The sequence below is a fragment of the Cajanus cajan genome, chromosome 5, assembly GCF_000230855.2.
Source record: "Cajanus cajan strain Asha chromosome 5, NIPB_CcT2T_4, whole genome shotgun sequence".
Taxonomy (NCBI): domain Eukaryota; kingdom Viridiplantae; phylum Streptophyta; class Magnoliopsida; order Fabales; family Fabaceae; genus Cajanus; species Cajanus cajan.
Window position 1 is genome coordinate 22,893,123 of NC_138521.1, and position 72,089 is coordinate 22,965,211.

Sequence of the window (72,089 nt, forward strand, 5' to 3'; positions counted from 1 at the left end):
AAGGAGTCAAAGGTCTAAGGAGAAGCTTGAAGAGGAATCTACCACAATCTGATTTCTACTCAAGTTTCCATCATTGGACGTCCAAACCTCTTGCTTAGGCAAGTGGACGTCCAACCTTAATGGGCTAGGAAAATGTTTATGTCATCCAAGTCCAAATAAGTATATGACCTAGGCTTGTTACACCTCCCCTAAACTACTAATTACAACCTTAAAGAAAATTATAAAGACAAAAATTCCAATACTACTTGACCCAAAATACATGGTCAAAATATCATATACAATCACTACTAAGAAGAGAAAATAAATTTAAAACAATCAATAAGAGTCCTTAAGGTAAGATAGTCCTCCAGATGTAGGGTACCTTATAAAATAAGGGTAAATGCCCTACAATTCTTCAAACCATCTTTATCATCCTTCACCCTTCTTAGTTCTTTTTCTTCCAAAGGGATCTTTAGGAAGTAGGTTTCCATCATATTCTGATTAGGCCGGCTATATTTCTCTATTAATAAGTTTTATGAGACTTGTTATATACACTTTACACTCATTTTTCAGAGGTTCTTAGGCCTTTTAGTGCTATTCAGGTCCATTTAGGCGCTCTATTGGGCCCTCGAGAGCTACTTGTGTCATCCTAGTGATCTCCTAGCCTTGGTAAGGGTGACCCAAACAAAATATGGTGTCTACAAGCCTCATCACCACATCCTTAGCATCATGCTCCTTTAAAAACACAAGAAAACAACACAAAAGAAAAGGGAGTGAGAAACTTGTCACACTGCCTCATGGTTGATAGTCATATTTTAGTGCATTTTAGATTTGTGTTAGTGAGCCATTTAGGATTTAGTTGTAAATCTTACTAAATTCTTGTAATAATTTCCTATTTTGACATAGTTTCTTATGCAGGCCATATTTGGAGTCATACAATTCGGAATTGGCACTACAATAAAATAGTCTTTTAGTGACATTTAATATGACTTTTAGTGGCAATAAAAATTGCTACAAAATCTTTTACCTACATTTCACACATTAGCCATTGTATGTAGTGTCGCTAAAACATTTACTGACAATTATTCTATATGCTGGTAAAGACCCTCATAATGGTCGGGAAAAGTGTATAACTTTTTGTATCATTTTTTACTGACATTTAAAATTTCCGTTAAGAAAAGATTTATAATACTCTTTAATTATCTTATTTCTAGTCGATGTAGGACTTGTAAGATTAGTACAAATACTCTTTAGTTACCTTATTTCTAATTGATGTGGGACTTAGAAGATGAAGGTTATCTTCTAAGTATATATTCTTTAATTTTTTTTAATTATCTTCTCTCCTAAATATCAACTTAGAATAGTAAGTTATAGGTTTAACTCAACCTTATAAAACACACTTGTAAGATGAGAGTTATCATTCACTTATATACTCTTTAATTATTTTATTTCTAGTCAATGTGGGACTTAAGTTTTTTTTAACAAATAATTGTCGCTAATAGTAAATTTTGATGTGATGTAAATATATTTTTAGTGGCCATTATATAATAGTCATTAATATTTTTATTAAATAATAAAATAGAGGCAATTAATTTATTATCATTAAATAATTGTCGGTAATACTAAATTTTGTTGTAGTGTCGGCAAACTTAGTGTCCCTGGAAAGATAAGAGGGAGATCTACAACTTCTATATTGAGAGAAAAACCCACTTAGAACGATTTTAGGCCCAAAATCACGCCTCAAGCTCTCGGCCCTGCACTAAAATTTTCAGCTTGTCTTGAAATTATTTATTTGTAGTTAATTAGGCTTTAGGAGTGTAATTAGTGGTTTGGGCCCTTAGTTTAGGACCATTACTTTGTCTTTAAATTCATGTAATGACTCTTTGCACTGAATTTTTCCCACATTTTTTTAGATTTAAGATTTTTTTCTCAAGAAGTTTCTCTCATTTTCTCTTAATTCTCTTCTCTTCTCTCTCACGAATTGTTCTCTATTTTGGTTGAGACTCTTCATCTTCTCTCTGAACAAATTTGTGTGTTGATAATGATGGAGATGCACGGCTAAGTTCTCTTAATCGATTCAAGTTTTCGATTATGCGGTAAAATCCGAATTCTTTTCATCTTCTCTATTCTTCAATTAATTTCGAATTAAATTCATGATTATAGATTTCATTTTCAATTAATTGAAGAATAGAATTAATTCAAATTAATTTTATAACATTGAATTGGATTCAATCTGAATTGGAGCAATATGAAACAGATTTGTATTCGTAAGGTTTTCATAGAGCATGATTATGTTCTTTATTCTATAATTCAAATTAAATATTAAATGAGAATTTGGATTACATGTTTTTTTTATATACTACAATAATCAAAACTTGAATTGATGTTTTATCAAATTGGATTTTAAAATTCGTGATTCTTAAGTTTAATTTTCAATTTATAATTGTTGCATAGAAAGTGTTCAATAAAAATCCCCCTCTCTAATTCTTGATAAAATTTGTGTTCCTATGGTTTGTGATTCTAGATTTTGACCTAAGTTTCCTATATTACAATTTTTTTTAGGGGAAACTAGTTTATTGGGTAATGTTTGACATTGTTATCAATGGTGCAGGAATGCAAATCGGTTAGCCAAACATAAACAACACATACAACATGATATAAGATACATAGTTACACATAATCATATTTAACTCATTCATTACATAGTAAATAACAACAAATAAGATTATAATGCATATGCAATGAACATGGACTACATATTATCGTGCATGTCGTGGTAGAAAAAATATCACATATCACATTTGTGCAATGCCGCTAGCAACACACTAGAGTAGTCTAGGAGTACATATCGGGTCACACTCTCTGTGCACTCTTACTAAAAAGAAAAACTAACAGGGTCTGTTAATTTCATGCTCACGAGGGTAGGACATAGACTTCTAAATCAAGTTATCCCTAAGGTTGGTTCCCAAGATTTTACAAAAGAGACCTTCCTTGGCGATGTATTTCATATCGTACCCTTACAAAAACATTTTTATCCATATGATGAATATCAAATAGACTCTATGCATAACATTTCACATGATATCATTAATTCATTGTCAAATAATCCCATATCATAAAATCATCAACCATTTTTAATATAGTAATTAAAAATTCAACTATATCAATTAAATATTAGTAATCAATGGCATAAGGGATCACATCACTACAACTCATACATGTGACACCCTTACTACCCCAACACATATATAAATATAATCATATAAATAAACTAAAGAATAAAATTTTTAACGTTGGTAAAAGGGTTCACATAAACCTTCATATTCATTTATCAATAACCAACATAATAATTGAAAATAAAACTTGAAAGTTTACAAATTGTTTTCAAAATCATATTTACAATTCCAAATCCATATAAAATCTATGTCCTAAAAATCCTCTGCCCTGATGTCACAATATCAGAGCATACCCACAATTCAACTGTTGGCATTCTAGATGTCACTCGTAACCGAATCTTTCTCACCTAAAACATCTACAATTTATACGGTGAGAAAAGAAAATATCTACATGCAAAGTACATACAACCACATCATAATGAAATCATAATTCATATATATACAAGCATGTATCATAATTTATCAATCCATCACAATCCACACAATTTTACGATTAACAATATCATTTCCACATCCATAATTCAAGCCAATCTTACAATTAACACTATGCCAAGACCTCGCCACATCTGACACAAGTGATACGGGTTAATTGCCTCACTCAACCCACACCATACTAGGGTTCGTATCACCCCTGATCATCCAGGAGTACGCTCATCCCTGAAGCATCACCTACCCAGGGTTCGTATCATCCCTGATCATTCAGGAGTACGCTCGTCCCTGAAGCATGAGTGTGAGGAGCCACAATCACATTACCATCCATACAGTCTCTTGCAATTAACCCTATGCCAGGGCTGCCATAATCGACATAAGTGGTGTGGGTTAACTGTCTTACTCATCCCACACCATGCTAGGGTCACGCCCTCCCTGTAGCTCCACTTACCCAGGGGTCGTGCCATCCCTAGTCATTAGTGTGAGGAAACACATCGCAATCACATTCTTAATCATGTCCATACAACATCTCATCTCATATCACGATTTCATATCACATACACAATTCCATATCACATACTCAACAAAATAAGGGTTTACACATCCCTCCAGCAATTCACATCTAGATCATCAATTCTTATTAAATAATATAATAATAACATTTATAAATTAATATAATAAACAATAGAATTATCAATTTAATATAATTTTAACATAAATAGTAAAATCCCCAATTGTCCCAAAACCTAGCTCACAGGCACTTTTCTACAATTTCGTTCTCTTTTCCAGATCATCATTCTTACAAATTATTAGCATATTTATAATCCTCAACACATACAAAATCTAATGAGATCCTCAATTCCTCAAACAGAAATCATCCAATTTTCACAACCTAACTTACATGCACTTTTCTATAATTTCGTTCTCTCTCCCAGAGCATCATTTTTACAAATTAAACATATATTCGTAGTCCTAAATATATATAGAATCACATAAGACAATTAATTCTCCAAACAGAAATAATTATAAAATTATTCATAAACCTAAGGGCTCTTCCTCTACCCAATTCCCTCATGTAACCCTACATATAAATAATCCCCTTTTCTCCGTACCTGGATAAATAGGAACTAAGGCATAACCTCCTCCTTTCTTTCCTTAAACAAGGACCGGGACTAAAACTAGGGCAGAACCTCATCCTCTGAGTTCCTCTTGGTCTTCAGAGAGAAGAAGAGGAAAGAAGAGCATAAGAGAGAAGGAAGAGAAGGTGTGTGAAAATGAGAGAAATGAGGGTCTATTTATAGGAATTCTGGCTCACCTACCGGAACGGCCTGTACTGAAAGCGGAATGGCCCGTTCTGGAACCTTCAAGTATACACAAAATTTTTCACTGGAACGGCCCGTTCCAACTAAAATATTTTAAGCATTTTTCTTATTCCGGAATGGCCCGTTTCACTTTGGGAACGGCCCGTTCTAGAACAACCCAAATAGGCAAATTTTCTACTTTGGAACGGCCCGTTCTGCTACTTAAAAATGGGTTCATTTTCATCATTTGAAACGGCCCGTTCCACTTTTGGAACGGCCCGTTCTGGGCAATCAAACATAGGTATATTTAGTCATTTGGAACGGCCCGTTCCGGGCTACTGATCCACCCTAATTGGGCCCTTGGCCCAGTGAAAATTGGGCTGTTACAATACATAGCTCACAAGCATATCAATAGCACACTCACATACTACATTTTCATAACTTAATCTTCTACGACATCACGTGGTCAAAACACCTTAGCTAGAGTTACATATATTCTATTATGCTGATCTTAATTTTATCAGAAAGCTAAGACAATAATCTCTAACTTCTATGTTGACCTTAAGAGCTAAATAGGCCATCTACTATTTTAAATAAATACAAAACCACAATGTTTTAGCCTATATTTGACAATCAAACATTTGCTCACTAATTTAATCATAACCTGAGTTCTAGACCTTCTGTTTTAAGTGATCCCAACAGAATTTGAAAGCTAACATCCAAGGCTATAACTTTTATGATGATCACAAAACTTAATTATGCCATTTAAGTCTACTCGAGAAGCTTACAACATATACACATTATATTTCATGCACAGAAAAAGGTTTGTCTTTTAGCTCATATAACTCGGTCATTTCTTATTTCTTAACAATTTTATGTGATTCTTAACTCTAAATTGTAGCTCTAAATGTCTAATTTCTAACAAAAAAATCATAACTCAATTTCATTAATCACACCTAGAGAAATCAAATAAATATTAAGGTATATTCATACTGAAATTTTTAGAATCTGACACACCTCACACCCAAACTATTTTCTCTCAATCCAATTGATAAGAACTCTCTATAGGTTATGTTACACTTCTAAAAGACACAATTTACACATATAACTACATACCTAGTTAATCTCCTTGTACCATCATGACCAATGTTTTCCCTTAGGGTTTCCTTAGAAACCTATAAAAATCTCAAATCATATAATTACAATCTCAAAAAATGAAATCAATCATCCATTCAAGCAACTCATACAATTAAATACATACATGAAGAACAAAAAGTGAAACAGACACAATTGAAGAAAATCGCTTATACATGAGCATACAACAAACATAGGATTGGGGGCCAATCCCACTACCCGACGTACAAATCCACACCCAGAGCAAGGTTTCTCACTCCCCTTTACATGGATAAGCTCTAAATGATGGGTGCAGGGCCCCAAAGTAATTTCCTTTCTACTCTTGTTCTTTGAGCTCTAAAGCACATACATAAAATAGAGGTGTAAAAAGGGTTAGATTAAAAAGCTCCTATTTTTTTTTAAAAAAAATATTCTCCCTTAAATCATCTAGTTAAAACATACTAATCATAGTTAAAACATACTAATCACAGTTACCCCAAAGATCCCTTCCCTTTTTAATAAAATATTGTACTATTCTTTAATAAGATATCATATAATATATTATAAAATATATTACATAATTAAAACAAATATTTAATAGCCCCTATTAATAAAATAAAAATATCAAAATTTTTAATAAAATATTTAATTGTTTTTATGAAAAACGAGGTGTTACACACTCTTCTTTTTACACTCAGAGCTTGGAGATCAAGAGCATATGAAGAGAATCACCTTGGATTCGATCATCCAAACATTTCTACTCAACAAGGTAAAGGGAGTGAGAAACCTCGCTCTAAATGTGGATTTTATGTTGGATAATAGGATTAGTCCTTAAATCCTATCTATGTTGTATGCTTATGTATGAGAAAATTTTTCCAAATGTGTCTATTTTGTCTCTTATCTTTTTTACATGTTCCTATTTACATGAATTATTTGAATATATGAACAATTGTATGTTTTGGATTGTAATTGTATGATCTAAGGTTTGTGTGGGTTCCTATGAGAAACCCTAAGGGAACTTATTGTGATAGTTTGTGAAGATATTAATTGATATGTGTAAATTGAGTGATTTGGAATGTTAATTGCATGTTATAGAGCATTTTTAATGATTGTGTATGTATTTATGTGTGAAATTAGATGTGGATAACTTTTAGTCCCTTAGGAGATGTGATTTATAGGGATAGAGATCGCATTCTTGCTTAGCAAGACATGTTGGGTCATTCAACGAGAAGCCTTCGTGGGTTCAGCTTGCTCGGCTAGGTGTTGGTCACGCAGTGAGAGGGGACTCAACTTGCTCAGCTAGAGGATGGTCGCTTAGTTAGATGTTGGTCCCTCGACTAGATGTTAGTCACTAAGTGAGAAACTCTAGGGAGCTCAACTTGCTCAACGAGGTAACATTCCCTCAGTGACTATAGATAGTAGTTTTACCCTTGTGATCTTGATACTATCTTTTTAGTAATGACTAGCTAATGTATTTGAGAATGTACATGGGATATCTAAGGCGATATGAGGAATATGTAATATGTGAAGTGAGATCATGTGTATGTTATTGCATCGAGTCTATTTGACATTCATCATTCACATAAAATGTGTTTTGGGGGTATGATATAGAATATACCATTAGGGAAGGGCCCCTTGTGTAAAAGCTTGGGGATCAATCCTTAAAGATAGCTCGGTTTGGAAGTCTTAGTCCTATTCTCGTGAGCATGGGATGTATCTTGTAACAAGCCGAACACACAAGAATGAGAGGGATCTAGAGATTTGTACAAGTGTGAGATTGTATAGTTGAGATGGATTAAAGGAACTAATTTGTACTACATATACCAACAAGATACATCTATTTTTTGGTAGCTTATAACAAAAGAACTCCATAATTAAGCATGTTTCGCTTGGAGTAATTTAGGAATGAATGACCTTTTGAGAAGCTTCCTAGAAAGTGTGCGAGTAAGGATAAAGCACATTGAAAAGTCTTGTGTTGGTTATGAGATCAGTCGTTGATCCAAAAGGTAGACAAACATCTTAGAAATGGCTATGCATGGAGGGTTTTGATCAATGAGGAGTTGTGTGAAGCATTATCGTGTGAAGTATCGTAGAGTGGAACCACTAAAATGTCAAATCTAATGGGTGTTACATATCTTGTCGATTTAGTTATCCCAACCAGACCTAATAGTATGTCTTCCTAGTGAAAGTGTGTAAAGGGTGTATGCATAATAATATATAGTTCGTATCCATTACATGTGCATTATAATGAGCTTTTTGGCCATAATAAATAAAAATAAAAATAAAATTTACTGGGGTAGAGGAGGAGTGCACAGAAAACGCCATAACCATAACGTTTTCTTCATGGTGGATAAATAAGCAAAAACATCATAGGCCTTGACGTTTTGTACACACTACATTTCCCGTGACTTTGGCATGGCAATTAGGCAGAAAACGTCATACAACCATGACGTTTTTGGACACTCTTCTGTTTATATTTTGACTTATTATATTATATTTTTCCTGATAATACATTGGGACTTAAAGCCATCAAATATATCGGTAGGATTTTGGCCATCTTTCATTATATGATTAGTTATTAAACTGCTATAATTGGATTCAAATCTATTTGTCCACTTTTCATTAGTGCGCTTGTTTCTTTAACAAACTTTCTATAAACAGGTTATGGGTGAAGGGAGGAACATGGAGTTGTTAAAATTGCTGACTTTGGACTTGCAAGGATATATCAAGCACCTTTGGACTTAAAGCCATTAACATGTTTATACAAATATATGTAGGATAAACCTATTACCATTGTGTGTGAGTTCTTTGTTTTTTTTTCCTTTCCTTGCCTATTCTTCTTTGAAACTAATATTTTTCTTTTCATTATATTAATGGATCTGTTATGCTGCTATTTTCAAACAGTGACATCACTAACCTCTATAGTGTTGTACACCTATCTCCAAAAAGTCCAGCGTTTGACCTCCTATCAAAGAAGCTTGAGTAAGTTTTTCTTTCCAAACTTCTAAGAGACTTTGCCATGCCTATACAAATTGATACCATTTTTTTTCTTTTTAACATTTATATGATGCTAAGTTGAACATAGGGTAGAGTCTTACCCCCTTGTATACTTGTGATTTGTGGTGATATTTCCTCCCTAATATTGCTATGGGTGGTTGAATAAGTCACAATATTTTGTTTCCTAGTCCAGTGGTAATATGTGAAGGATGGGTTTGTGATTATTGTTACTTACTATTGCAAAATTCATCATCATTACCTATTGTCCCTGTTTAAAATGGTTTAAAACACGTCAACATGGATGGCGTTTTCAGATTGTTTGAGTGCCCTATGCAACTCATTAGCCAGGCCAACGTTTTGAGCTCCACGGCATTCACCTGCTCATCTAGAACATGCAGGGTCATGCATAACATGCAGACACGAATGTAGAACATGCAGGCTCACGCAGAACATGCAGCCACGATGGGACATTTGCAGCCAGAATGCATATAACATGCATCAAATGCAGAACATGCAGCCAAGAAGGGACATGTACACAAAACGTCTAAGCATTTGACGTTTTATGTTCAAAATCAATCTGTTTGACAACTTCAGTTGCAACTGGAGTTGCAAACTGATCACGTCACTATTGTTGACGTTTTGTTCTCATCTACTTACGTGTCCAAATATATTTATTTTAATAAATAGTTTTTTTAATTTATTTCAGTAATTTTTTTTATTTTTATCATGGTCAAAAAATCATTATAATGTTATTTTTTATTATTTATTATGTCATGAATGAATCAAGCATGATAATGATGTTACTTGTGTATGTAATGTATTGTTGTATGTTTGGTTTTTAATTGTCTATTTGATTTGCATTTTTGTATTATGAGTTACAGTGAAATGTTTCTCACTTTCTTTCTTTTACATTGTTTTCTTTTGATTGTTATGTAAATAATCATCAGCATAAAGTTGAAGATGTTGGTAATGAGACTTAAGTTTTAGTGAATTTTACTCTGATAAGACATATGATATCAGAATGTAGTTAAGACTATATTAAGATATTTATGTTGATTTATTTGGAAATACTAGTTTTATTTTTTTATAATTTGTTTAATTACGATAGTTTGTTTAAATCAACAATGTAATACTTTTTATCTATACATTTTGGTGTGATTATAAAGAGTATGTTATAAATTTCATATATATCTATACCTTATGATGTGGGGTACATGGTGTCATAGAGGAGACATGAAAAGAATAGGGAGTTGTTACGGTACCCTCAAAGATCAACTCATAAAAGATTTAAAAAAAATTAATTTAATTATAAAATGAATAATCCAAATTATACTTATAAAATAAAAAGTAAGATACATTTATAGAGATTAAAATTATAAGATTTCAATAATATTATAAAATATAAAAAAAAAGGAAAAATTAATAAATAATAAAAATAAAAAATAAAAAAACCCTTCAAAAAAAAATAAAAATAAAAAATTATTAAAATTACAATATAGAAATTCAATATTTTAAGATAAAAAGACAAAAAATATACTTAAAAAATTATTAAAATTAAAATATAGAAATTCAAAAATTTTAAGTAAAAAGATAAAAATATACTTAAAAAATTATTAAAATTAAACTATTTAAATATATAATAATATTATTACAAATAAATTAGAATATATAAAATAAAAATAAAATGACTAAATACTTTAAAAATTAAAAGAATAAAATATTATAAATATTATTTAAATAAATTATTAAAAATATAAAATATAAAAAACTGTACCTATACCACTCAAATAACATGAGTACTATAAAATTTCTCCAAAAACCCAAATATCCTCCACCTAGGAACACGTACAACAAAAAAGGTCAGGCGCATATCCGTCCACGAACATCACTATGAGAACACGGGACTGCATAACAATCTTCGAGAACACGAGGAAACAACCATAAATTGAATGGCAACCCACTAATACCGTGAAAATTTTATAATGCATTGAATTTAATCACATATAAAATTATTTAAAATAGAAGAACTTTAAGTTCACTTAAAAACAAATTCAAATTCTTTATATTTTTTCCCCATGTTTCGTGTATATATATATATATAATCATAGTATATTTAAAATTATTTTTAAAATCATTAATATTATATGATATAAAAATTATAAAATATTTAAAAATTAGTTAATATTTATTTTTATAAAGTTCAATATTAAAATTTTAATATATATAAGATTAAATATTTTTTAGTTTTTAAAATTTTACTAATTTTCACTTTTTTAATTTAACGATTAAATCATTAAAATTTAACATATACCTTGAGTTATTGAATGAAACAACTTTACCTAAAATAACATTTTGAGTAATTTGATCTCTTTATATATATGAGTTTACTTAGTATTACACTGCTTAATAACTTTATATTAATTTGTCGATTTTGTAAATTCAACCGTTAGATTGAAAGTTCATATCACTCTATATATGTGTATATTAAATTTTGTTAAAATTGAACAACAACTTGAAGGTAATCAAAGTATTCATATTTTAGTATATTTTAAAATTAATATATTACCTCAATTTTGTTTTATAAGAATGAAGTATCAAATCATCTTGGATTAATATAAAATTTTGTATATACGATCTAAGAGTAAAAAATTTTCAATCTAATGGTTGGATTTACAAAATTCACAATTAATATAAAGTTATTGAGCGGTGTAATATTTAGTAAAAGTTACACCCATGTTATTATAACCATCCTCTATATATATTTGTGTGTCTGTGTGTGTGTATTAAATTTTGTTAAAATTGAACAACAACTTGAAGGTAATCAAAGTATTCATATTTTAGTATATTTTGAAATTAATATATTACGTCAATTTTTTTTAATAAGAATGAAGTATCAAATCATCTTGGATTAATATAAAATTTTGTATATACGATCTAAGAGTAAAAAATTTTCAATCTAATGGTTGGATTTACAAAATTCACAATTAATATAAAATTATTGAGCGGTGTAATATTTAGTAAAAGTTACACCCGTGTTATTATAACCATCCTCTATATATATCTGTGTGCGTGTGTGCGTGCGTGCGTGTGTGTGTGCGTGTGCGCGTGTGCGTGCGTGTGTGTGTGTGTGTGTGCGTGTGTGTGTGTGTGTGTGTGCGTGTGTGTGTGTGTGCGTGTGTGTGTACACTTGATTGAAATAATCTTTGGTCAAATTTTACTTATCTCTTGACTTAGTCAAATTAATCTACCATGAAATCTTAAATTCTATGAAAAAGAAGAATATCAAAGACAAAAATCGTTCGCAGAAAATTCTATGAAAATTCTTGACAGGGTTAACCAATCCCACTCAATAACTCATAGTTCAAAATAAACTTTAAAGATCAAATAGTTAAATTAAAGATTTATATTGGATAAATCAAGTGTACAATAAATTTTCAATTTTAAAATTCATTTAATATTTTATTATATAAATTCAAATTAACTTATATCTTTAAAAATATATTATATGATGATTTGTGTAACGACCCGCCTGGCCGTCACACAGCAAACAACACAGCACCACGCAAAAAAGAGTATGCATATATAAACAGCTAAATATATACAGAAAGTCTAGCCTAGGGCTTAAAAAAAATCAATATACAAATTACATCAAAATAGCCACACTAAGTAGCCTACAACAGCAAAATATCAAACACCCACTCCATCTTCCAGCTGTAGACCTACCTCAAGACACAAACCTATCTCTGCTCTGCTCCCATACATAGTATGATCATTGCAGTCCAAACCACATGGAAATAATAAGGGTAAGCTGGTGAAAAGAATTAGCTTATGTATATATAAATAAAGAAACTATCAACAGCTACAACTATCAGCATATCATTAAGTTCAGCATGAATTAGAATACAACACATCACAACATACATCTCACAACATTCAGCCAAAAGCAGCATTAAACAAACAATGCGTCGTCACGCATATCAGCTCGGAGATCTCCTACAACAGCTCAGCCTTACGGCCTACAAAAGCTCAGCCTTACAGCCTACAACAATTTATATCAGCATGCAGCATAACACAACATAGCAGCATTAACAGCAATACAACATACAACACAGCTCAACTTTTACAACAATACAGCTTAAACATCATAAATCATCTCTCAGCACAACAAAATCATCAATCAGCTTAACAACATTCATAAATAACAGCTTAACTCAACAAACCTCAACATATATCAGAATATATCAGCACCTCTCAGTATATAAGAAAGATCACATCCGCGCCCGGCACAAGAGTACTCGCGCCCGGCGTGGACCAACCAGAGAGCCCAATGCTCAAATGTGCCCAGTGCAATACCAATTGTGCCCAGTGCAAACACAGGTACAGACTCCAAGGAGTCTCACACGCCCGGCGTGCTAAACCCGTGCTCGGTGCAGGGAAGGTAGAGGCTTCCCCAAGGTCTCATGCCCGACGCAATACCAAATGCGCCTGGCACCCCCTTGGCAGAGACTCCCAAGGAGTCTCCACGCCCGGTGAGACATAGTCACGCCCAGCGTAACACCAGAAACCCAAAAAGCTAAGTTACTTACTGATATCGCGCCCAGCGCGGTCCAACCACGCCCGGCATGGGCCATCTAGAGGCTCCCATTCTCAAGCTCGCCCGGCGCACACAACCTTGCGCCCGACGACTTGCTTAATAGAGCCCTCTGATGGTCACGCACCTGGAGCTAAGAACTGTGTCTGGGGTACTACCAAGCAGCAACCCTCCAAGTTCAAAAATTTTCACCAAAACCTGCAAAAACAAGCAATCAAAGCACATGCAATCCACCCAAAACTCCACATTTTTATCAAACAACAAGAAAACCAACTCATTTTCAGCATGCAACCATTAACACATCAAAATCCCCAAATTCACCATTTTTACCGAAAATGAAAATTCTCCAAACACAACCATAAATCTTCAATATTTCAACCAACAAGTGAGTTTCTAACTCACTCCCAAACAACCAGCATGAATCCTAGCTTTCCTTACCTCGGTGAAGAGAAATTTTGAGTTTCGAGAAGAGAAGAATGGAAGAAGAAGCTTGAGGAATGGCACACGGGAGAAGAGAATCGGCTCACTCTCAGTTAGCACCTACAGCCACCAAGGATCAGAGAATTGAGACCAAAGGCAAAGAGAGAAAATCAAGCAAAGTGAGAGTGAATGGGGAAGAAGAAGAGAGTGAAGGGGAAAGTTGAGAGGGAAAAAGAAAATAGGAACGGGGTCTCACAACCTCCCCAACAACAAGAATTTTCGTCCCCGAAAATAGTCTTACTTGGGAATAGGAAAGGGTACCGCTCCCTGCACTGCTGCTCAACTTCCCAAGTAGCCTCACTAGTAGCTGCATCCCACAACACCTTCACCAAAGCAATAGACTTGCCTCTCAACTCCTTCAGCTTGTGATCAACCACAGCTACCGGTGACTTCTCAAAAGTCAGATTCTCCTTCACCCGCACATCATCTAACTCAACCACATGACCAGGGTCATGGACATACTTCCTCAGCTGGGATACATGAAACACATAGTGTAGGTTTGAGAGAGACGGTGGCAAAGCTAACTGATAAGCAACCGGACCCACACGATGGATGATCTGATAGGGACCAATAAACCTAGGTGTCAACTTATTTTCCTTCAGCGCCCTTCCCACACCAGAGGTTGAGGTCACCTTCAGAAACACATGCTCCCCTTCAACAAACTCCAAAGGCTTTCGCCTTTTGTCAGCATAAGATTTCTATCTACTCTAAGCAGACTTCATCCTCTCGTGAATGAGCTTCACCTTCTCAGTAGTCTGTAGGATCAACTCCAGCCCCACAACCACTAACTCACCATCTTGATACCAGCACAAAGGAGTCCTACACCTTCTACCATACAAGGCTTCAAACGGCGCCATCCCAATACTAGCATGAAAGCTATTATTGTATGTGAACTCAACCAGCGGTAGGACTTCCTCCCAGCTTCCCAAGTGGTCTAACACACAAGCCCTCAGCAGATCCTCCAAGGACTGGATTGTCCTCTCTAACTGACCACCCGTCTGTGGATGATAAGCAGAACTCAATCTCAGCTTCGTGCCTAAGGCTTGATGTAGACTCTGCCAAAATATGGAAGTGAACCTCGGATCTCTGTCTGAAATAATATTGGAAGGCACCCCGTGCAACCGTACTATTTCCCTCACATACAACTGTGTTAGCTTCTCCAAGGACCACTTAATGTTGACAGGCAAGAAATGTGCACACTTGGTCAACTGATCAACAATCACCCAGATAACATCACTATTCTTAGTCGACCTAGGCAACCCCACAATGAAATCCATAGTGATACTATCCCAGTTCCACTTTGGAATCTTCATCTATTGCATCAAACCACTCGGCTTCTGATGCTTCACCTTTGCCTTCTAACAAGTCAGACAGACCGCCACATATTCAGCTACGTCTCTCTTCATACTAGACCACCAGAAAGTCTTCTTGTGGTCTTAGTACATCTTAGTCATACCAGGATGTATGCTAAGTCTACTCTTGTGGCCTTCCTCCATCACAGCTTTCTTCAGCTTAGAATCATGAGGTAGGCAAATTTTGCCCTTAAACTTCAAGATCCCATCTCCGCCCAGCTTAAAACCCATTGCCTTCTTGGTACCCAGCAAACCAAGAAGCATCACCAACTCTACATCCTACAACTGCTTCAATCCAACCTGCCTCAAGAACTCACTAGTTATGGTAGTCATCCCATAACTAATGTGATCCTGAGCCAGCTCCACACAGAGATTCAAATCCCTGAATTCCTCCACCAGCTCCAACTTTTTCACCATCATACTCGACATGTGGATGGATTTCCTACTCAGTGCATCGGCCACTACATTGGCCTTCCTAGGGTGATACATCAGTTGAAAATCATAATCCTTCAGAAATTCCATCCACCACCTTTGCCTCATGTTCAGCTCCTTCTGATCAAACAAGTACTTCAGACTCTTGTGATCACTAAAGACGCTAAACCAAGCACCATACAGATAATGCCTCCATATCTTCAAGGCAAAAACAACTGCAGCCAACTCCAAGTCATGAGTGGAATAATTCCTCTCATGGTTCTTCAGTTGCCTTGAAGCATATGCCACTACTTTCCTGTTCTGCATCAGTACACACCCCAAACCCTGGTGAGAAGCATTGCAATACACATCAAAGGGCTCACTAGAGTTAGGCAACACCAACACAGGAGAAGTAGTCAACCTCCTCTTCAGCTCATCAAAACTCTGCTCATAAGCATCTGTCCAAATGAACGACTGATCCTTTCTTGTCAACTGGTTTAGAGGCGCTACTATCTTGGAGAATCCTTCAACGAACCTCCTATAGTAACCTGCTAGACCTACAAAACTCTGAATATCAGTGATAGTTCTTGGACGCTCCCACTACAACACCGACTCCACCTTAGCCGGATCAACAACAATCCCCTCAGCTGAAATAACATATCCCAAGAACTTCACCTCCTCCAACCAGAATTTACACTTTGACAGCTTGGCGTACAACTGCTTCGCCTTCAAAATCTCCAGCACCAACCTCAAGTGCTCTCCATGTTCCTCCGGAGTTCTTAAATAAATCAAGATGTCATCAATAAACACCACCACAAATTTATCCAAGAAGGGCCGGAAGATCCTGTTCATGTAATCCATGAACACTACCGGGGCGTTGGTCACACCAAACGGCATCACAACATACTCATAGTGACCATACCTAGTCCTGAAAGCGGTCTTAGGTATGTCACCCTCCTTCACCCTGATCTGGTGATATCCTGACCTCAAGTCAATCTTTAAAAATATCGATGCTCCCCTCAATTGATCCATTAAGTCATCTATCCAGGGAAGTGGATATTTGTTCTTAATGGTCAACTTGTTCAACTGCCGGTAATCAACACGCAGTCAACTACCTCCATCCTTCTTCTTCACCAACAACATGGGAGCACCCCACGGAGACACACTCGACCTCACCAACTGCTTTTCTAGCAAATCCTCCAACTGGCTTTTCAGCTCAACCAACTCAGTTGGGGCCATCCTATAAGGAGCCACCGACACTGGTCCCGCACCTGGAACCAAGTCAATGCTAAACTCCATCTCCCTAGTAGGAGGCAACCCAGGCACCTCATCCGGGAACACCTCAGCAAAATCCCTCACCACCTCAATCTCAGCAATGACCCTCTCAGTCTCCACACTCAAAGAAACAAGCAGAATACAGCACTCTGCTCCACCTCTCATCAATGATTCAGCTTGGCCAGCTGAAATCAACAACTCATCCTCCACCTGAGGAAAGATTAACCTCCTATCAGCACAATCTATAAGGATGCGATTGGCAGACAACCAATCCATCCCTAAGATTATGTCAATATCCACCAAAGGCAAACAAATCAAGTTCACCTTATACCTCTTCTCATTCACAACAATCAGACAACCAGCACACAGCTCATAAGCAACTACTAAAGTAGAAGTGGGCGTCAAAACTAGCAGTCTCAACCCTAAAGCACAAACTGGCACACCCAACATAGCAACACAAGCATAAGAAATAAAGGAATGAGAAGCTCTAGAATCAAATAGGATCATCACATCCTTACTAGCAGCTTTACCTTTCCCATTCACAAGATCAGAAGAAGTAGAAGCTTCAGCCCCAATCAAGGCGAACACCCTTCCAGTAGCAGTAGGTCTATCACCCCTCTGAGCACCCCTATCCGGTCTATTTCTGGCGGGACAGTTGGTCAACTCGTGACCCATCTGATGGCACCTGAAACACCGGCTCTCCGTGTGTGGACAATCCCGAATAAAATGGGGTCCAACACACCTATAACACCTGAGAGTGGCACCTCCACCCTGTTTCCCTCCTCTAGCAGCATCAGCAGGTTGCCTTATGACAGGACCCCCTTGTTGTGGTTGGGGCCTATCATATGGCTTCCTCTAAACTCCACCTTTCTTGGACCTAGCTGGTCCCTCAACAGTCTTCATAACACGGTTGCCACCTTCCAACCGTTTAACAACCTTCGCCTTCTCAACCAAGGTCGTAAATTCAGTGATGGCCATAGGCACCACCACCCTCTTCAACTCTTGTCTCAGACCCTCAGTAAACTTCTTGCATTTCCAAGCCTCAAAAATAGCTTGCGAATAGAAACGAGCCAGGTGCTTGAGTCTCATTGCATAATCAGACACCGACATCCCACCCTGGTGTAACCACATGAATTCAGCCTCATTGGCATGCCTCACGCTCTCTAGAAAGTACTTCTCAAGAAACACTCTCTTGAAGCACTCCTAGTCCACAACTACTCCTCTAGCAACCAACATATGGTGGGTGCCTCTCCACCAATGTTTAGCTCCCCCAACCAACAAGTAAACAACATATGTCAGCCTCCTCTCCTGAGAACATCCCAACACAGTAAAGATCTTCTCTAACTCACAGATCCAGTGGTCAGCTACCTCTGGGTCTGCATCTCCCTTGAACTGCGGAGGATGGCATTTGCGAAACTCAGCAAGATCCCGTCTCTCCTGTGACCCAACTGGCCTTACTGCACCAACTGCAGCTCTATCAGCATCCATCCTAGTAAGGTAGGCATTCTGCTGTTGCATAGCCATAGCCATCATCTCCATGGCATGAGCTATCTGCTCGTTGGTTCTAGTCATTGTCTACAAAAGTAACAGCACTTTCAGTATACAATAACTAAACCAATCAACAATCATCAGCACAACAATCAACACAACACAGAGCTCAGCACAATAAAAGCCTAAAAGAACCACCCCCAAAGAGTGTCCACTAGACTCGAACTGCTCTGATAACATAAAAGTGTAATGACCCGCCTGGCCGTCACACAAAAAACAGCACAACACCACGCAGAAAAGAGTATGCATATATAAACAGCTAAATATATACACAAAGTCTAGCCTGGGGCTTAAAAAAAATCAATATACAAATTACATCAAAATAGCCACACTAAATAGCCTACAACAGCAAAATATCAAACATCCACTCCATCTGCCAGCTGCAGACCTGCCTCAAGACACCAACCTATCCCTGCTCTACTCCTATACATAGTATGATCATTGCAGTCCAAACCACATAGAAACAACAAGGGTAAGCTAGTGAAAAGAATCAGCATATGTATATATAAATATAGAAACTATCAACAGCTACAGCTATTAACATATCATTAAATTCAGCATGAATCAGGATACAACACATCACAACATACATCTCACATCATTAAGCCAAAAGCAGCATTAAACAAACAATGCGTCGTCACGCATATCAGCTTAGAGATCTCCTAGAACAGCTCAGCCTTACGACCTACAACAGCTCAGCCTTACGACCTACAATAGTTTATATCAGCATACAACACAACACAATATAGTAGCATTAACAACAATACAACATACAACACAACTCAACTTTTACAACAATACAGCTTAAACATCATAAATCATCTCTCAGCACAGCAAAATCATCAATCAGCTTAACAACATTCATCAATAACAGCTTAACTCAGCAAACCTCAACATATATCAGCATATATCAGCACCTCTCAACATATATCAACGTATAAGAAAGATCACATCCGCGCTCGGTGCAAGAGTACTTGCGCCCGGCGTGGACCAACAAGAGAGAGCCCAAGGCTCAAATGCGCCCGGCGTAATACCAATTGTGCCTAGTGCAAACCCAGGCAGAGACTCCAAGGAGTTTCACGCGCCCGACATGCCAAACCTACGCTCAACGCAGGGAAGGCAGAGACTTCCCCAAGGTCTCACGCCCGGCGCAATACCAATTGTGCCCGGCACCCCCTTGGCAGAGACTCCCAAGGAGTCTCCACGCCCGGCGAGACATAGTCACGCCCGGCGCAACACCAGAAACCCAAAAAGCTAAGTTACTTACTGATATCGCACCCAGCGCGGTCCAACCACACCCAGCGTGGGCCATCCAGAGGCTCGCATTCTCAAGCTCGCCCGGTGCACACAACCTTGCGCCCGGCGGCTTGCTCAATAGAGCCCTCTGATGGTCACGCGCCCGACACCAAGAATTGCGTCTGGCGTACTACCAAGCAGCAACCCTCCAAGTTCAAAAATTTTCACCAAAACCTGCAAAAACAAGCAATCAAAGCACATGCAATCCACCCAAGACTCCACATTTTCATCAAACAACAAGAAAACCAACTCATTTTCAGCATGCAACCATTAACACATCAAAATCCCCAAATTCACCATTTTTCCCGAAAACCCCGAAAACAAAAATTCTCCAAACACAACCATAAATCTTCAATATTTCAACCAACAAGTGAGTTTCTAACTCACTCCCAAACAACTAGCATGAATCCTAGCTTCCCTTACCTCGGTGAAGAGAAATTTCGAGTTTCGGGAAGAGAAGAATGGAAGAAGAAGCTTGAGGAATGGCACACGAGAGAAGAGAATCGACTCACTCTCAGTTAGCACCTACAGCCACCATGGATCAGAGAATTGAGACCAAAGGCAAAGAGAGAAAATCAAGCAAAGTGAGAGTGAATGCGGAAGAAGAAGAGAGTGAAGGGGAAAGTTGAGAGGGAAGAAGAAAATACGAACGGGATCTCACAATTTGGATTTCTTTTTATAATCTTTGCAATTATTTCTAATCATTGTTTTAAAAAATGTCAAAATGACAATTTTGCTCTTAAGTTAATAAATGATTATAATGAAAATATTTAATTACAAAATATATAAGAATTATTCTAGAAATTTTTTTATAAATAAAAATTAAATTTTATTTTTAATCTTTCTATTTTTATTAATCTCAATTTTAATTTCTCTATTTTTAAATAAAAATATTTAATCTATTTAATATAAAAAATACATTAGTTCGTATTCAATCGAATTCCTTTAAGTTTACAATAGAACCTTAGTCTCTTATAATAGAGAGAAGGGAGTATGATGAGTTTCAGTGGTTTTATTTTTAAGAACTATAAAAATCTTTAACCTAAAAGAATTTTTCATATATTTTAATAGACTAACATTAACATTATGACCCATAAAATAAAATTCACCGATCATAAACAACACGGACATCCTGTACATCGCTTCAATCTTATCTTTTAAACAATTATTTGCAGATATTTTATTTTTCAAATACTTAATTAATATTTAAATTAAATTATATTTTTATTTTTATTTTTCTCAATTCGTAATTTTAATTTATCTATTTTAAAAATATTTAGTTCTTTAATTTTTAAAATACAAATTTTAATTTTACCGTTAAATTGACACATATTAATCATTAATTGTTTTTACCTTTATTCATGTTTAAATAATGTAGCATTTACTAATATGATATTTAAAGATAAAAAAAGTAAAATAAAATTTATTAATAAAATAAATATAAATTACTTGTAAAAATATCTAAAAATAAATTTTTTATATTAATTTTAAAATTTTCTTTTATTTGCCACTTTTGCAATATCTTACTTAAATGATGACAGAAAATTAAATAACATTAAGGTTTAACGATTAATAAATATTTTTTTTATAGTTAAATTAAATATTTTTTTTGGTATAGAACAAATATCAATTTGATATAAGATAAAAATTTCACAATTTTAAAAACATGGACCTCTATTATAAATAAAGAAATTAAAATTATATATTGATAAAAATAGAGAGACTAAATGTGCAATTAAATTTAATATTTATTATTTTTACGTCACCTTTTTAACTATATTATATCACTTAATATTTTTATATTATTTTTTTGAAGAGGGTTTAAATGATATTAGTGTAATTTTTACTAAGTATTACACCACTTAATAATTTTATATTAAATATGAATTTTATAAATTTAACTATTAGATTGAAATTTTTTTACTTTAGATCATATATATATATATATATATATATATATATATATATATATATATACACAAAATTTTATATTAATCTATGAGAATTTGATATTTTATTTTTATAAAATAAAATTGATGAAATATATACATTTCAAAATATAATAAAATATAAAAATTATCTTTAAATTATTGTTCAATTTTAATAAAATTTAATATAAAAATATAAAATTATATAAAATTATAATTTAATAGTTAAATTTATAAAATTTATATTTAATATAAAATTATTAAACAATATAGTATTTCATAAAAGTCATACCAGTATTGCTTGAACCTTCTTTTATTTATTTTCTTTTATCTTTTTCTCACTAGATATCAAAAAATAAAATTTTGAGCGTATAAAAGTCATTTTTGTATTTTTGTCCTCGAATAGCAAAAGCTACAGTACCTATCCGAACGAAGGTATTCACGACGTATGTGGCTCGTCAACAATGATGACATTCCAAATATCTTTCTTTACGGAAGTAAGTACGTATTGACAGAGAAGTTGGAGCTCGGCATGGATAAGGTGAACCGGTGAAGACGAGAGGAAGGTGCAAAACTTTCATTAAGAAAAATAGGAAATAAAATTAAATTAGGAAAATAATAAATAAGTACATTTTAAGTTATGAAAAGAAAATGAGGAGGAAAAAAGAATTAAAATTCTTTTTTCACCTTTTTCATTAGACAAAAAATGAGAAAAATTAAATTAATCGATTATAAACATTAAAAGAATTTGAATTTTATTATGATGATGATATAATTATTATTGTTGTTGTTATAATGGTGTTGGAAAAACAATTCAAATTTTCAAATTCAAATCTCCAATATATTATTTAGATTTTAAAAGATATTGATTCTTTTAGGATATTGTTTAGAATTGAAATATATTGTATTTATTTTAGAGATTTGTTTCCTCTTTTAAGATTATAATGTAAGGTAAATAAATAGAGACTCTTGAGATGAGAACAATTACCCGATCTGTAGAGGGGGTCACTATCTTAAATAAAAGAGGAGGTCATATGAAGGAGGATTTTCAAGTTTCGCTAGAAAACTTGTGAATGATGATTTTCAAGTTTCGACAAAACACTTGTAAGAAAGGGGTTTTCAAGTTTCTTCCATAAAACTTCTAATAAAGGGGTTTCGAAGTTTTACCTATAAAACTTGTGAGGAACGGATTTTTAAGTTTAACCCACAAAACTTGAAGGGAAGATTTTCATGATATATGTAATATATTTTGAAATAAATAATAAACATCCTTGTGGACATAGGCATGGGGGCTGAACCATGTTAAATAAATTTGTATGATCTTTCTCTATTCTCTATTTCTTTTATAGTACTATTTTAATATAATTCTCGTCATTATTATTGTGTGTAAAAGAAAAGAATTTTTTTTTCTAACAAATAAGTGTCTTATGTCTCTATTTTAAAATTTAAAAATAATAAAAAGATAAGAAAAAAATGATAAAGTGAATAATTACTTGAGATGCGAGATTGATTTGGAAAATGAGATGGGTAAAAAAAGTAAAAAAAGAAGAGAGAATTTAAATAATAAAAAAATAGTTTAAAAGTAGTTATTAAGATATTATTTTATTATTAGAAGTATAAATTGATTTCAGTATTGTGTTTTACGGTATATTTGATTAATGATAGATGACAAATAAATAAAAAAGCAACCTTCTTTATCACGCGTTGTGGCGGTGGTACTACTCTACCTCATTGTCCATGTTGCCTTGGCTGCAATAAACGTCCTTTTAAGAAAACAAGAAAACAAGTTGTATCTCTTTCTTTTCAAATGTGTTGAGAATAAAATTGTGTGGGATCCATTATCTTTCTTTTTTATCTTGTTTTTACTTCTTTATTAACTAGTTTGTCATCTTCTTCTTATGTTCTTTGTCTCCTGATTTTTTCTCTCCTTTTCCAAATCAGCCACGCATAGAATTAAAATTATTCTATTTTATATTATTTATTTAATATCTTCCTACTATATCATTGTTTTAATTACTTCACACTTCATTTTATTTTTTTCCTAATTATCTATTTATAGGTTTTTCTATCTCTTTTTATTAAAAATAAAATCATAAAATATTAGTTTGAAAATTTCACATTGATTTGTTATAACTAAAACACCATGCACAAATGGAAAACAATTTAAACTTTATAAATTTATTTTATAGATTAAACTAGACTTAAACTCACATTTTTAAGTTAATATTGAAATCTATCTAACAATTATTATTGAAACTATTCTGTTATCTATTATCGGATAGATGACAAATAAAATATTCACAGTTCATAGATATTTAATCATACAAATTTTGTATTTGAAATATTCAGTTCTTAATATGAGATAAAAAAATTTACATTAATTAATGATATAACAAAATCAAAATATATTCCTTAACTGAAAAAATATTAAAATTAAATTAAATTAAGTCTAAAGCCAAATATTAATAATTAATAAGAAATCATTTCTCAAACTTTTTGTCCAATTCCTAAACATGAATTTGAAATTATCCTCGCTCATTTCGAGCGATACATGTCCCAAACTACCAAAGCCAGCAATAGAGCTAAGCTGTATATATACAGCAAGATATGGGATTTTTTTTCGATAGAAGTGTTAACTAAGATGGTTGTTATAAAAAAAAGAAATTGAAACAAAGAGAAAATGTAGTTATAAAAAGTGTTGTATGAATTTATTATATAAATAATTTAACTAAAAAGTGAATAGCAATTAGGGATGTAAAATTTATTTAAAATATAAAGAGTTATATTATTTATAATATATTTTTCTTACAATATATTTTAAGACACATTTTTTTCTCCATGTCATTAATAATTCACTAAACACTTTTTTAACGAATTTTTTTACTCAAATAATACTATTTTTAAAATTTTTTTACTTAAATAGCAATTGTGCAGATTTATTTTTCTAACTAGCACCATTCACTGTTCACATTCAGAACGAACCATTTCAGATTAAAAAATAATACATGACGAATGGATCAGAACAGGTCTTTCCGGATTCAAAATCAACACATAAAATGTGGAACCAGAACGGGCCGTTCTGAATCTGGAACGGGCTGTTCTGAATCCGGAACGGGCTGTTCTAGCCTAAAAATAATTTTTTTTTGTTCAATTTTCATTTATTAAATACCAAAAACTCAGAAACTAATATCAATCAATTAAATTTATTGAATATTAACATTATAAATATAACTAAATAAATTTATTAAAATTCAATACAACAATTAAGAACAATGGTAGCGAAAAACTGATTATGTTGTTCTCTGTTTCCCATCTCTATTTTAATCTTACTGGACTTTGGCCGACCCGCTGGGAAACTAATTATGTTGGCAGAAACTGATTATGTTGCTCGCATGACCCGCTGGGAAATTAATATCAATGCAACAATTAAGATCAATGGTGGCGGAAAACTGATTATGTTGTTCTCTATTGCCCATCTCTGTTTTAATCCTACTGGACTTTAGTCGACCCGCTGGGAAACTTGCCGCAATCACACCACATTACATTTAGCCTTATTGTAAATCTCCCTGCGGGTCATGCGAGCAAGAAATATGAACTTTCTAGAACTTGTCGCAATCATACCACATTTCATTTAGCCTTACTATAAATCTCCTAACGGGTCATGCGAGCAAGAGATATGAACTTTCTAGAACTTGTCGCAATCATACCACATTTCATTTAGCCTTACTGTAAATCTCCCAGCGGGTCATGCGAGCAACATAATCAGTTTCTGCCAACATAATTAGTTTCCTAGCGAGTCGGCCAAAGTCTAGCAGAATTAAAACAGAGATGGACATTAGAAAATAATATAATCAGTTTCCGTCACCATTGATCTTTATTGTTGTATTGAATTTTAATAAATTTATTTAGTTATATTTATAATGTTAATATTCAATAAATTTAATTATTTGATTTTAGTTTCTGAGTTTTGGTATTTGATAAGTGAAAATTGAACAATTTTTTTTTATTTATAGTTCAGAACAGCCTGTTCTGAATCTTCCACATTTTATTGTGCTGATTTTGAATTCAGAACGGTCTGTTTTGATTCATTCGTCATGTATTATTTTTTAATCTGGAACAGTCCGTTCTGAACGTGAATAGTGAATGATGCTAGTTGAGAAAATAAATTTGCACAATTGCTATTTAGGTAATTTTTTTAAAATAGTATTATTTGAGTAAAAAACTCCTTTTATAACCCCTTTTTTTTTTTTTTTTTCTCTCGATCTCTTTATTGTGTAGTAAAATTATATAAGTACATTCTCAAATATAAAAAATTCAAAGACCTACTGTTTTGTATTTGTACCGGTGATTGTATGTTTTGTGTTCTCAAATTAACTGTTGTGCTAGCTAGTGATATGTTGTACCTCGTTTTATTATTATTATTATTATTAAGATCTAGGTCAGCTTTGGGATCCCAACCCCATCCATTTTTTAAAGAGGAAGGAAATATGCATTATGATAATCTCTTTCTTTGAGAATTGCTTATTTGAGAAAGCTAAACGAATAGATGGGCATTACCAAATATATACAAACACCCCCAGCATTATCTGTTAGTTTATCTTGCTGTATTAATCCATTTTGTATTCATTATGATCGTTCCATTTGTCAATTATTAAATTAGACACTACAAGAAAATTGTCATACAGTAACACAGACCCTATAATAACACTATACATGTCACTAAAACTTACTTTTACCCACACAATAATTATAATATATGTTAATATATTATTAAAATGTGTGGGTATAGACTATAGTGACACACAAAATATGTTGTTAAATCTCATTCAAAATCAACACTAAAATTGTGTGTAACTATATGTCAAATAGACATATACTTACATATATTATACCTATAATGATACTTTTTGTATGTTATTATATGTAACATTTCTTGTAGCGAGAGCATACAAGATTGGTTTTTATCATGAATCATGATTAATTATTCGTGTCTCCTAGTGTCCAACCGCATGCTGCATATGACTCTCTTGGTTCACTAATTACCAATACTACATTATACATACGAAGCGTATATATACACACACTTATGGTTTTTTTAATGTTTGAGTAAAAAAACATAAGTGTAGGATTACGTAATGTAGCATCTCTTATTATTGCGTGTGTGTATCAAATTGACAATCTATTTTTGTATAACAATTTCTTGTCTCTATGTTACATGAACCATCTTTTTACATGTTTAGAAAATTGGTAACAAACTCATATATAAAGTAATTTTACATCATCTTCTTACTACAAGTCATTATTTATAAAATTATTAGCTCTTATAATAAATCAGTAAAATGTCATACTACTAATAATATTTAGTTAATTGACAGTATAAAATTATTTTATACTATCTTCCATGATTATTAAACTTATTGTTATTATTATTATTATTTTAGTTGTACAAAAAATTGTACCAATACAAATTATCGATCATAAGAAAAAACCAACAATGGCACTCACTTGCAATTTCAACTAAACTAGGGGTCATTTCGGAAGAAGGTATTCTTCAACTTTAACACAAACTAAAGTGGATTCTCCCATCATTTTCCTTATAAATATATGGTAACCTTGTATGTTTTCTCTCAAAAAACATTTCACCCTTTCAAGTAGAACATCTCATTCATCTTGAGAGAGAGAGAGAGAATGACACATCTACACCACACCATGAATCATGCACCTATCGAAGACCACATGATGCTCATCTCACAGCTATACCCCGATGCATTCACTCAAATGACTCCTCAACAAGGTTAGTTATTACTATCCTTACTCACAACATCTAACATTTTTCTAGCATATATATATTGATTCATTTGTATTTTCGACATGAAATTGAACACCCTTCTTTACATAATTTGTTCATATGAATGAATAGGGGAAAACAAGCCAAAACGCAGGCGAAAAAAGAACAAAGGTGGAGAAAACGGGGGTGTGGGCAGCACCAAGAAAAGAAAGCTTAGCCCGGAGCAACTAAGTTTTCTTGAGCAAAATTTCGTCGATGAACATAAACTTGAATCTCAAAGGAAGGATCGACTTGCATTGGAGCTTGGTTTGGACCCTCGACAAGTTGCGGTGTGGTTTCAAAATAGACGATCTCGTTGGAAGAACAAAAAATTGGAGGAAGAGTACTCCAAGCTTAAGAATGCTCACGAAACCACTATGCTTGAGAAATGCCACCTTGAGACCCAGGTAGCTACACCTAATTAATTACTTTTTATAAGCCTTTCATTACTACCATTGGCCTATAATATTATCGTGCTTAGAACAATTTGTTGGCAACACAAATAGTTTGTGAAAACAATGAGTCAATTTAGCCGAACACAGTCTAAGCTGTGTAACTTTCTTTCTCACAACAATAAGGTCAACTTTGGGCAAGTTTTGGCATGCTTCTTGTTGTTGTTGTTGTTGTTGTATTTTTTTTTTTTTTTTTTTTTTTTTGGATAAGCCAAAATAATTTATTAATAATTTGGGTATCAAAGTTAGCACATGATGTGCCGAAGTTTAGTAAAAGAGGGTGTAAATACAAATATCCAAAATACACACTTCTTTAAAAAATAATAATAATAATTACACAGTTCGATCAGTTTAGCTAGGTAAAAGTTGTTTTGCTATTATGTGTTTTATTTTAAGTAGTTTCCCCACTTACTAGTTTATCCAGCTAATACTTTCTATCAGGGCAATATAAACCCAAAAAAGTTGTTGCCATATGATAGGTTTAAGAGATCAATTATTTTGTCATTAATTAAACTCTAAACATCATACTTTACAATATGATGTAATTATCTTTATTTTTAATTACTTATATATTTAAAAAAAAATGATTTTTGGGTATCCAACTTTTTCAAAAAGAACACACACTCATCATTTTTCTTTACTTTTCTATTTTGATCATATAATATCACTTATAGCACCTATAATTTTCTCTCTTGTATATCTTTCCCACACTAGATTTCCTTTTAAAAACACTTCACAAATTCATTAGCAAAAATAAAATAAAATAAAAAATTGTAGAAAAACATTATTCTAATTAAGTTCGATGGAAAGGTTTTTTAGAACAAGACAGTGGCAAACGATTTGACATGAAACACCAAAAAAGCTAGCATTGTCTTTCGGCCATGGATAGAAGTCCGTACAACATTTGTTTGTGGGCAGACATTGGGCATTGCTTAATGCGCACTTATGAAAAGGCACGTGACGTGTTCAAATACGCTGCATCTCAATGCAACCCAAAAAAAATCTTAACCATTATCTTGGTTTGGTAAGAAATTAACGTTTTCTATATAATTAATGACATCATTAATTCCTGGTATAGGTGTTGAAGCTCCAGGAGCAGCTTTTGGAGGCAAAGAAGGAGATTCAGCAGCTCCTAGAACGCGGTGATAGAGCCCCAAGTAACAGCTCAAGTTCCTCGCACTCACTATCACAGTCAATGGATCAAGTTGTGAACCCTCCATTTCTTGGAGAGTTTAGCGTGGAAGAATATGGTGATGGTGATGTGTTCTGCATTCCTGAGACCCATTACATCGATGGAATGGAATGGCTTAATCTATACATGTGAACCTCAACAAAAACTTAGCATTTTGTAAATAATTTTAATTATCTAATGTAAATTGTTTCCTCTGGTATAGCTTGCAAGTTGGTGTGTTTGACTATGATTTAGGAAGGTCGATCTATGTGCCATTAACATATTTTTTCTCTTTGACTCAACTTAGAATGGTGTTGATTAATATTTATCAATTACATACAAATTCAATAAATTAGTTTATTGGAGAAAAGTAGGAGATTAAAACCTCCACTCATGACTCATCTCTATAGAGAGAGGGAGATAACAATGTGCCAGTTTTTTTTTTCTCTTCATAATCTCTCCTAGAGCCATGTGATTATAGATAATATAGGATTTGATCTTCAATAATGCTTTGTCCTTTGTGAACAGCTAGACTATCCTGATATAGTAGGACTCTTCCTTACCGGGAAAAAACACATAAAGTCAAAGAAATAAAATAAAAATATTCCTTTTGATGAGATGCTATTTGGCTAGTCATGTAGCTAGTCAGTGCATTGAATTCGAACTTCAACTGGTCACCCTCATCTTTCCAAGATAACGACGGATTGATTGTTTGATACCAACATATCTGTTCAAAGAAGTAATGGCTATACGTTTGTTTATACTTATTTTCGTACATGCCGTGTTTAACAAATTCAAATTTTAGGTTTAAGACTAATTTTTTTATTTTTTATTTACTTTTATTTAATTAAATAATTTTTATTTTTATTTTTAATTAATAAAGTTATTAATTAAATATTGATAATTAAAAAGTTTTAACATCTAATGATAATACAGTACACTCTATAAACATATATTGCATACATTTAATAAATTAATTTTTTTAAAATATTTAATATTTCAAACGGAATACTAATTTATTTTGTTGGTAATTTTTATAATTTTAAATTAAAAAAAAATTATGATCATTAATATAAAATTAAGACAATATTTTTTTTTTCCAAAATCTTATTTGTTAAAATTCAGATAACTTTCTTAAAGTGATTTCATATTTTAAAATCTTTTACAATATGGTGTCATGGTGTGAATATAATAAAATAAATTAATTTAATATTTTTACAAAATAATTACAATTATTAAATGTTTTTTTAGAATAATCAAAATTCTTACAATCTTATCACTATCATTTTTATTAATTTTTTATATATATAAATCTATTATTTTTATACAAATTAATTCTTATATTCATTTTATACTACTTTTTTTTTATTGAAATTCAATACAAATGTAAAATAACTTTTAAATTATAATAAAATTTCATAAATTAATAATTTTATTATAATATTTATGTGTGTATATATATAAATTTTAAATAATTGTATGATCTTATGTATTAATCAATTGATTATAATGTAATAAAATATATTATTTAATTATTTATATTAATTAAAATTATTTATTTTAAAAATATATATAAAAAATAAATAAATCAGAACATAGGACTAGGGATCTAAGGCAATGTTCTCAATTGTCTTGCCTTAGTCACACCCTCTTTTCATATAAAAGTGCTTCTTAATAAAATAAGGCATTTTTATTTTGATATGTTTTCTCATATGTTTTTAAATAAGTAATTTTCTAATTTTTTTTTAAAGGAACAACTCTTATCTATTTTTAAAAAAATCATTTTTTTTAAAACACTTTTTTTAAAAATACTTATTTTTAAGTTAAACACACTCACAATTTTCTTAGTTATGTTATATTCATAATTAGAATTTTGATTTGAATTTAAAAAATTATGTTAATTATATAATGTGTTTATAGTCAATATTACAAATTAGTTATTAATTATTTTCAAAATAGATATATTTTCTTACCATTAAAATTAAATTACTAAAATTAAAGTTTAAACTTAAAATCATGTAGATACTATTTTAATATTTTATTACTAAATAAAATACTTCATTTCGATAATACTGTTATTAAAAACATGACGGGTTGTTCAAGAGAATAGTTTTCTTGAAAGGCATTTCCTTTGGTGCAAGTTTATTTTAGGGGGCACCAAAACCCTCTGTGAGTAGGACCACATAAAAGATGACATGTGGTTATTTTGTCAGAACTTGTATTTTTTAATAATGTTTTAATATTTTCTATTTAACCCTCATTAATTATATCCTTTTAAATAATAGTCCCCGATCTATTTAAATATGCTTTATCTTCTTTATTTCCCTTCCTGCCTTTTCATTTTCATTTTTCAATCTTCTCTCGTGCAACTTTGTGGCTCCGGTGCTCTCCCTACGAAAATCTCCATCAAAGTTCAATCTTCTCTCGTGATTCTTTTGAATCTTCTCTGTCGCGCATCTCTGGGTCGGTGCTCTCCCTACCAAAAGCTCCATCAAAGACGGTAAGTTTCCCTTGTAACCTCCGTTCCTATCGTTTTCATTTTCATTTTTTCTCTTCTCTCTGTCGCATCTTCTTGCAACCACCTCTGATTTTTTGTTGTTTTTTGTTTACGATGACCTCCCATTCTCTGTTCTTCGGTGCTCCAAAACCTACTCTCCCTACCAAAAGGTCCATCAAAGACGGTATCTTCACTGTGTACCCTCCCTTCCACATACGACATTTTGTTAGTCATTTTTTTTCTATTACTGTGTTTGCTTCATTTTTATCATCTTCATCTTCGAAATTAGGTTTGTTCTTCATTTTTATGAGGTTACTCTTCGAAAGGGGATTTATTTTGAAGTTTGTTATAAAGTATGAAATGCATGTTAATTTTATTAAAAGGTTTTATTTGTTTTGACTGAATAACAAGTACGTTTATAATATTGTGTATTTTTTTATATTTTTTTTATCATTGTTATGCAGATGGATGAGTTTAAAGAAACGTGTAATTTGAATGAAAATGGTTTTATTGATTGTAACCGTAGTGAGGTTGAAAAATCAATTAATATAGATAGTCAAATTGATGAAGAGGATAATTTACAAGATGAAGGTGATGAAGATGTATACAAAAGTTATCTTGATCTGATTGCAGATGATATTTTTGGATTGGAGTTTGCAAGTGAAAATGTTGCTTAAAAATTTTATTTCACTTATGCTAAGTGTCATGGTTTTGGGATCAGAAAAGATGAGGTAGGTTATGATGATAAGCACAATATTTTGATGCGACAATATTTATGCAACAAAGCTGGATTAAGAGACAAAAAACATTTCATGAGAGATGATAGGAAAAAAGAACATAGATCACTATCTCGTACATATTGTAAAGCAAAGTTACGTGTGCGTTTGGATCGTCAAACCTCTAAATTTAAGGTTGTTTCATTTGAGGAAGGTCATAATCATAATTTATGTGGTTCTAATTTTGTGCAATTAATCCGTACGTACCGTGGTTTGACTTTTGCAAACAAAGTTCAGGTTGATTTATTACATGCCCAAGGTGTTAGGACATGCCATATAATGGGTTTTATGTTGGACCAAACAGGTGGGCATATCGGCCTTAACTTTAACAAAAAAGATTTGTTCAATCATATTGAGCGTAGTAAGCGTTTTAAGATCAAAGATGGAGATGTAGTGGCTGCTTTGAGTTATCTTCAAGGCAAGGCAAATAATGATCCACTATTTTTTTCAAGGTACATGATATCATCTGAGGGTCAGTTGAAACACCTATTTTGGGCTGATGGTACGAGCAGAAGTGATTTTCAATGTTTTGGTGATGTACTTGCTTTTGATAGTACATATAAGAAGAATAAGTATAACAAGCCATTGGTGATTTTTTCTGGTAAAAAACACCATGCTCAAATTGTTATATTTGGTTGTGCTATTGTTTTTGATGAAAGTATCGAGGCATATAGGTGGGTGTTGGAATCCTTTCTGAATGCAATGTCAAATAAGCAGGTATTTCCAGAAGCAACACACAGGCTTTGTTCATGGCATTTGCAAAAAAATGTCTGTCAGAATGTTAAGAATAATAATTTTTGGAAGGATTTCAAAAGAGTAATGTACGATAATTATACCCCTGAAAAGTTTGAAAGATTATGGAATGAGTTAGTAGAAAGACATGAACTACAAGACAATAATTGGGTTCAGCAAACTTACCAAAAACGGTTTATGTAGGCTACTGTTTATTTACGTGACAAATTTTTTGCGGGTATAAGGACTACTTCTTTATGTGAAGGTATAAATTCATGCATAAAGTCTTATTTGAAGAGAAAAAATACTATAGTTGAGTTGTTGTACAATTTTGAGCATTCTTTAAGAGATTATAGGTATAATGAGTTGTTGTCTGATTTCAATTCTTTTTATACAGAACCTGTTTTATCCATGTCTTCGCCCTTAATTGAAAAAGAAGCCTAAAAAATATATACCAGTGATGTGTTTAAATTGGTAAAGGTTGAGATTGTTACTGCTGGATCTTTGAATGTTATTGATACAAATGACAATGGTGATAAGGTTACTTTCACAGTTGACAATTATAAGCATCGTCAATCTTTACAGAATGTTGTTTTTGACAAAGATGAGTGCAAATATGAATGTGGTTGTATGATGTTTGAATCTTGTGGCATTCCTTGTAGTCATATTATATGTGTTATGCGATATCAACATGTTCATGTGTTTCCTCCAAGTTTAATATGCAATCGATGGTTGAAGGATGCTAAAAATTCAGTTTATGTCTTATGAGGCAGGGGATAATTCTAATGATATGATTATTACTGCATGGTTTGGGGTTTTAAGTGCATGTTTTAATAGACTTGGTCACTTGGCCTCAAAGAGTCGTGAAAGTTATAATTTCATAAGGAATGAAATTTTGAAGCTTACTGATAAGTTACAAAAAGAAGTTGGTTTGCAGCCCAATGGATATAATGCTAGTAATGATTATTGTGACCCCCTTGTTGTTAAGACAAAAGGTGCCCCATCAAAGAAAAATGTTAAGAAAAAGAGTAGGAAATGTTCTAATTGTAATTTAACTGGTCATGTAGCTTCAACATGTCCTGTCCTCCTTTCCATGGATTATGACTTTAGTTCCAGTGAGGATACTACAAAATTGGATCATGCTGGTGATGAAAGTGTAAGTTATTTATTTTGAAATATCATTTTAGGTAATTAATTTATTTATTTGACACATCAGTTTATATAAGTAATTTATTTTGTTAATTGCAGGAAAATTTTACATCCTCTGATGATGATACTAACAAAGAAGATGGCAGTAATGCTCCAGTGAAGGTATTTATTTTGTTTAATGTATATCTGAAAAAAAAGTTTTAATAGTCTCATTATTTGTATTTTGTGATTAATTTATGAAATTTGTGCTTTTAATCAAATGTACAGAATAAACGAATGGATGATGATTTAAGTATTTCAAAATTGAAATATAAGAAACAAAGGGTTTCAAAACCGAATTTGAAGGAGGAGAACATTGTAAGTGAATTTTATTTTGATATATGTATGTCTTAAAATATTAATCTTTGCATTTGATTATAATCATTGATTTGTATTATCATATTTAATTTCAGAAATTGAAAGCAATAGATTTAAAAGTACATACAGTTGGTAGGAGCATGTCGTGGCTCAGTGTAACTTTTTCTGTCAAATGAAAGTCTGCTTCATTAAATATAATGGATATCATTCTTGAAACATAAAAAATGAATCATATTCCCATACGAGCATCACGTGCGTGAGTTTTATGAAAGTCATTAATATTAAAAAATTATTTAATCCAACTTCTAGCCACCTAAATTGTCCATTCAAATTCTTCAGGAATTACAATAACATGTCATGTTATTTAAGACAGGTGCAAGGGTTCAATATTGGACTATAGGAATTACGAGCTTTAACACAGGAAAACACAACAGAAATCATCCTTCAATGGTGTCTCAAAGCAACAAAAAGGAAAACAAAAAAAATACCTCTCAGACAGATTTGGGTCAAATGTCAGCACGAAAGAAGAAAGTACCCAAAGTGAAGCAGCTGATAAAAATTTCTTCTAGGTTACATGCTTTACATTTATCTTTGTTGGCATCATTTTCTTCTTTAAGAAAAAAAAATATTTCAAATTTATTAACTGACGAATTTTGCAGCTACATGGAAAGTGTACAAAATGATGTTTCTAAGGACAAAATTTCAGCAACTCCAATTGAAATTCCTGAGAAGAAACAAACAAATGGATTAGAAGACACAGTAAAATGACTAGCATCAACAATGGAGATCATGATGGAAGGAATAAATAATCTAACAAAAGTTTTTGCATCTCAAAGTCCACTGTTAACTCCAATGCATACTTATTCGATGAACCAGTTTACACACACCCAATCAAAACGAGATGATCGAGTCTCACCTGTTAGCATACCAATGAATGGAACTGAAATTATTGGAAAATTCAGCACACCTGTCGATGATTCAACAACAGGAAAAAAATATGACAACACAGAAAAAGTTGCTGGGAAACAAGACAAACTCAAAAAAAGGTTGTTTTCATTCACTATAGCAGGAAAAGACAATGGTTTATTGTCTAATTTGGAGCCTCTACATAATACACATTACGAAGGTCTAAATAAGGCAGTAAAAATACCACAGGTATTTCCCTTTGTATAATCTTTTTTTTTCTCACATATTTGTCATATTTCAATAAATTCCTGATATTATAATTTGTTCATTATTATTTTCAGTGGATACCTATGATATTCAATATTCTGAAAAACATGATAGTGGATGATATTCAATCAGTAGTTGCTGCTTATATATTTGGTACAAATAAGGATGATGACAAAAATGGGTAAGTTTACTTTAATATGATATTATCACTTATTATTATTAAAATACTTTAACTTATATAAGTAAAAAAAAAATATTTTATGCTACACACGTAACTAAGTTGTGTTGTAAAATGATTATTAATAGGAGAGAAATAATAATCAGAACAGATGGGCCGCGAGAAATAGTCGGCTACAGAGACAATTTGAAGACACTAATACCAAGAGAGTGGATCAAGATGTAAGCTTCTAAATTTTTATTTATTTATTTTCTAATACATTATTTTTATATTTAAAATTTATAAAGATTTATAAAAAAAATTCAACTATAATAGTTGTTTCATTTATTTATTCATGTTATTAACCTATTCATGTAGGTTCTTATCTTACTTGCTTCCATGCTCACTGAGATTGAAAGATCAACTCCTAACTATACTGAAAATTGGTATTTACCGACTACCGTTGCGGTATGCACATAATATCAACATTTTTTTTCTAATATTACATTTATTAACCTCTTTATTTCATATTTATTACATCAATTTGCTCTAGGTTGGACAACTACACCAAATGTTGTCAGGGACTTTTATCAATTCGAATTCATGGGAAAAATTGATTATTTGTCCAAGGTTTGTAATATTTTGGAACTTTTATAACAAATTTCCCATTCAAAATACTAAATTAATGTCTGTAAAATTTATTAATTTCAGATATTTATTCCGATGAATGACATGAATATGCATTGGTATCTCATGCTTATTGATCTGAACATGCAAAATCTGATTATGTTGGATTCTTGCCCAAACAACAAAAGAAATGCTCATTGAAGCAGAAATGTTAGGAAATTGGTAAATATAATAATTATTTTACAAAACCATTTATTATTTTTTAAAACAAATAAAATTTAAAATTACTAACAAAAATTTATTTTATATCAGGCTATTTTTTTTTGGAAGAAATGTTATTGGATGACTCATTTTATGAGAATGATTTCACCAATAAACCCCAGTTTTTGGATTATACTTTGGAGGTGCCAAAGAACATAGGACAACAACAACCTGAATCGTAAGTAAATTATTTAATTTTATCTTAAATAAATTAGTTTTTATATTTATTATTATTATATTATAAATTTATTAATCAAAATTCTGTTACCACAAATAAACATTGCAGAAATGATTGTGGAGTATTCGTTGCTAAGTGGATGATTGAAGGAGCAAAGACACAAGATTATAAAATAAATGTAATTATTACATGCATATTATCAATTAAATTTCATATAAGTTATATTTGTCACAAACAGTATAATAATCAAATTCTTTCTCATGTATCAGGTTAACACCAAAACTAGGATGCAAATTGCACTAGATTTGGTCCTACACAATTACAACAAAAATTGTAATGAGATCATTAAACTTGCTGCTGCAAATTGGAAGAATCTGCAGGAAGAAAAAAAACGGCTTCAAAACTTTATATGACTGTTGATAAATTATTCGACATCGTCATTTGTTATAATTTTTTCTCCTTTTATCTCCAATTTTGTTAACTGTTATTATTCCAAACTTTGTTACTGGTTCATAATTAATAAATATTTTCATGCATAAATGAACATTGCTAAAATTTGATTATATTCATCAAAATATTAAATCCTATTGTTTAATTATAATAATATAATATAAAAAAATTAACCACGGGATATGCTTTTGGGAATACGAAACACCTTATTATACGGGAAGGTACACAGTTGTGGTTTTGATTTTGACAATGTACAATCATTAATTGGCCACAACCGCAAGTCTTAACGTTTCAAACAAGAACGTGGGCGGAAATGGGGCAACAATCAGTCACTTTAATTTTCTCCAATTCCAACGAGGCAGAAACTGGGCAATAGACAGATAAAGTGTCATCATTTCATCATTCTCTCAACCCTAAACAAATACAACACAACAAGTCACTTTCATCTTCTCCGAAGAATCATCTTCTTGCCACAGTCATCTCAAAAACTTCAAAATCGTTGGTTAGTTAACTTCATCATATTGTAAAGTATGACTGTTCTTCGTCTGTATTCTATAATACAAAATAAAAAAGCACTGTTCTTCATTGCACGTATCCTTAATCATGATTTCATACATTGCATATATTATTTTTGCATTATCTGTTTTTATGTCTACGGTTTAGGGTTTATATTCGATTGTGGAATTGAACCCTTCAATTTACTTGTCTTTCTTCCTGGTTGAAGACATATAATGGACTATTTTAACGACGCTGATGAGGAAAGCCCACCAACACACTTCCGATCTGACGTCTACGCAAATAAGGTTAACTTATTTTATGTTAAATAAAATTAAATAACAAAATTCCATGCTATTCATAACTTATGTTCTTCCAATTTTTTTTTGTTTTTGTTTAGGGTCGCATCTATTTAAATGCAAAATTTTACAAGTAATGAATTTGTAAAATAGAACCAGGCGAGTGTCTCATTACAGAACCACAAGGAAACTCCTTCAAGGTTTACCTGAAAAATTTATGTAAAACTGTTGGTATGTTTAACAAAGGGGTAAATGAAATGGTAGATTTTTATGGTATAAAAAACAAACATATTGATGAGTTTTGGTACAAGGAGTCAAACGAATTTAACTTGCGTATCTTTACTGCTGCTGAAGAGGAAATATCCTATCCTAAAATTAAAAATGAAATTGGCCAGAGTTCTAAAAGGTACATATAAATGCAAACCTATATTTCATTAACTTTAATTTGTTAATTATTTTCTTAACAAAAATTAGTTTCTTGTTATTTTTTCTGTTTTATTTTGTTTTGCTGTACTGTTAATATTCTGTTATTCTCTTAGCTGGCATTGTATATATATACACCATTCACTGTAATAACAAATACAAGCCTCTATTGATCATTCTTACGAGCTTTTTATGCTCTCTCTATTCCGATTGCATATCTTTGTGATGGTATCAGAGCTCTTCATCTGAAGAGCTCTGCTGCGCATTCTGTTATCTTTTTCTTTCTATCATCATGAATGGTGAAGATCAAGCACCTGGCGTTCATAGCCATCTTTATCTTCATCCGAGTGAAAATCCAGCTACTCCTCTTGTGTCTCCTTTACTTGATGCGAATAATTACCATTCTTGGAGTCGTTCGATGTTAACTGCTCTCAGTGCAAAGAACAAGGTAGAATTTGTTGATGGAAGTGCACCGCAACTTCCTCCGTCCAATCCTTTGTTCAATGCTTGGCAACGCTGCAACAATATGGTGGTTTCTTGGCTAGTTCATTCAGTTTCAATTCCTATTCGTCACAGCATTTTATGGATGGATCGTGCTGATGAAATTTGGAAAGATTTAAAGTCTCGATACTCGCAAGGCGATCTTCTTCGTGTCTCAGATCTTCAATTTGAAGCTTCTTCCATGCAGCAAGGAGAACTTACTGTTACTGAATTTTTCACCAAACTAAGGGTTGTTTGGGATGAACTCGAGAATTTTCGTCTAGATCCGATCTGCATATGCTCCATCACGTGCTCTTGCAAGGTTTCTTCTATTATTGCTCAACGAAAATTGGAAGATCGAGCTATGGAATTTCTACGTGGTTTAAATGATCATTATAGCAATGTTCGGTCACATGTTCTACTCATGGATCCTTTGCCTCCTATTTCTAAGATTTTTTCATATGTAGCTCAGCAGGAACGTCAATTACTTGGAAATGTTAATTCTGATATAAAAGAAACATTGATTAATGTTGTGAACACTAGTTCTTGTACTCATTGTGGACGTGCAAGTCATACTGAAGCTGTTTGCTACAGAAAACATGGGTACCCTTCCAACAATGATAATAAAAATGGAAAACCTATCACTAGTCGTGGTGGAAAAGTTTGTACACATTGTGGTAGGATTGGCCATACTGTTGAAGTTTGCTACAGAAAGCATGGATTTCCACCTGGGCACAAATTTTCCAATAACAAAAATAATGTAGTAAACAGCATCGTGACAGGTAATGGTAGAGTCACGGAGAATGATCAACAGCAGGCACCTGAGAATCAAGATCTTCGTTTCTTTCCTCAGCAGTTTCAAGCCTTGCTAGCTTTAATACAACAACCAAACAATGACACTTCAGCATCTTCTACTTCTTGTGTCAATCAAATTGGTTCAGTGTCCTCTTCTGTTACTGCAGGTATATGTGGTAATTCTTTAATTTGTTCTGCCAAAAACTCTTTGGTTCCTTGGATATTAGATTCAGGAGCTACAGATCATGTTTCTTCTTCATTACATAATTTTTCTTCTTATATTTCAATTAGTCCTATAGTTGTCAAACTCCCAAATGGTCATCACGTTACAGCCACTCATTCTGGTGTAGTAAAATTCTCTGAGTCTCTTTTTCTTGTTGATGTTCTTTACATTCCTAATTTCAACTTCAATCTTATTTCTGTTTCCAAATTAGTTTCCTCTCTTAAATGTGAACTGATTTTCTCTCATTCTTCATGTCTCATTCAGGACTCGAAAACCAGGAGAAAGATTGGTACAGTTGATGTTCACAATAACCTTTACACTCTTGCTCTTCAACCAGTTGTTAACCACCTTATACAGTCTGTTATAGTCCATCCTTAGTGTAATAAATTGCCAATTGATTTATGGCACTTTCGTTTGGGTCATCCTTCTCATCAACGTATGCTTATCATGAAGCAATGTTACTCATGCTTGTCCAGTGATAGTACTTTTATATGTAACACATGTCATTTTGCTAAACAACGAAAACTTCCTTTTTCTTTAAGTCATTCCCATGCTTCTAAACCTTTTGAACTTTTACATATGGATATTTGGGGACCATGCTCTACTACTTCTCTAAATGGACATAGATATTTTTTAACCATTGTGGATGATAACACACAGTACACTTGGGTTTTTCTTATGGTCTCTAAGGCTGAAACTCGCTCTCACATAACAAATTTCATTGCTGAAATTGAAAATCAGTTTTCTACATCTGTTAAAACTATACAAACTGATAATGGAGTTGAATTCTCAATGTCTCAATATTTTTCTTCAAAAGAAATTATTCATCAAACTACTTGCATTGAAACCCCACAACAAAATGGTATCGTTGAAAGAAAGCATCAGCATCTTCTCAATGTTACTCGTGCATTGTTGTTTCAGTCATCTTTACCTTCAAGCTTTTGGTCTTTTGCTCTTTTGCATGCAACTCTTCTTATAAATTGCATTCCCACCCTTTTTTTGCTTAATAAATCTCCATATGAATTGCTTCATTCTCATCCTTATGATATTAGTCTTCTTCGTGTGTTTGGCTGTTTGTGTTATATTAGTACTATCACTGCACACCACACTAAACTTGCTTCTCGGGCTCATTCTTCTATTTTTCTTGGTTTTAAAAGTCATACTAAAGGATACTTAGTTTTTAATTTACACACTCGTGAACTCTGTATCTCGTAATGTGGTATTTTACGAGGATCAATTTCCTTACTTGCCAAATTCTCATCAACCCTTGTCTTCAGACCCATCATTACCTCTTTTTACTTCTTTTCCACCTACGCATCCTACTTCTTTTGATCATATTATTATCAACTCTCCTTCTCCAACTGTTCCAGCCATTCCCTCTACCACTTCCACACCTACTTCAAACCTACCCGTTCCAAGTCGTCCTATTCGCACTCGTCAGCCTCCCACTTATCTTCAAGACTTCCATACTGCTTTTGCATCAACTCGTACCACTTCCTCTGAAGGTATTCGATATCCCCTTAATAATTTTCTTTCTTATAATCGTCTTTCTCCTTCTTTTAAAAACTTCATATTCTCTATTTCTTCTTCCATTGAACCTCAATCTTATGCTGAGGCATCCAAGTCTGATTGTTGGATTAAAGCTATGCAAGATGAGATTACTGCACTCGAAACGAATCATACTTGGTTCCTTATGGATCTTCCTTCTGATAAAACTGTAATCGGTTGTCGTTGGGTTTACAAGATTAAATATAATGTTGATGGTTCTATTGAGCGTTACAAAGCTAGATTAGTTGCGAAGGGTTATACTCAGCTGGAGGGTGTTGATTTTATTGATACATTCTCTCCTGTTGCCAAGTTAACTACTGTTCGCTTGCTTCTTGCGCTCGCAGCTATTAATAAATGGCACCTTAAGCAACTTGATGTCAACAATGCATTCTTGCATGGTGAGCTTCTTGAAGAAGTTTATATGCAGCCACCTCCTGGTCTGCATGTTTTCAAACCCGGCCAGGTTTGTCGTTTACAATGTTCTCTTTATGGCCTTAAGCAAGCTAGTTGTCAATGGCATGCTAAGCTTTCCTCTTTCCTTACAACTCATGGGTATCAACAATCAGGTTTTGATCACTCTCTTTTCCTCATGTTTTCCACGAATACAATCACTGCCCTTCTCGTGTACGTTGATAACATTGTTCTTGCTGGTAACGATCTTCCTGAGATCTCTCGTATTACAGCTCTTCTGGATGACACTTTTAAGATAAAGAATTTGGGTGATCTGAAATTTTTTGGTCTTGAGGTTGCTCGTTCTACTTCAGGAATTCACTTGTGTCAACGTAAATATGTTCTTGATCTTCTTTCTGACAATGGAATGCTTGCATCACGTCCCGTCTCTACTCCAATGGATTATCATACTCGTCTTCATTCAGCCTCTGGTACTCCCCTCACTGATCCTTTGATTTATTGTAGATTAATTGGCCGACTCATATATCTGACTACCACACGTCCCGATATTGCCTTTGCGGTTCAACACTTAAGTCAATCTGTTTCCAGTCCTACTACAGCTCATCATCAAGCTGCTTTTTGCGTTCTTCGATATTTGAAAGGCACTCCAGGTTTAGGTGTTTTCTTGTCAACTCATAGCTCTTTACAGCTCAAGGCTTTTAGTGATTCCGATTGGGCAGGATGCGTTGATTCTCGCAGATCCATTACTGGTTTCTCATTTTATCTTGGTTCCTCTTTAATTTCTTGGCGTTCCAAGAAACAGACTACAGTTTCTAAGAGCTCTTCTGAAGCAGAATATAGAGCTTTAGCATCTACAACCTGTGAACTTCAATGGATTACTTATCTTTTGGAAGACCTGCACGTTCCTTTTGTTCGACCTGCACTTTTATATTGTGATAATCAGTCTGCTTTGCAAATTGCCTCTAACCAAGTTTTCCATGAACGAACTAAACATATTGAAATCGATTGTCATATTGTTCGCGACAAGGTGCATGCAGGATTTCTCAAGCTTTTACCTGTTACTTCTTCTCTCCAACTTGCGGATATCTACACAAAAGCCATGACTCCTGCTGTTTTCCATGGATTTTGTTCCAAGCTGGGAATGCTAAATATCCATTCCCAACTTGAGGGGGGCTCTTAACAGAAATTAGTTTCTTGTTATTTTTTCTGTTATATTTTGTTTTGCTGTACTGTTAATATTATGTTATTCTCTTAGCTGGCATTGTATATATAAACACCATTCGCTGTAATAACAAATACAAGCCTCTGCTGATCATTCTTACGAGCTTTTTATGCTCTCTCTATTCCGATTGCATATCTTTGTGATATTTATTTATTAATCTGCACTTTTAATTTTCTCAGCAAGGTTAATGTCCCACTTCTCCACCCTGACAATGAGATTGTAGATTTAACGGAGGCTGATTCACCACCACCCGAAGAACAACTTCTACAATTGCCTTTTCCAACAGATCATATGCCAAGACATCATGTTCCTTGGTTTCACACTATAACAAAATCTGCAGCAACTGGAAGACAACCTTTGGTATGGAATTACATCATTGTTTCTAAATTAACAAAATATTTTATTTCAAAAATTAATATACATAATGATGTAAATAATTGACTTTCATTATTATTTCCAGTATTTTCCGGTCAAATACTTTGATGTTTGGGGCAAAGACAAATACAATTTTTGTGTCTTAATCAACAAAGATGGAGAGATGGTTCAAGCTGACATTAAAAAACCATCAACACAGCGAAACAAAAGGGAGTTTTATGTTGGGAAGGAATAGGCTTATTAAAGGTCAACGATACAACACAGACATACGACTTAAGATTGAAAAAGTTCAAAACTTGAACTTCCTGATCCTCCATGTTAACAAAGCCTGACTTGGCCTTCTCATTTTATGCTTGTTTTATAACTGTTGACTTCATTTAAGTGCTTCTGTATGATGACATTCTTGTTTTTTTATCTGTATCCCAATTAACAATCATGACAATTTCATGCGACTTATAAAATCTACTTAACTTATTGCGTAATTTAAATCAACTTGATTTTTTTTAGAGTATTATTTTTTAATTTATATGATAATTGGTTGCTGATGTTTTTTAAAATATGTTTAGGCTTTTATATATATAGTAATAATGAGTAAATTGTCAAATGTCACATAACATATATCATGTTACAATTTTCATGGGCCATTGTGTTAAAAAATCATATTTTTGTAATTATTACTATGCAACATGTACAAATGTACAATAAAATTTAAACTTTTCATTTGTTATAGAAGATTTTAAAAAAAATTTATCTACAAATCTACATTACAATTTAAAAACCAAAAAAACATTAAACTATTTATTTTATAAATTTTTTTGTAATTTCACTTATGTTTTTGTTAGCATAAATTTCATTTATAGTTTGCCTAGTTTATACATTTATCAAAAAATTTTACAAAAATATTTTGTTTACATATGACAGACAACTTAGTGGAACAAAAATAATATTATGTAACAAATGCATTCAAATCTCCTATTTATTGTCAAAATTAAATAAATTTAACCCTAAACTTACATAAATTTTAAAAAAAAAGAAAAAATAAACTTGCAAAAAAGAATAATTCATTAATCAATCACCTTATAAATTAAATTTAACAACATCAAAAATACATCACTTTGGCTACAATAAACACAATGAATGCCAATATCACAAACTTTATTTTCCTATAATCTACAATGTGAGAATCAATAGTATTACACGCTGCCATCAAATCTTCATTAATCATTTCAACCTTACTACTAAGAACACTCAATTTACTATTCATTTCATCAACTATGTCCTTCAAAGACTCTATTTCAATGTCTCTATTCAATTTATCAACTATCCCCTTCAATTCTTCGATCTCACTCATTTTAGCTGCAACTACTGAAAGCAAATTTTCATTCTCATAAACTTCATCAACTAGGTTGCACCACAAGAAAAAACTTGCAATGCTTGTTATATCCATCATAATTTCCACAACCAAAAAATTTTCTACCAAAGTTCTAAGAAGTGCTTGACATTTGAATCTTACAAGGAACTCCACAAAAATAGTTTCTCATCTTTCTATTTGGTGATAATGTAACCCTGCTACTTTCTGAAGATGCACATTCAGCCATGTTCCTAAAAAAAATGCAATTCAGCAACTGAAAACTATTAATCAGAAAGTAAAACAACAAAAAATAATTCATAAATTAAGTGATGCATTTAACAAAAACATAAATAAGTTAAACATAAACAAATTCAACAAAACTATATCACCAAATTCACCTATGAGATTCACAAATAAAAAAACTAAATCACCAAATTCACCTATGAGATTCACAAATAAAAAAACTAAATCACATATAACCATGTAAACAAACAAAACTCCAAATGAAATCTCCTGAGCATGCAAAAACACTAAATACACTTAAACAATGGAATCAACCGTAAAACAACAAACGAATGAACCACATAGGTAACAATGTACATTTTTGTAAACAACTCAAAAAAATACCAGCAAAATGGACATAGATCTATTGCATGCTTCCATGCTCACTCAGATTCAAACACCACATTCACAAATAAAACCCTCAACATTAATTCGCAAATAGGATCAATAAACACAACACCAAAATCGACATATCCAAAATGACGAACACAACGATTAATACACAAAACCCCTTCAAATGGGGTTGCAAAACCCCAAAACACCGAAACACCGACAACTAAATAACGAAATCTGAACCTCAGTTGAAACCCTAAAACCTTTTACTAAAATAAACATGCATTTCATACTTTCTAACAAACTTCAAAACAAATCCTCTTTCAAAGAGTAACCTAATACAAATAAAGCACAAACCTAATTTGGAAGATGAAGATGATAAAAATGAAGCAAACACAGTAATAGAAAGAAAATGACTAACGAAATGTTGTATGTGGAAGGGAGGGTAAACGGTGAAGATACAGTCTTTGATGGACCTTTTGGTAGGGAGAGTAGGTTTTCGATCACCGGAGACCGGACAATGAGAGGTCATCGGAAACAAAAAAAAACCAAAAATTAGAGGTGCTTGCAAGAAGATGCGACAGAGAGAAGAGGAAAAATGAAAATGAAAAGGGTAGGAACGGAGGGTATACGAAAAGTTACCGTCTTTGATGGAATTTTCGTAGGGAGAGCACCAGAGCCACAGAGTTGCGCGAGAGAAGATTGAAAAATGAAAATGAAAAGGCAGGAGGGAAATAAAGAAGATAAAGCATATTTAAATAGAACGGAGACTATTATTTAAAAGGATACAATTAATGAGGGTTAAATAGCAAATATTAAAATATTGTTAAAAAATACAAGTTCTGACAAAATGACCACATGTCATCTTTTATGTGGTCCTAGTCACAGAGGGTTTTGGTGCCCCCTAAAATAAACTTGCACCAAAGAAAATGCCTTCTTGAAAATGATAGGCCATATTTTGCCGATCAAAGCACTATTTATTAGTTTTTCGTCTTAACTCTTAAATTAAGTTACTTATTTGAAGAGGTTCTCTGCTTGTTCTTTTTAACAGAAAATATTTACAGTATCAGGCACAACATCAAATTAACAAGGTTTAAATTTCGTTACAATTCTTATAAAATAAAAATAAAAAATTATTTCTATAATTTTTTTTTTATCTTTTTCATTCCTCTAAAACATCAAACTATTATTTTAGTCCACAATATTAAGTGATTATTTTAAATTTTTATTTATTTATTAAATAATTAAATAATTATCATACATGTTACAATTATTAGTAATATCGTGTTAATATGATGCATTTAAAATGTTTTGTAAATTATTAAAGTAAATGTTATTTATTTACTTTAAAATAATTTTAGGAACAAAACTGGTGACTTTAGATTTTAGAAAGATGAAAAAAAAATCTTACAATAATTGAAACCAAAATATATTTACTTTACAAAAATTAAAAATAAATTTTATAAACTTTAAAAGGATAAAAATAAAAAAAATGTATAAATTTAAATCAAAATTTTCTCATTTTATATTAATTAAAATAATATTTATGTAAATTAACAATTATTTCTGAATATGGAGAAAATTAAAAGCAATTATACCTCTATAATTTGACACATACCTTATTAATTTAACATAAAATTATTCTAATGAATATTTTTAATAATATTTTCTATAATGGAAAGAAATAGTACCGATCAAATATTTTATATACTTAAAATATTAAATATTTTTGTAATATTTTATTTTAAATGATTGAAAATATCTTATGAGAATAGCATATATAATTAATTTACATAACTTATTATTAATTATAATCTTTAATTTTCCTAAAAAACAGGAAATGAAAAAATTATATAGATCATTGTAATTTGAATTCTATTATATATACTATATCCATGTGTAATTGGTGTTTCGTTTACATTTTTAGTTAGAAATTATTTAGACAAATTTCTTTAGAAACACTTTAAAAAAAATATGACTTTTGAAAGAAAAAAGTATAAGAATAAAATATAAATATTTTTTTTTAAGTTTAAATTAATATTTTTAAAATTAGACTAGTCATTGAACAAATCAAAACACTGATTCAATGGTTCAATTATGATTAAAATATGATCAAATAATTATTATCAATAAAAAATAATATTAAATAAATATAATATTATAATTTTATTACACTAAATATCAAATAAAATAGTATTTATAGATTCTTAATATTTAATATACATGTAAAGTTTTAAATTATATATAATATAATATTTAAGTTTAAATTTTAATAACATATAATAATATCCATTAATAATAACAAGTTTACATTTAGAATAAAAGGTATCAAAATAATATAATATAAAATATAAAAAATAAAGATATTAAAAATAAATTTTCTAATTTATAATTTTTTTATTAAATATGATTATTATTAAAAAAAATATTTAAATTAATTTTATAAAGAAATTAATTGAACTAGTTCACACTAAAAAAGTTTGACCTTTTTTATTTATTTATTAATTTTGATCTATTCTAAATCAATTTGATGCACAATAGTTTTCTAGTCAAATCAAACAGATTGAGAATGGATTCTAGGTCAAATCAGTTCGACCGATCCATTCGATTCAATTTTCATAACAATAATTAAAACTAACTTATATATAATTTAATTTATAATGTTTTTTTTATAAAAATTATATGAGAGATCTTTTATAAATTAATTTATATATAAATTCATCTTAACTTATAATTTTTTATTTTTATTTTTCTTTGTTATTTTTTCTTTAAAATATTTTTAGAGACGTTTACTCAAACCAACTATAATATTTTTTAGTAAGAGATTTTTTTCATTATGTTAGTTTGGTTTAGGATTTAGGATTTATGGTTTAAATTCCTGATTAGTGCATGTCATTGTTGTAATGTTGGACACTATTTGTACGGAGAAAACATGTTTGAGCCGGTATATATCATTTTGTCTGAAGATCAAATATTACCACAAGCTCAGGTAGTATTTGCCATAAGTATATTTCTCCATTTGTTTACGATAAGAAATAGATTAATTAATAAATTTATCTTTAACTTCTTAATATAATATTTATTATTTTATTTCATTAAGTGTATGAAGTAATAGTGAGGAAAGTAAAAAAAGTATAATTAAAAAGAGTAATTGTTAATAGTATATAGTTAAAACTCCAATAACGAAAATGAATTTAAATGATCACTCAATCACAAATTATCATGCATGTAGAATTGAAAATAAGCTATAGTGTTCAACAAGAGCCTATGACATATTCTACATTAAGTCGAGACAAGACTTTTTTTTAAATAGGCTTAATATAAGGCTTTTATTAGAACTTGTTTAGTGTAAAAAGTTTAGGTATTTTGCTAAAAAAATATTTTATTAAAAATATATTTTTAAATAAGTTATTAACATTAATTTTATATTAGACCTTCAAAATATGTTTATATTGTAACATCCTTGTAGGACATCACTATTGTACAAACATGCAAGTATGCTTATATATGTTATATAGATTGGGTTTTCCACAAGAACCTAAGTTTCTCACAAATTCACATACACATCAACTCAAACATTTTTTTGTGTTTTTCTCAAACCAAATAAAGGCCTCTCAGAGTGCCCATACAGAGTAATTGAATCACAAGGGGATTGAGGGGTCAATATCACTACATAAACAATTACCCCATACTCTAGAGCAAGATAACACACTCCCCCTTACTTTAGTAGACGTTTGACAAAGGACGATAATATTACTCTTCAAGATGCGCCCTGACAGCCTCTAATTCTCATTGGGAATTTCTGTTGTTTTTGGCATCTACCCAAACAAATATCCTTTCGTGTCAGAAATCAAAAGTTGAACATCAGAAACCAAATGGTTTGCTACAAATGATGGAAATTCCATAATGGAAATGGTTATTTGAGGGTTGTTTTTAGTTGAGATCAAAGTTGACCAAGTTTAAGAGAAGGTATATAAGGTTTTATTAAGGCTTGAATTTTATAAGTTCTCTTCTTCGTAATGTTAGAGAGAGAGATTTTAAAGAGATAGTCTCTAGAACAAAAGGATATCTTCTTCCTTCTGACTTCAAAGGAATGTTCTAATCCTTTCGCAAAGCTTAGATTGTAATTGCTAAGTTGTGACTCGAAGTTGAGCGATTAGAATCGGAGGCTTGTAGTTGTTGTGCAACAGAACCTTGAGAGGTCGTGTTCTCCTTTTTCTTCCTCTTCTTCTTCTCCTTCTTGTCATAACCCAAAAAATTATGTTCCTACGACCAATGGTTTAGACTGTTTTTCCAAAAATCCTCATTGATTAAGGAATGTTCGAACACTAGACTAATCCTTAAATAATGGTTTTGAAAAATAAGTTCATGGATTCGCTACCAATGTTTTACTCAAAACATTGGAAAAAGAAAAGATTTTTGAAAATCCAATAATGGCCTCAATAATCAAAATTGAGTTTGGGGTCGGTTACGTGTAGGAAAGGTATTTGGCACCCCCACATTGCCCTAAGTTGGTACTCTATGATGAAACTAACGCAATAAGAATTAATATTTTAAATATTTGATCTCCTTTTGTTGATGATTATTTACATGCTTGAAACTTAAATTACATGATTTACCCTAAGACGTCTACAGGATTATTAATTTGCATATAAGAATTATAAATAAAATAAATAAAATAACAAATAAATAAATAAATGAAATAATAAATGAAAGAATAAATAAAACAATAAACAAAATAATAAATAAAAATCATAAATAACATAGAAGAATTTAGAACCTCTGAAGCAAGCCTTTTATAAGGGAATCTTCCTAAATGCGTGCGGGGCATGTCGCCACCGGCCCAAACGGGCCTCGGCGGTCGCGAAGACGGTCGAGCTCGCTTTTATTTTAGTTTTGAAAATGTATTGGATTATTAGAACGACTTGTTCTCAAACTGAGACCTTGTCGATCTTATCCAATTTATTTATTAAATGTCTCACCAATCCATGTTAATCCCAAGCGGGACCCTCCATGGATTAGTGGTTTTCGTAGTAAAAGGAAGGGTTCATGGAGTCGCCACCAATGTTTTACTCAAAACATTGGAAAAAGAAGTTTAAGGCAATCGATTCAAAAATTGACTTCGGCCATTACAACCAGAGTCGGGTAAGGGAGTCGGTTACGTGTGGGGAAGGTGTTAGCACCCCACAACGCCCCTTTCGGGTTCCCTATGACAGATTATTTCTAAAAATAATAGTGCAAAATTACTAAATTACCCCTATTTATTCTAAGCAATTATAAATTAACTATCTACATGATGACAGTTTAATATGCACACAGAAAGCAGTAAAAGAAGGGATTTTTAGAAAAGAAACCTCTTGAAGCGTGCTTTTTATATATCAAGTAAAACTGGGAAGCTTTTTGGCGTTCCCTCGCTCTACAAGCCCGCTCGCTCCCTCCTAGAAAATTTTAACTATGGAAATCCGGAGGATTTCCCTTCGACTAGGTTCGAGACTCAAGCAAATGGCTCGTGACTCAAGAACTTCGTCGGATCAACTCTCCGAGTGATTTCTAGGGCAGAACACTGCTCAAAAACCCCAGAATACTCAAGGAGAGGGTTAAAACTATCTGTGAAAGTGTCCTATGACGTCAAAATGACGCCATATTTATAGGGAACAGGCGCAATACGGGCTATGGAATCAATAGGCCGTATTGAAATTTTTGAACTTCAATACGGCCGTATTGAGTTCAATACGGCCGTATTGAAATTCAGAAATTTCAATACGCCCGTATTGAGTTCACTGCGGCTGTATTGAAGCTTCAATACGGCCGTATTGATTTCAGTACGGCCGTATTGAAGTTTCAGAAACTTCAATACGCCGTATTGAGTTCACTGCGGCCGTATTGAAGCTTCAATACGGCCGTATTAAGTTTAGTACGGCCGTATTGGGCTTCATTCCCTCCACTTCCTTATTTTAAGCTACTCTAAGACCTCTAAACCTACAGATAGCCATCCTATGGTCTTCTAGGAGTCCTTCTGGCTGACTTTCCTTCGATCTTTGAGGGTCTTCGAGTTTTATTTCCGACCCGGACAATTTTAGGGGTCTACAGCTGCCCCCCCTTTACTTAGTCAAACGGCCTTTTGGTGTACCGATTGACAAGTAAAGGAGTTGACCCAATTGTCCGGGTAATATGCCAACCTTCTGACTTGTAGCGTCTTCCGGTGGAAAATTGTTGAGTAGCCTCTCCAGGTTGTTGCATACCTCGGTGTTTCTGACAACCTCGGTAGCTGAGTTTTACCCTCTCCAGGGTCAACTTCACTCGACGCCCGAGCCGGAAGTTGAACATCGACGTGTCTCTGATGACGCTGATGGTTGAGTACCGCCTCTCCAGGCCTAGCCTCACTCGACGCCCGAGCCGGAAGCTAGACACCAGTGTTTTAACATCACTGATGATTGAGTACCGCCTCTCCAGGCTCTGCTTCGGTTGTTTCTGACGACCTAGGCAGCTGAGTTTGCCCTCTCCAGGGTCTGCGTCTTAACATTCGGCAGTTGAGTTTACCCTCTCCAGGGTCTGCGTCTTAACATTCGGCAGTGTGAGTTTACCCTCTCCAGGGTCTGCGTCTTAACATTCGGCAGTTGAGTTTACCCTCTCCAGGGTCTGCGTCTTAACATTCGGCAGTGCGAGTTTACCCTCTCCAGGGTCTGCGTCTTAACATTCGGCAGTTGAGTTTACCCTCTCCAGGGTCTGCGTCTTAACATTCGGCAGTGTGAGTTTACCCTCTCCAGGGTCTGCGTCTTAACATTCGGCAGTTGAGTTTACCCTCTCCAGGGTCTGCGTCTTAACATTCGGCAGTTGAGTTTACCCTCTCCAGGGTCTACGTCTTAACATTCGGCAGTTGAGTTTACCCTCTCCAGGGTCTGCGTCTTAACATTCGGAAGTTGAGTTTTACCCTCTCCAGGGTCTGCGTCTTAACATTCGGCAGTTGAGTTTACCCTCTCCAGGGTCTGCGTCTTAACATTCGGCAGTTGAGTTTACCCTCTCCAGGGTCTGCGTCTTAACATTCGGCAGTTGAGTTTACCCTCTCCAGGGTCTGCGTCTTAACATTCGGCAGTTGAGTTTACCCTCTCCAGGGTCTGCGTCTTAACATTCGGCAGTTGAGTTTACCCTTTCCAGGGTCTGCGTCTTAACATTCGGCAGTTGAGTTTACCCTCTCCAGGGTCTGCGTCTTAACATTCGGCAGTTGAGTTTGCCCTCTCCAGGGTCTGCGTCCGTGTCTTCTGATCACTTCGGCAATGTAAGTTTACCCTCTCCAGGGATTTGAGATGATTTTTGTCTCCACAGTCCACTATGCTGCTTCGACAGTTTTTTCTGATTTTGTGCCGCTGAGGGCTGGATAACGCAGGGATCCGTCTAGGGGATGTGCAGTCATTCATAGGTTCCTGTGCCCCAACTTGCATTGCATTGTTGGTCCCATGGGGAATTTCTGAATCCTTGGGGTGTGGACACAGATGCTCTCTCTTTGAGTTGAGCGATGCCTTATGTTTGGCTGACGTCCTTTGACGTTGGTGGAGTATCCCGGTTGTCCTTATTCGGGCGACTCTTTTTGTTTTCCTGGTTTTGTTGCCTCTGTGTAGGCTATTATCCGCTGGGGATTTTGTCATTGATTTTGATTAGCCTCTTCTGTTAGGCAGATCATCTTGACGCTTGATGTTTGGCTGAAAATCCAGATTCCGCTTGGGGAATTGTTATTGATCTTTTAGATTTTTGCTTTTTGTAGGAATGCCTCTGAGTAGGCGAGTGGGGATTTAAAGTTTATATATCCCAGAGTATTATTTAGAAAGCCTCTTCAGGCTTAGCTTCACTCATCGCTTGAGTTGGAAAGCTACCTTCCACTGAGGAAGTCTAAGTCCTTTGACTAGATATACTGCTTGGGTGATCGTGCTTTCATTGGGAATTTTGTCGATCTTGCTTTGATAGCTCTCGCTGGGGAATTTGGCCCGTGAGTGGGAGCTGAGATATCTCTGGGGAGTATTATTTCGGCGAGCCTCTCCAGGCTCAATTATTCTGAGAGAGTATTATTTCGGCAAGCCTCTCCAGGCTCAGTTATTCTGAAAGAGTATTATTTCGGCGAGCCTCTCCAGGCTCAATTATTCTGCGAGAGTATTATTTCAGCAAGCCTCTCCAGGCTCAATTATTCTGAGGAAGTATTTTTTCAGCAAGCCTCTCCAGGCTCAATTATTCTGTATAATTTGTTGGATTTTCTGTATTTTGCCTTTTTGTTGATTTTGGCTTTTTCTGTGTTTTTGCCTTTTGATTTTGGCTTTTTCTGTGTTTTTGCCTTTTTTGTTGGTTTTGGCTTTTTCTGTATTTTTTGTTGATTTTGGCTTTTTCTGTATTTTTGCCTTTTTGTTGGTTTTGGCTTTTTCTGTACAGAAATGTCTCTGAGGAGTATTATTTTGGCGAGCCTCTCCAGGCTCAATTATTCTGAGAGAGTATTATTTCGGCGAGCCTCTCCAGGCTCAATTATTCTGAGAGAGTATTATTTCGGCGAGCCTCTCCAGGCTCAATTATTCTGAGAGTATTATTTCGGCGAGCCTCTCCAGGCTCAATTATTCTGTATGATGCTGTTGATTTTCTGAATTTCTTCATTTTGTTTGCTGCTGTCATACACAAGCAATTTTTCCTATTTTTTCTATTTTATGCGACTGCCTCATGATGAGGTCTTTGAATGTGCAATTAATGTGCGTGATGCACAAATGCAAGTTTTTATTATTTAATGTTTTGTTGTTTTTTAGAAAAAATGAATGGCTCCCCCTATCCTCTTCTTCTTGGAGGAATTTTGTCATCGACGTGGGGGAGGATTTCTGTTATTGCCAATACGGCCGTTATTCATTTCAGTATGCCCGTATTGAATTGAAAATTTGTTCATAACCCTAATTTTGGTACGGGCGTACTGAACATGATACGGGCGTATTGTTTTTCTGAAGTTTATATATATATATATATATATATATATATTTTTTTTTTTAATAAACAGAGAATAAGTGATCTTCCATTACACCTATCATCTGTATGCATGTATGCAGTATGATGCACCTAATTCTATTTGATTCTTTTTTCAAAAGAATTAACCGATGCATTTCTCTGCTTGGATTTTGCCATTCCTCCAGACGGACTGTGCGCTGCCGACTTTCTGTAACCGAGGAATGATGCATGTTATATTGAGATTTTGGTGTCATCAACCAAATGATTTTCCTTTCCTTTAGAAGATGCGTCAACCCTCCTATTGACTACTATATCTCCATGTTTCCACTAGATTATTCAAAAATCGTTTGGGACAAGAGAGAAAAGAAGGAAAGGATATATTTTTTTCGAAAGTTTGTGTTTTAGAGGGGATTATTTATTTTTTGAAAAATGGATTTTGTAAGAATGGCTTGGCCAATGGTAGGCTTAAGTGTTTAGGCTTGTTTGATTAAACACTTATGAAGTTAAGCACGTCTTGGTTATTAACATTTGTGATTTGACAACTTGGATAGCTTTTCTTGAGCCCCTTTGTTGAATTCAGTTGGTGGTACCATCATGGATTTATTCTGTTTTTCGATTGCCCTAACTTTTGCCTAAAACACCCATTTGTGGAGTTTTAGCGGACTTTTGTTTTTGTTCATTATTTTGTAACCCTAATTTTTGCCTAGGTCACCCTCTTGTGGGATTCCTAGCGGGTCTTTTGCTCTTATTTTTGCGCAGTCCCCTTTTTGGGTTTCCTGCCGAGCTTTCTTTTATTTTTAGGATTTTTGTCCTGAATGGATTTCTTTTTATCCATGATGGCACTTATTGAGGCCAAGGAAAGGTGCTCCAAGTTGTCACACACTTCCACATAAAAAAGATGCGGGTTTATTTTTATTAAGACGATTTTAACCTCACTTATGTTCATTCAAACAGGGTTAAATAATGTGGTTTAGAATTTTATTGCAAGCAAGAAAAGAAGCAATAAGAAAGAATGAAGAATGATTTTATTATAATCATAGTGGACACATGTGCCCTATCGAGGCTCGGGGGTCGGGCTGTCCCCGAGGAGTAATCTCTAATAGTCATCAGGTCTATACATCCCTATCGGAAGGAGAAAAACACTTGACGACGACGACCGGCCTGAACGCTTGTGAACTGGCCTTCCTAAAGATCTGGCTTAAAGAACGCCGAGAAGGATCTTGGTTTCTCTTCGTCCTTTGATCTTTTATAAGGGTTGTATCCTAACCCTTGTTTCCCCGGATTATCCTTGATAATGGGTAGCTCCGGGATTCCTTGGGAGTCCTTGCCTAATCCTTGTCCTGGCAAGTATCCGTTCTTGGTGAGCATGGAGGCTACCTTCTTCATTTCTCGGGGAAACGTTTCGACATTGGCAATTTCCAATGCTTGGAAGGCGGTTTCTAAAGCTTCCTCTGCTGTATCCACGTAAGGTATGGTGGATGGCTTGCTGATGAGTATGTCATCTTCAGCTTGTACGGTCACCAGTTTGTCATCCACTATGAACTTGACTTTCTGGTGGAGCGTAGAGGGTACAGCTTTCGCATCATGAATCCAAGGTCGGCCAAGGAGACAGCTGTATGCCGGAGTAATGTCCATCACGTGAAATTCGACGTTGAAGATAGTGGGTCCAATTTGGATTGGAAGATTGATCTCTCCCACCACTTCTCTTTTAGAACCGTCGAAAGCTCGAACGATCATGTTGCTCGGGTGCATTTGGACTCCCTTGATTGCCAATTGCTTGAGCGTTCTTTTTGGCATCACATTCAAGGAAGATCCATTATCTACCAAGACTTTAGCGATGTGATACTCCTTGCACTTTACAGAGATGTGCAAGGGCTTGTTATGATTCGGTCCCCCAGCGGGGATTTCTTCATCGGTGAAAGTGAGGTGATCACTAGCCGTGATGTGACTAACAATCCCCTCAAACTTGTCTTGGGAGATAGTGTGCGACACATATGCCTCGTTCAAGACTTTCGACAGAGCTTGCCGATGCGGTTCGGAGCTTAGGATCAACGACAACAGCGTAATCTTTGCTGGCGTCCTATGAAGTTGATCCACGATGGAGTACTCGCTCTGTCGGATATATTTTAACAGCTCGTCTGTCTCCTCCTCGGATTCTTTATTTTCCTCGGTTTTCTTTTCTTATTTTTCTTTATTCTTGGGGGCTTTATCATGAAGATCTTCGGGAGTGTGGATCCTGCCACTCCTAGTCATGCCCCCAAGTCCAGCGATGTTGGAAATATCACTGTCGGCAGAAGAATGGATGTCGTATATCCACGGCACAGCCTTATTTGATTCGTAGGGGAAAGGTCTTGGAGCAGTGATCCTTAACGGTGTCGGACCTTCCCCTTTGTTTGTCTTGATTACCAACAACGGAGTTGACGTGTGTTCGCTTGACGCGGTTGTTGGCTTGCATTTAATAACGAACGGCGTGCGATCCATCTTGAACATACGCATCGATTATTTCTTTCTTTTTATTAATATTTATTAATGAATTACTAGGAGGGATGTATGAAATGCAAATCTAGATCCCTCCATGATCTTTGATAAGAATGCATGATATGAGATGATGACGTTGAATATGCATGCATTGTGTTTATTCAACTAAGCATTATCATGTTTTTAGGATGTCCCTAAGATGATGCATGATATTGCTTGGTTTGGATAAATAACCCTTTTTCTTTTTTGGGTATTTTGTTTTTTGTATTTTTTTTGGGTGAAAAGGGAAACTACCTACATGAATGTGATGAAGGTAGATGTTAACACCATGCAATGGAAGATTCTTATTCCTATTTATTTTTATTTTAAAAGGAATAGGAATGTTGTATGTTTAAAGAAATGCAATGTATGCTCAAACAATTTCACATAAACAATGCACAAACAATTCACTCATCCACGAACAGTCACGAGCGAATCACGAGGTAGGGGTATCCTGCAGAAAAGTGCATATTCAAGGTGGTTCTAACTGTTCTCACCGGTCTGAGGCCCCCAAGGTGCCCCCATTATAGGGACCCAATTCCTCTCGTCGTAAGCCGATGGAAAGCTCCAACGCACTGTCGGACTCGAGTTCATGGTTATCACCTTGAGTGATGTTTTCCGACAACGGTCTACGGGCACCTATAGACCCATTCGACAACCGGCCGTACTAACATCCACTCCCTATGGTTAATCACTCATGCCCCCGGGTATAGAGGGAACTGTTGTGTGCAAAGGTTTGTGTGCAGTTTTTATTTCAAACAATTGCGTAAATTTAAAAATACAACAGTTATTAAAGCCAAATAGATAAACATGTTATCATACAAGCAAGGGGTAATGAAGTAATTTTAACTATTATTTGTTAAAAATAATCTGTCACTAAATGGGACTGACTCTCGAAGCTTCCCCAGTGAAGTCGCCATCTGTCGCCACCGGCCCAAACGGGCCTCGGCGGTCGCGAAGACGGTCGAGCTCGCTTTTATTTTAGTTTTGAAAATGTATTGGATTATTAGAACGACTTGTTCTCAAACTGAGACCTTGTCGATCTTATCCAATTTATTTATTAAATGTCTCACCAATCCATGTTAATCCCAAGCGGGACCCTCCATGGATTAGTGGTTTTCGTAGTAAAAGGAAGGGTTCATGGAGTCGCCACCAATGTTTTACTCAAAACATTGGAAAAAGAAGTTTAAGGCAATCGATTCAAAAATTGACTTCGGCCATTACAACCAGAGTCGGGTAAGGGAGTCGGTTACGTGTGGGGAAGGTGTTAGCACCCCACAACGCCCCTTTCGGGTTCCCTATGACAGATTATTTCTAAAAATAATAGTGCAAAATTACTAAATTACCCCTATTTATTCTAAGCAATTATAAATTAACTATCTACATGATGACAGTTTAATATGCACACAGAAAGCAGTAAAAGAAGGGATTTTTAGAAAAGAAACCTCTTGAAGCGTGCTTTTTATATATCAAGTAAAACTGGGAAGCTTTTTGGCGTTCCCTCGCTCTACAAGCCCGCTCGCTCCCTCCTAGAAAATTTTAACTATGGAAATCCGGAGGACTTCCCTTCGACTAGGTTCGAGACTCAAGCAAATGGCTCGTGACTCAAGAACTTCGTCGGATCAACTCTCCGAGTGATTTCTAGGGCAGAACACTGCTCAAAAACCCCAGAATACTCAAGGAGAGGGTTAAAACTATCTGTGAAAGTGTCCTATGACGTCAAAATGACGCCATATTTATAGGGAACAGGCGCAATACGGGCTATGGAATCAATACGGCCGTATTGAAATTTTTGAACTTCAATACGGCCGTATTGAGTTCAATACGGCCGTATTGAAATTCAGAAATTTCAATACGCCCGTATTGAGTTCACTGCGGCTGTATTGAAGCTTCAATACGGCCGTATTGATTTCAGTACGGCCGTATTGAAGTTTCAGAAACTTCAATACGCCGTATTGAGTTCACTGCGGCCGTATTGAAGCTTCAATACGGCCGTATTAAGTTTAGTACGGCCGTATTGGGCTTCATTCCCTCCACTTCCTTATTTTAAGCTACTCTAAGACCTCTAAACCTACAGATAGCCATCCTATGGTCTTCTAGGAGTCCTTCTGGCTGACTTTCCTTCGATCTTTGAGGGTCTTCGAGTTTTATTTCCGACCCGGACAATTTTAGGGGTCTACAGGGCACATTTTGACAATCCTTCACTCTACAAAATTCTCACTATCACTCAGAGATTTATAGAGAGGCGGGAAGCTATGCAACTTTTTTTTAATCCCTTGGCCAGAGGGTTTCTTATATAGCCAACTAGGAGACAGAAGCATAAGAGAGTTGTCAGATGTGGGACTAAATTTTATAAAATTACAATATTTTTCTAGACACCATGCAAGACCTCTAGAGAACTTGTTAACCATCGGATCGTGCTTGTTTTTTTTCATAGTATCCTCACAATATATTAATCTTCAATTTCAACGGTTGAATTGTTGAAATTTAGTCTATAGTGAGAGATATTATCATAACAAAAACGTTTTCTGGTATAAGACTCATATTTTCCAGATGCAATGTGTGGCCTCTAGAGAAATCATTAACCGTTGGATCATGCTAAAAATTTGATGATATATTCTTAATACATTTATCTTTAAGTTCAACAGTCGGATCGTGAAACTTCGGTCTTTAGTGAGAGATATTATGAAAACAAAAATGTTGCCCACCGCAAAATTTTATAGAAACAGATACGAGCCGTTCTGGTTTCAGAACGCGTCGTTCCAATTTGGGAATGGCCGTTGTGCACCCCAGATCAGGTTTTTTGAGTTTTCTAGGCCTTTTGAAGCCATCTTGGCCCATTTAGCTACTCTATTGGGCCCTTAGGGGTCGTACGTGTTGTTTTTTTTAATACAGTGCGAGGATTCTAGAGAATTCGTTAACTGTTGGATCATGCTAAAATTTTGATGATATATTCTCAATATGATCTTTAACTTCAACGGTCAGTGTTGAGATTTCTGTTGACAATAGTTTTTGTCTTTGTTATAAATCATTTTTTATTCTATCAACGAACTCAAACACGGCAAGTATATCAACCGTTCAAGTAGTAATTTTAAATCGTATCCACAAGGACTAGTAGTAAAATAAGCATTTAATGACTATTTGTGACTAAAGAATAATTCCAATTTTTCATAGGTTGTCATGCAATTCAAATAAAGGTTATGACTATTGGAATGTTAAAACCTATAAAACTATTTGTGTGTGTGTGGAAGGGATAGAAATGGTATTATGATTTTGTAAGATTGTGGGGTCAGATATCACCGAGCTTCACACTGATGAATCTTTATTCTCTTGTTACATTCATTGCCTAGTCAACCCATAAGTTTACTCAAACCTAATCTCTTAGAGCAAGAGCCTAGGTGCAAGTAATGAATATCAATTCTTTTTGAGTATCCAATACATACACCTGCATTACGGGTTAGGGTTTAAAACTACTAATGGGCCAAGCACCATTCCTAGATACATTTCCCACTAGGCATTTGTTTCAGAGCTAGTTCAAAGGTTATTTTCCAATACCCAATGGACTCTATATCAAGCAAAAGAGAATCAATCCAAAGCAAACATTAAGAATAGAAACATAACACAACAATGAATAAAACAACATATATATATATATATATATATATATATATATATATATATATATATATATATATATATATATCATTAATAACGTGAAGATTACATAAGATTTAAGTTGGTTACATCTAACCCCACAAAATAATGGGTAAAACCGCTCAAAATAATGAGGGTGAAACAAAAATAGAGATGGAAGAGAGATGGAAGAACCGAAGGAAAGACCCACACATGAACCGTCCCAAGCACTGGGAATCCCTTCCACAGCCTCCTAGAAGTCGCCCAATATGTGAATGAGGGGAGAATCCTCAAAGATTTGATCAAATACAAGTTGGGTGAGACAGGATAGGGTTACTGCGCCCGACGCATTATGCTTTGCGCTCGGCATAAGGTCTTCTAGAGAGGTAATTGGTCTCTGTCTCGAATCACGCCCGGTGCGGGCACTCCTACGCCTGGTACAATGTCTTCCAGAGAGTTTTGAATGCTCTCTATTTTGAAGTATGCCCGGTGCAGATGCTGTAACGACCCGCTTTAGGCCGTCACATCAACAACCAATATGACAACTAAAATAAAATAATATATAATAAAGAAAATAGAGCAAAGGCTAGCTACACCAGAGTGTAAATATATAATAATGTATCAATTGTTTCCATAATATAAAACGTAATTTTATAAAAAAAGTCATCCTCAGCAAGGTTATACAGTCATCCAAAAAGATAATATAATTACAACATCATGAAAGTATCAAAATAAGACACCCTAGGTGCTGGTCAAGCTCTAAGTCTAGCCACTTCTCAAAGCAGCTACCCAAAAGACTCCTTGCCATCCCAAAGCCTCACACCTAATCTGCTCCCCACATAGTGAGATCATCACAGTCCACATCATGGAAATATAAGGGTTAGCACGTATAAAACCAACCATAGTATAATAAAATGAAATATCATTAACCTAGATATTCATCAAAAATATCTATCCATTCCAAGGCAATGACAACATTATAACAAGTCATTCCCATGCCAAATATAAACTAATCCAAAATCCAATGTATACACATCCATGCCAATGCATACATATTCTATGATAATAAAGAATCCATAATCAATGTATACAATCCATACCAAATGCATACATATTCCATATCCAAACCAAAGTCACACCACTGTATAATCCATGAAGTAGCCAACACATCCAAACCAAATGTTGACCTCAACACATCCAAACCAAGTGTTGAATTCGTGAACATGTCACCTGCCCATGTCACACACCTAACCTCTCATGAAAAATATACAGTTGGTCTCCCAATCTATATCATAACCTTACTCCTCTAAGTCCTATTAGCTTTCCAAACCAAACAAACATAGCATATTACATAATTACATACAAACTTTTCCATAATCATGCCAACTTAACTAAATCACTCCTTGTGAGATGACAACCTTCACATAAAATAGCATATTAGGAGTTATACTACTTCTATCATGCTTATACATATCTCATATGAAAGATAAGAAGATTTCCTACAACTCTTATGAAGACATCAAGTCCTAATTCCATCATTTACTTTGTAAAAAATTCTAAAAACCACAACAGCTATAACCAATGCTGGTAGCTTGACCCCTGTTCACTAAAACAGTCATATCTGGAGTTCTAGACCTCCTTTTTGGGTGATTCCAACGCCATTGGAAAGCTAACATCTAAGGCTACAAATTTCATGAAGACTTAAAGACCAGACATACTCACACCTGGTGCTTGGGCGCGAACTCAAACAAAGACCTACAGTGGTCTCAGCGCCCGGCACAATTATCCTACCCCCGACAAAATTCCAGACAGAGACTCCCATTACAAATAGTGCCCAGTGTGACTAGCCTCGCGCCCGGTGTGATTTGGCAATGGTGGTCCCTGATGAATTCATGCCCGGCGCCAAGAACTGCGCCCGACGCATTTACTACCAGAAACCCTCGAAAACCTCAAAAATTTCTTCCCAACATGAATCCAATTCAAATTACACTAGTTCAAATCATTACAAAGCATAAATACTATCCAAAAACAACATATTAGGCAATGAAATCAAGTCTTAACTACTAATTCGTGGAAATCATGAAGAAGCCCCAATCAAAACCCTTTCCCCTCAATCCATCCTTAATCAGGCATAAATCATGGAATTAATATGATATTTCAAACCCATACATACTAGATTAAGTCTTATAAGTACTACCCTTACCTTAGAAACCTCAGAAATGCAAGGTTTGAACAAAACCCTCAAATCCCAACTCAAATTTTAATCCCCATTTTCAAGGCTTTAGAGGCCAAATCTCTTGAAACTCTAATTGTGAAGATTGATCCTAGCTTGATAAACTTCCCAAATGTGTCCTCAACTTCCCTCTGAACCAGAGCCTCTCTCTCTACTTCCTCTCTCTAGAAACTGTCTCTGTTTGACAAATGAGACATCCGGTCCTAAGTCCCTATATATAGCCATTTTCCAAAATTTCCAAATTTCACCCTTAGCACCTATTACCTCAAATATTCTATTCCTTGAAGTATTTCAACTCCCTAAGATCTAAAACAACCTCAAATTCACTCAAAAAGACCGGATTTATCTTATGTTCCTATCTTTCAATCTCCCACCAGTCCTATTCCTTTTTATACAATACTCATAACTCACCACCATATGAAATGCAATGTATATATATATATATATCAACACTCAAACAAAAATCACCTTCAGATACATATGCTTAGAGCAATGAGTTGCATGCCATAATACTTCACTTAACTAAGATGAGAAGGAAGGTGATCATTCTTCTTTCCTTTTAGTACCAATTCAGTATAATGGTGTACAATGCATCATTCACCAAATTCATGCACACACATGCCTATATAAACCTCTCATCTCATACTACAAAATCACTAATATATCTAAACAACCAATCAAAATTACATAAACATACAACATGCACAAGATAAGTACATTTCAAATCCACACCTCCAAATCCAATCCAAATCCAAATAAACAACATACACATATATACATACATATATATACATAAAGTATATCTACTAAGTAGCCCAATATTTCCATAGCGTTACAGATGCGGCGCAATGCTAAAGTGCAGAGGTGATGCTCTCTGTGTTTCTCAAGCCCTACGCGGGTAATCTGCGCCCGCGCAATGATGCTTCTCTTGCTCCTTAGCTCTTTCAATTTCCAATCCAATGGGTCTTAAACCTCAACTCTTTAACTCAATACTTTCACAAAAAATGAGGTGAATCATGGTATTGTTAGATGAGTTTTGGGTTAGCTATATCTGCACAAAAATTGAATCAAAAAGAGAACAATTATATTGTAAAAGTGCATGGGGTAAGTGGACTTGTTCAATAATTCCTATCTAAACATATGTATAAATGAGACTTAACAGTCGGATCGTCATTAGGTCTATAATGAGAGATATTATCATGATAAAAATGTTGCCCAACACGTTAGGCCCCTCAAGGGCCGTTTGTCTCGCTCTAGTAGACCTTAGTCCTTGGTTTGGGTACCCAGATGAAATTAGGTGTCTGCACTTCTTTTATGGAAGATTCAAGGAAAGGGAAACTTACATATTACTCTTTATGATTTTACATGTGTTGAATTTTGTTGGTTTTCCCATTGTTGGCTTTGATGGTTGAAATTTTTGAAGAAGTAAATATTGGTGTTCTTAGTCTTTTATTGTTCTTGGTAGAATGAAAATAGAAATTGATGATTTTAATTCCTTGAGTGGTTACATGTTGCTTAAATTGATGAATCTAGGTTGATTAACATGTGTATATGTTGAAATTCGGGCTTCTTGGTGATGTGTGGGTAAAGGGAGATTTGGGAGAACCCAAATTGCAATTCTTTAAAGTGTAGAAATTGCCATCATGTTGGGTGCAACTAGAGCTGTCAAAACAGGCTAGCCTGGCCATGTGGGCTAGCCCACCTTGACCCACTTTAAAAATGAGCCAACCCAACCCGACCCACTTTTGATTTTTTCAAAATTTTTCTGGCTCGACCCAGCTCACCAAGGGTTGGTGGGTCATACGGGCTAGCCCACCAACCCACCAAAAAAATAAAAAGAAATTGCCAACAAATTTCAAATAAACTATAAATTAACATAATAGTCATAAAATTAACATTATTAATAGTCATAAGTCATAACTCATCATACCAAAATTAAATACAAACCATGATAAAAGTCCAAAATAAAAAGTTTCAATATTCCATCATACAAAATTAACTACAAACCATAATCAAAGTCCAACTCCAAAATAAAAAGTTTCAATGTCTCATCATACAAAATTAACTACAAACCATAATCAAACTTCAAACTTCAAAATAAAAGTTTCAATGTTTTATCATACAAAAGTATTGCAAAATAAACTTAATTAGAGTCTTGCACGAAAATGTCAATAACAGTTTCTTCTCTTTGCATATCCATTTTATCTCCATCTACAAATATGAAAAAAAGTGTTAGGATGAGCTATTGTAAAAATAAATAAGAAATTTCTCATTATAAAAATTACCTAATTCTTCAAAACCATGTAACCAATTTTGAGTTAGAATGAGTAACTCTACATTTTCAGGAAGAATGGTAGAGAGATACTTAGTTAGCACCCGAGACCCAAGGCTAAAAGTAGATTCACTAGAAACTGTAGTGATTGGAATACTCAACACATCACAAGCCATCTGAGAGAGGTTTGGATAACAATCATAACGATCCCTCCAATAAGCTAACACATCTAACTTTTCATGCAACTCTGGATCAAGATTTCCTTCCTCCAAATATAGATCCAATTCAGATTTTCTATTAGTAGTAGCATTTTGGCTCAAATAATCAACATATTCCTAAGACATTATAAAGAAAATTAAATTCAATATTCATTATTCAATGATAATTACTAAATAAAAATGAAATTAATTAAAGTACTTTAAAAAATTATTAACTTACATCAATGGTATCAAGTAATTGCTCATCATCTGTATATGAAATTGGTTGTGGTGGAAGAAGAGACACATTTGAAGTTGAAGCATTTGACTCATTTGATTTTACTTTCTCATACTCTTCAAACAATTCATAAATTTTCTTTCTTAAAACACTAATTTTCTCTTTAGAAGTAGAAGACTCAATTTTTCTATAAGCAAACTGAATAGCTCCAAACATCATTCCTGGGTCAAGAATAGCACCAATTGCAAGAATCTCACAATTATCATGCCAATACTTTGAAAACTTAGTCATCAATTTTGTAGCCATCTCTTTAATCACTAGATATTCACATATAACAAATTCACGCAACAATTTCAATTTTTCAAACTTGCATAAAGTACCGATTAGATGTTGGATAAGTGGAGCCTGATATGAAATTTGTCATGACAAAAAAAGGCTTCAAGAACTCGCACATTCTTGCAACCCTATTCCATTCATCATCTGATGGGCAATGAACATAATTCTTATCTCGAATAGCCAAACAACCAGATGCACGTTTGCATTTAATTGCACTATCAAGCATAACATAAGTGGAATTCCACCTAGTGTGTGACAGATTCACAAACTCATGGACTCAATATTTTACCTGTCAAGAAATTTCATGACTTATCTCATTGCATCACGTTTCACATTCTCATAGTCATAGTATTCACAATAGCACGTAATTCACATCATGTCTCATGTCACTTGTTCATATTTCACATTTCTCATAATCATACCCATAAGATCATCATTTGGAGATTATTGTCATTATCATGTTCATAAAACTCATCACTTATGTTAACACAGTAATAAGGAAATTCCCACACAATTTTCACCATCAAATAAGACATAAAACATGTAAAGCGGAGCATCACACCTGGCACGCCCTAAGCGCACCTGGCGAATTTAATGCCCCACCTAAATCGGAGAATTACTTTCTTGCGCCTGATGCAACTTTCTTGTGCCTGACACAACTTTCTTGAGCCCGACTCAATTTTCCTAGGGAACTATTAATTTGTGCCTGGCGCAAAGAACTGCGCCCAACGCCCTTAGCACGAACCTATACTTAGAAATTAGACAATTTTTTACAAAAAACATGTAATCATATTAAGAAATTGGTAAAAATCCTCCAAATAATACCTAGAACATAAATCCATACTCAATTTTACATAAACTACCTCAAATCTTGTCAAAAGATCATACCCCTAATTGTTTCTCATAGGGTTTCCTATAGGAACCCACAGAACACTCTAATTCATATCAAAACTTATCTAATTTCAAAATTAAACACATTCACGCATCACATCCAATCAGAAACCCAACAGAAAAATCAGATATTAAAACAGAAAACTTTTATAATTTGCATGTTCCTAAAGCATGCATCAGGCAAGGGATTGGGGGCCAATCCTGCTACCCAACAATTATTCTCACACCCTCGAGCGAGGTTTCTCACTCCCCCTTACCTTGATGAACAAAAGATGAAGCACGAGCAGATTCGAGTTGGTTCTCTTCTTCAGGTTTTCCTTGGTCTTCAAAAGCATAGAAAGAAAATGAGTCAAGAAGAAGTGAATACGTGAAATGACTCTGGTAACTTCTAATAACCTCCCTTAACCCCATTTTTCTCAATTAATAAAATAAATATTAATAATAAATATCAAAAGATCTCCACGTCTCTCCTTTCCTTCTTATCAAATAAATAATATAATTAATATATATATATATATATATATATATATATATATATATAATTAAACATGTTCCTTTCTTTAATCAAATAACTTGAACATAATAATAAAATACACTTTATAAAATGTCTCCTACTTCACTAATTATAAATGATAATAACAATTCATATTTCATAAGAGCTCATGTAATTAATTAAATAATATTCAAAACTCTAAAATAAATACATTAAACGTGAACTAATTTCTAAAATAATATTTATTATAAGATATGAAATTCGGGGTGTTACATAGTGAGCACATCCATTCTCAAACCCACCTTAATATCAATACCCCTCACTTGAAGCACACATTCTTTAAAAGCAATCTTTCTAACTTCTGATCCTCTTACATATTTTATACTCTCTCTAATTTTTTTTAAAGCACCACTAGCCACCCCCAAACCCTCTTGAACAATGAAGTTCAATATATGTGCACTATATCTCACATGAAAATATGAGCCATTACAAATCAAGTTGTTTTACAAATTAAATTGTGCTTTCATGATATTTACCATTGTGTCATTGACACTTGCATTGTCCAAAGTTATGGAAAACATTTTCCTATCTATCCCCCAATCAAGCAAGATTTCAAAGATTTTTTTTGCCATTTCATGACCACCATGTGGAGGATCTAATTTAGAGAAGGCAAGAATCTTACTATTCAGTTTCCAATTAGAATCAACAAAATGAGCAGTTAAACAAATGTATCCTTCTTGTTGCATGTCCAACAATCATATGTTAAAAAAATCCTACTATTAGCTTTACGCATTGCATTTTTCACCTTTACTTTTTCTTCATCATGAATCCTCCAAAGGTTAGAAACAACTGTGTTACTACTAGGAATTCTTAACCCAAGATATAAATACAAAAGTAACTCCCTAATCCGCTTATACTCAATAAAACTAAATGATAACCCATGTTCAATTATAGCCCTTGAAAGCAAATCTTCAAAAAAATTTTGATCTATTTCTCTAGACCTCAACTTGCCAGCTTGATCAATTATCCTATTTCCAATTCGTGTAGATTTTTGTTTTTGCTTTAAGAGGTCACACTTTTGCAAATGACGTAACATGGAAGAAGTTCCTATTTTTACACCACCACAAACATATTCATTATCGCAGTGGTTGCATTTAGCTTTTTCTTTACCATCTTTTACCCCGAGTTTAGTAAAATTATCCTAAACTTTAGATGTGGTTGTCTTAGGCTTCTTAGTTAGCCTAGAATCATCAATATCTTCAATAATAGGAGAAAGTTGTTCATTTAATCCAACATCAATAATTTGCTCAAGAGTTTCAGATTCCATTCTGTATATTGAAGGCATTAATAAAAAGAAAGTTACTCATACAATCAAACACCAATATATCAATAGTAATGATTAGTAGAAACTACCACTCATAGATTTTTACTACACATTTTAACAATCTTCTTATCTCAAAATCTTCTAAAAAAATTGTCCTCATTTTATGGTGACTAATAAAAAAAATCATAAAGTGAAGATATAAGAGTTAAAATGAAAAAGAAAAACTCGTATAATGGCTAAAATATAAAAAACTAATTGAAACATAAGTAACAACTAAATTATTAATTAACTTTTTATTTATTTTGTTCTTATGAATTACACCAAATGTTCATTCTTTTATAAAATATATCAACGGTTATTGATTTTTTTTAGTTGTTAATTAGTATCATTGAAGCATCCATTATAATACTTGATGTAATTTTAATTTAGTTTTAATGTAATATACATCATCCATTATTGTTATGAAAGCATAGGTAAAAATATGGATTTGATTATTTGGGCTTAGGTAACAAGGTGAAGGCCAATTCCATTGGAGCCTAAACCCGATCCATTATTAAAAGAACAAAACCCTACACATCCTCTCAATCTCTCATCCCAGAACGTGTTGTTGCAGGCAGAGAGAGAAAAGTCGAAGCGGTGAAAGCAAAAGCAAAATGGGTCGCGTAAAAACATTATATTTTCTACTTGAACTCTTATTTCCCTTAGAGTTGAACATACCGTAGAAGAATTGATAGAAGCAGTTGATTAATGCATGTAAGTTATATATCGTGCTTAGAGCATAATGAATCTCTCATGAATTTGGAAGAGAAGAAAAGGAAAGAGCACCTTATAGGCCGAGTTCAACAACTGCAACGCAAGGCTCGTTCCCCTCGATGAGCACTTGGCACAGGCAATGTGGCTAAGAGTGGCCCTTAAGTCGAAGAAGTCGTCCTCTATGAGTTTCGTGAGGCACGCAATGAATTCCCTTCAAATCTTTGTGACAACGACGTGATCCCAATCCTAAAGCTGAAGTTGTTGGTCTTCCTCCAAGCAGAACCTGTAGAGGGGGGCAAGAGGCATGGAGGTGGATGGCGATTTTTTCCTTGCTAGAATAGGGTTTTGAGTCTTTTGACCATTTTGTTTTGGAATTTGGAGTTTGGTGTGTGCGTGTCTCATTGTATTGTCCGTTGCAAGAAAAAAAATCGGTGGGCTAGTGGGCTTCCTGGCCCACCATGGGTTCAGCTTGAGTGGGTCGGGTAAAAGTGGGTTGGGTTTAGATATACCCACTTACTATAAAAGTTTCATTTATTTTGGCCAGCCCTGGCCTATTTTCAAGGTGGGTCGGGTTGGCCCATGGGCCACTACCCATTTTCATGGCTCTAGGTGCAACATCATGGTGTTGAGTGTGAGTGAGTTAGAGACTCTTTGTCTCATTTACGTTGCACATGCAATGAGTAGAATTGGGCGTGTGATGGAATCTATGGTGGAGATGACTTAGCGAATTCTCTTTCTTGGACTCCAAGCTCCTTAGGCATTCTCCATGGATCTAAATCACCAAAGAAAGTTTGAAAATGGTGAGGTATGAGAGTGAAAGGGCGCACCACCATTCAAGTGAATAGATGAGCAAGAAAGGTTGCATTTGCTACAAAGAGAGTTTTCATGATGAAAATTCTTAAGAAAATGAATTCTCCTAAGCGATTCAAAAGAGATTTTGAGATAGATTTCAGAAAATGAATCATATAACTCTCAAAAAGTGATGCATACACATAGAGAAAAGGCTTATGTAGACCTTGGAAGTTTATGGGGCAAGCTAGTTTAACCAAGGTTCAAGTTGAACCATGGTAGCCTAATCTTGGTTAACCTAGGCACCAATTGAAATTTGAAATTCAGTTTTGGATGGTCCTAGGATTAACTCATGTGGTTCTAGATCTAGGGAAGCTAGAACTTCATTTGAATGCCATATAAGTTGCATGTGAATTTGATTTGAATAAGTCCATGTGCACCTCCTATATGATCAGTCACATGACATGTTAATTCAAATTCAAATGTAACTATAAGGCCTAAATGAAATTTATAACCCCTTAGCCCAAAGAAAATACACAAAACAAAAATACAATAACTTCATATGCTACTTGACCTAAAATACAAGGCCCAAAACAATTATACTACTAGGCCATAATACAAGGCCAAAGAAAGTAAGTACAAGTATGAAAGGTATTAGGCTTAAACATTTAGTAGCCTATAGCTCAAGATAAGCTTAGGCTCACTAACCTCATGAAAGGCCTAATCCTCTTATATTTTCCTAACCATAGCCCTAGTGGTAGGACCCTTTTTCTATGCGTCTACCATCATCCTCTCCTTCTTAAAGAGGATTTGTCCTCAAATCCATAGATTCGTCCTCATCCTTAATAGTACCTATAAAGGGTATAAGATCACAAACTTTAAACATGGTGCATACTCCATAATCATTTGGGAGGTCTAACCTATATGCATTGTTGTATATCCTTTGAAGGACTGAAAAAGACCACTTCCTCTAGGGTTGAGTTTGGATATTCTCTTATTAAGGAACCTTTCCTTTCTAAGATGATGTCAAACCCAATCACCTCCCTCAAAGATGATTTCTTTCTTTCCTTTGTTGTTGTATTTTGTGTATCTCTTTGTTTGTTATTATATTTGTATTTTAACCTTATCATGTAATTTCTTTACAAAATCTACCTTAAATGCTCCTTCTTGATGTAGAAAACAAATGAAATTTGGAAAAGGAATTAAATACATAGGTGTGAGAGGTTTAAAACCCTATACAACCTCAAGTGGAGAGATCTTGGTAGTCTAATGGACCACCTTATTATAGGCAAACACTATATGAGGAAAATACTCATGCCATGACTTGTAGTTTCCTTTCAAAACTTCCCTCAACATAGTAGATAAATATTTGTTTAATACTTCTATTTTCCTATCAGTCTGAGGATGACAAATAGTATAAAATAATATCTTAGTTCCTAACCTTCCCTAAAGAACATCATAGCAATGTTGTTGGCATCATTCACTTTGTGGCAGGGAATAATGAGGTTTTACTTAAATGGTACACT

At 33.8% G+C, this 72,089-nt stretch overlaps 4 protein-coding genes across 9 annotated transcripts; all 4 read left to right on the forward strand.

Moving 5' to 3' along the window:
* The first annotated feature begins 27,490 nt into the window (after positions 1-27,490).
* LOC109812078 (homeobox-leucine zipper protein ATHB-40) lies at positions 27,491-29,556 on the forward strand. Its single transcript, XM_020375946.3, has 3 exons — positions 27,491-27,670; positions 27,797-28,110; positions 29,234-29,556. The coding sequence occupies exons 1-3, from the start codon at positions 27,565-27,567 to the stop codon at positions 29,477-29,479; spliced, it is 666 nt and encodes a 221-aa protein (XP_020231535.1). The 5' UTR covers positions 27,491-27,564; the 3' UTR covers positions 29,480-29,556.
* A 1,376-nt stretch (positions 29,557-30,932) lies between these two features.
* Positions 30,933-35,606, forward strand: LOC114916728 (protein FAR1-RELATED SEQUENCE 5). Of its 5 annotated transcripts, XM_083075094.1 has the most exons (7): positions 30,934-31,826; positions 31,994-32,007; positions 34,399-34,487; positions 34,580-34,642; positions 34,748-34,837; positions 35,207-35,406; positions 35,497-35,606. In XM_083075094.1, the coding sequence occupies exons 1-7, from the start codon at positions 31,630-31,632 to the stop codon at positions 35,603-35,605; spliced, it is 762 nt and encodes a 253-aa protein (XP_082931220.1). In that variant the 5' UTR covers positions 30,934-31,629; the 3' UTR covers position 35,606. The 5 variants fall into 5 exon arrangements, with proteins under 5 accessions (XP_082931219.1, XP_082931221.1, XP_082931222.1 ...); XM_083075093.1 differs by having other exon boundaries at positions 30,933-31,826; positions 31,994-34,487; XM_083075095.1 differs by lacking the exon at positions 35,497-35,606 and having other exon boundaries at positions 30,933-31,826; positions 31,994-34,487; positions 34,933-35,343.
* An 11-nt stretch (positions 35,607-35,617) lies between these two features.
* On the forward strand, positions 35,618-38,212 carry LOC114916725 (uncharacterized). Of its 2 annotated transcripts, XM_029274125.2 has the most exons (9): positions 35,618-35,992; positions 36,085-36,191; positions 36,317-36,409; positions 36,546-36,613; positions 36,721-36,797; positions 36,879-37,016; positions 37,107-37,233; positions 37,342-37,411; positions 37,503-38,212. In XM_029274125.2, exons 1-6 carry the CDS (start codon positions 35,618-35,620, stop codon positions 36,993-36,995), a joined length of 837 nt encoding a protein of 278 aa, XP_029129958.1. In that variant the 3' UTR covers positions 36,996-37,016; positions 37,107-37,233; positions 37,342-37,411; positions 37,503-38,212. The 2 variants fall into 2 exon arrangements, with proteins under 2 accessions (XP_029129958.1, XP_082931223.1); XM_083075097.1 differs by lacking the exons at positions 37,107-37,233; positions 37,342-37,411; positions 37,503-38,212 and having other exon boundaries at positions 36,546-36,635; positions 36,879-36,908.
* A 708-nt stretch (positions 38,213-38,920) lies between these two features.
* On the forward strand, positions 38,921-40,798 carry LOC145958273 (uncharacterized). The gene is made up of 2 exons (XM_083075098.1): positions 38,921-40,342; positions 40,663-40,798. Exons 1-2 carry the CDS (start codon positions 39,193-39,195, stop codon positions 40,695-40,697), a joined length of 1,185 nt encoding a protein of 394 aa, XP_082931224.1. The 5' UTR covers positions 38,921-39,192; the 3' UTR covers positions 40,698-40,798.
* Positions 40,799-72,089: the final 31,291 nt, after the last annotated feature.

Bases quoted from the DNA above. Each gene is read 5' to 3' on its own strand.
- LOC109812078 (XM_020375946.3), top strand. From the start codon at position 27,565: ATGACACATCTACACCACACCATGAATCATGCACCTATCGAAGACCAC. The intron at 27,671-27,796 runs GTTAGTTATTAC...ATGAATGAATAG, and splicing joins TCAAATGACTCCTCAACAAG to GGGAAAACAAGCCAAAACGC. The intron at 28,111-29,233 runs GTAGCTACACCT...TTCCTGGTATAG, and splicing joins AATGCCACCTTGAGACCCAG to GTGTTGAAGCTCCAGGAGCA.
- LOC114916728 (XM_083075092.1), top strand. From the start codon at position 32,585: ATGCGACAATATTTATGCAACAAAGCTGGATTAAGAGACAAAAAACAT.
- LOC114916725 (XM_029274125.2), top strand. From the start codon at position 35,618: ATGGAGATCATGATGGAAGGAATAAATAATCTAACAAAAGTTTTTGCA. The intron at 35,993-36,084 runs GTATTTCCCTTT...TATTATTTTCAG, and splicing joins AGGCAGTAAAAATACCACAG to TGGATACCTATGATATTCAA. The intron at 36,614-36,720 runs GTATTTACCGAC...AATTTGCTCTAG, and splicing joins CCTAACTATACTGAAAATTG to GTTGGACAACTACACCAAAT.
- LOC145958273 (XM_083075098.1), top strand. From the start codon at position 39,193: ATGAATGGTGAAGATCAAGCACCTGGCGTTCATAGCCATCTTTATCTT. The intron at 40,343-40,662 runs GTATATGTGGTA...TGTCTCATTCAG, and splicing joins GTCCTCTTCTGTTACTGCAG to GACTCGAAAACCAGGAGAAA.